General features: G+C 34.6%; 7 protein-coding genes across 10 annotated transcripts in view; 4 read left to right on the forward strand and 3 right to left on the reverse strand.

The window, feature by feature from the left end:
* Window positions 1–18,581: 18,581 nt before the first annotated feature.
* LOC111899391 (uncharacterized CRM domain-containing protein At3g25440, chloroplastic) lies at window positions 18,582–20,889 on the reverse strand. Its single transcript, XM_023895233.3, has 4 exons — window positions 20,706–20,889; window positions 20,243–20,609; window positions 19,742–20,143; window positions 18,582–19,667 (listed from the first exon to the last, which is right to left on the reverse strand). Exons 1-4 carry the CDS (start codon window positions 20,852–20,854, stop codon window positions 19,359–19,361), a joined length of 1,227 nt encoding a protein of 408 aa, XP_023751001.1. The 5' UTR covers window positions 20,855–20,889; the 3' UTR covers window positions 18,582–19,358.
* A 7,817-nt stretch (window positions 20,890–28,706) lies between these two features.
* Window positions 28,707–30,781, forward strand: LOC111899392 (protein FAR1-RELATED SEQUENCE 5). Its single transcript, XM_023895234.3, has 3 exons — window positions 28,707–28,904; window positions 29,579–30,162; window positions 30,300–30,781. Coding segments are annotated over exons 1-3 (780 nt in total). The 5' UTR covers window positions 28,707–28,903; the 3' UTR covers window positions 30,495–30,781.
* A 1,611-nt stretch (window positions 30,782–32,392) lies between these two features.
* On the forward strand, window positions 32,393–33,783 carry LOC111899394 (protein FAR1-RELATED SEQUENCE 5). Of its 4 annotated transcripts, none has more exons than XM_023895238.3 (3): window positions 32,429–32,602; window positions 32,923–33,473; window positions 33,548–33,783. In XM_023895238.3, exons 2-3 carry the CDS (start codon window positions 32,967–32,969, stop codon window positions 33,731–33,733), a joined length of 693 nt encoding a protein of 230 aa, XP_023751006.1. In that variant the 5' UTR covers window positions 32,429–32,602; window positions 32,923–32,966; the 3' UTR covers window positions 33,734–33,783. The 4 variants fall into 4 exon arrangements, with proteins under 4 accessions (XP_042757962.1, XP_023751006.1, XP_023751007.1 ...); XM_023895239.3 differs by having other exon boundaries at window positions 33,005–33,473; XM_023895236.3 differs by having other exon boundaries at window positions 32,430–32,602; window positions 32,950–33,473.
* A 91-nt stretch (window positions 33,784–33,874) lies between these two features.
* LOC111899393 (uncharacterized) lies at window positions 33,875–35,702 on the reverse strand. Its single transcript, XM_023895235.3, has 8 exons — window positions 35,305–35,702; window positions 35,129–35,216; window positions 34,959–35,044; window positions 34,799–34,877; window positions 34,646–34,705; window positions 34,438–34,559; window positions 34,272–34,343; window positions 33,875–34,164 (listed from the first exon to the last, which is right to left on the reverse strand). The coding sequence occupies exons 1-8, from the start codon at window positions 35,580–35,582 to the stop codon at window positions 34,062–34,064; spliced, it is 888 nt and encodes a 295-aa protein (XP_023751003.1). The 5' UTR covers window positions 35,583–35,702; the 3' UTR covers window positions 33,875–34,061.
* A 19,454-nt stretch (window positions 35,703–55,156) lies between these two features.
* Window positions 55,157–60,748, forward strand: LOC111899449 (disease resistance protein RUN1). Its single transcript, XM_052766191.1, has 5 exons — window positions 55,157–55,683; window positions 58,597–59,731; window positions 59,842–60,165; window positions 60,243–60,658; window positions 60,745–60,748. The coding sequence occupies exons 1-5, from the start codon at window positions 55,157–55,159 to the stop codon at window positions 60,746–60,748; spliced, it is 2,406 nt and encodes an 801-aa protein (XP_052622151.1).
* A 483-nt stretch (window positions 60,749–61,231) lies between these two features.
* LOC122196111 (uncharacterized) lies at window positions 61,232–64,468 on the forward strand. The gene is made up of 3 exons (XM_042898439.2): window positions 61,232–61,833; window positions 64,049–64,117; window positions 64,287–64,468. Exons 1-2 carry the CDS (start codon window positions 61,236–61,238, stop codon window positions 64,084–64,086), a joined length of 636 nt encoding a protein of 211 aa, XP_042754373.2. The 5' UTR covers window positions 61,232–61,235; the 3' UTR covers window positions 64,087–64,117; window positions 64,287–64,468.
* Window positions 64,469–71,389: 6,921 nt separating this feature from the next.
* Window positions 71,390–72,089, reverse strand: part of LOC111899395 (uncharacterized) — a 3,559-nt gene continuing 2,859 nt past the window's right edge. The window contains exons 12-14 of the mRNA XM_023895240.3: window positions 71,923–72,024; window positions 71,748–71,837; window positions 71,390–71,642 (exon numbers count right to left, since the gene is read on the reverse strand). Of these exons, the coding sequence (XP_023751008.1) occupies window positions 71,580–71,642; window positions 71,748–71,837; window positions 71,923–72,024 (255 nt within the window). The 3' untranslated portion in view covers window positions 71,390–71,579. The remainder of the gene's footprint in view (window positions 71,643–71,747; window positions 71,838–71,922; window positions 72,025–72,089) is intronic.

Below are 72,089 nucleotides of genomic sequence, written 5' to 3' on the forward strand. Positions count from 1 at the left end.
TATAGGGGGGATTACAAGTTAAACATGCCAGTTATCATATCAATCACATGTGATTGATAACCCGCATGCACAAGATTTTACCACCATACACTATTTTACCGAGTAGGACACTGTAAATGGCTTTCAAAAAGGGTTTTTTAATTGTTCAAGTTCTTACTTTCATAGCTTATCAAAGATTCATTTTCAAACTGATTTATAAAAGATTTCTAAAGGTTTTCACACCTATTTTATCAAAGAATACAAATGCGATTTTTCCTGAGTAATAAAGTCTTCAAGGGTTTTCATGAATACTTTTAATTGTTAGATACCGCTGCTTCGCTTATACTTATTTTATACTCCTACTCTGTAATGCTTTTGCTTATACCTGAAGTCACTTATATCTGATAACGCTTATACTTATTCACCCTCTTACTTAGTGATACGATTCTTCCTCGCTTATACTTGATATCAACTCTACTTCACTTATACTTGATACGCTTTCGCTTCACTCATTGTCGCCTCTACTTCATGATACGCTTATACTTGTGCGACACTTCTACTTCACTTGCGAACGCTTTTACTTCACTTATGAGGCGCTACTACTTCACAAGGATCACTTCTACTTAAAATGCACTTGGTCATAGTTAGATGTATGTCCGTGCTTATATAGGTAAATATAAGTAATGATTGAAAGACTTAGGAAGGCTCGTCGGCCCTATTTCCTTTTCTTCGTTGAGATGTGGTCTGGTGGGATCGGGTAGCCGTCCGAAGGTCGTTTGGTTCATTAGTTAAATACTATGTATATGAGTATGGACATATAGGAAATTCTCTAGTCAAGTCAGTTAAGAATCTCTACCTCTATTCTACACTTACTTTAGAAACACACTACCCACTGTTCGAAAGTCTTTACCTCTAGTATATCACTTACATTAAAAACCCACTCCTCTCAAGAAACACACTACCCTCTATTTGGGATGCATCTTCGGGACGCGGCCTTCTCCGTCGTCTAGTTGGTAACTAGAGTCTCCTGTAGGGAGAGCGGACATTATGTGTATAGGCCTATACGGGATTGACAACCCCGCACCCTGACTGCTAGCTACAGTCCACGGCCCACCAAGCCAAGGGGTGACAAATGTCACATTCTATAGATGCTTGTAGGGCGTCTGGAACTCTAGTCAGTATGGTTACGAGTATCCTGGGTTGCCTTATAATTCATGGCTTTAAGGTAATGGTATTTCGTCAGCAATTTACACTGTATGCTGATGTCACTTTTCAGAGTCACTCTGTTTCGACCTTGCTAGCTGTATCTTTCATTTGATACTGTCTGGGGTCTATAGTCTCTGTTTCGACCTTGCTAGCTGTATCTTTCATTTGATACTGTCTGGGGTCTATAGTCTCTGTTTCGACCTTGCTAGCTGTATCTTTCATTTGATACTGTCTGGGGTCTATAGTCTTTGTTTCGACCTTGCTAGCTGTATCTTTCATTTGATACTGTTTGGGGTCTATAGTCTCTGTTTTGACCTTGCTAGCTGTATCTTTCAATTGATACTGTCTGGGGTCTGTAGTCCTTGTTTTGACCTTGCGAGATGTACTCTTCTTCTGGTATCGTCTGTGGTCTATGTTCACTGTCTTAGACCTTACTAGCTGTACCTTTCACCTAGTACCCTCTGGGGTCTGTGTCTCCCTTTGCTAGACTGAACCAGGCGTGTCGTTAGTTCGATACCCTCCTGGAGTCTATGATTCTTTGCCTTAGCCAGCAGTCCTCACTGCTGAGGCATATGTTATTCCCTGATGTCTCTTGCTTTCTTTAATAATCAAATTCAGTATTTTGATAATAATAGCAATTAAGGGAGAATACCTCTTACCACAATACACTGAACAGTCTTGGTAGAAGGCCGCTTTATTTAAAGAAAATATAGGATTTTCTGGAAAGAACACTGATGCTCAGAAAACACTTAAACCACTACTTATCAAAGTTGTTTGACTAAATGACATTAAATACTTATGAACTCACCAGCATTTGTAAAAATGCTGATACTCGCTTTTCAAATAACTTGTAAATCTCAGGTCAGCAATTAGACAGGTACATCCTCGGAGCTGCTGATGAAGATGGCTTAAGTACCTTGCTGCACGTTATATATTTTTTTGTTGCTTGTATTACTTTGATACTATGTAATGTAACCATGTAAAATTATTACTATTAATTCAATGTTTTGTTGTACTTTGATTACTATATGCATGTGTTGTGATACTTGACATGACGTCATCCACCCCAGAACGTTTCCGCCGTTCCGGTTTTGGGGTGTGACAGATTGGTATCAGAGCATTGTTTATAGTGAGCTAAGTATATCAATTCATAAAAGATATACAGCCTATAAATACAATGGGATAAAACACTCTGACCAAGAATTATACTTTAAAATATAACCATATTTTACCAAAGTATAATAACATCCAGAATCTAAACACTCGAACAAAAGTATCACAAGAAGATCAATAATAAAAGTCTTCGGATGTTGAGCACTACAGTCAAACCTGGGCAGTTATGTAATCGTAAGCTGGGATAAATGTAACCTGATCAACTACATTTATCCGAGATGCGATGAACGTGTGCTCAGGAGTGATAGTGGTGTGCAGCGGGTCTGAAACTTACCAAATAGGAATTCTAGAGCCAAACATAAAGTTAAAATACTATGGGAGTATTTTAGAACGCTAAAAGATTCACACTAAACCCATAATTCATATTCAGAAGATAAGAAAACAAGCAAGAGTTAAAATACCATATGGGTGTTTTAGGACACATAAACAACCTTGCGTGAATAACTAAAAAGATCCTTGTTGATATACCTACAACTACAGAGGGTGTACTTCCAAGATTTTGTATAATAAGGATTCCATAGGCCAAGAATGTCTGGTTTCGCTCTGTTTCCTTTTCCTCGTTGGGATGTGGTCCTAGAGTAGTATCACATATTCGAAGGCCTATCAGATCTAAGCTATATAGGATTTGTGTACCCTGTGTAATCGTAGCAGGACTCGATATGGATCATACAGTGAAATGTTAATAATCTCTTAGGATTCTTTAGACATTTCCATTCTCGCGCGAACCCTGTAGAAAACCCTACCCACTTCGGTGCTTGACAGAAGAGTTGATTCCGACCCCGAGGAGATTCATTGAGAAGATTTCCTGTTCGGAGATGAATGAACTGGGTCAAGACTATTGAATGCACCAAGTGCCCATATTCTCTTAGGGACAGTGGTGAGAGATTTGCCTAAACTTCGGAGATTTCCAGTCATCCATCATGAAGTGATGACACCCACAGTTGGAATCAGAAGGAAGGCGGAGTAGAAATTCGATATGTCCATACGAGAAGAGAACCCTAGGAAACTACCCGAAGGAAGCCAATGCCGATTCCAGCCAAAGACACGAGGCAGACCGAGGGAGCTAGTACATGGAACCCGGAAATTGTCTCTTCCTCGTATTCGTCACGATAATTCACCCTTAAAATAATGCAATTTAGTGAGTTAGTGGTTACACTACTCACGCTATGTGTTAGGTAAATCGTCGTTTCCCGTTGCCAAATACACGATTAGGGCGGATCCCTGCATCTCTATTGAGAGAATTTTAGCTAACTGCCCTTGTGAGCCTCTCTTTCCATGATTTCGTTCCGAACCGTTCTCAATTCTCTCCAGTTCGGAGAGTGAAACCTTTCCCCGGTATACAGGTAACTTAGTAGGAACGACTCGCATCTCATGGCCTTTTTCCAATACTCATACTCTTACCTTGATTACCAGGACTACATCATAGGGATGTAGGTCGACACTCAGACAACCAGTACCCGAGGCACGGGAGAAATTTATGCCTAATACGTTCAGGACAGAAATGTCCAGGGTTAACCATCGTCTCTCATTACCTTGTATTCCCTTCCGTGTAGGAAAAGCCATGCCACCGAAGAAGCGTAACCAATCCGCAAGCAAGAAACCTGCCCTCTTATTCGATGAAGCTACTTTCCAAGCTGCCGTCTCAGCAGCCGTAGCAGCTGTCATGGCTCACCTGAATGCTAACAATGCCAATGTTAGCAAGGGCCCTGTCGGGATTTCCAATCCTGGCAATGGACGACAGCAACCCACTCTTCCACACTCAGCCACCCAAGAACCTCCACTGAACCCACTAAAGAGAAAACTCAAGATAGAGGAGGGAAGTACCTCGGCTCCGGGACCTTCCGAAGAGCAACGAGCTGAGGCAGTCGATACCCCTGTAAATCCTTCCCTCCCGACCTCAAGAAGACCATACCTAGGAGACCTTCCCCACTGCAGCAAGTGCAGCTACCATCATCATGGTACCTGCCGGGAACTCTATTGTGCTAGGTGCCACATGCTGGGGCATACTGCTCGTGTCTGCAGAACCCCGGTTGAGTTCATTACACCAACCGCCAATGTGGCGACCCGTGTAGTTTGCCACCTATGCGGTAAAATGGGACACTTTAAGAGGGACTTCCCAACTGAAGAGAAAGACAAAGACACAGAAGGAGCCTGACACTACTGCTTAGGAAGAAGCAACATGGAAACTCGTTAGATTTTTGGTACGTCTCTCGACCCCGGATAACTAAGCTAAGAACAATAAAAGACTAATTCAAGTATAAATTCTTTCCAGTAAGGCGAAAGTCGCAGCACGGTTATAAAAATTAAAATTCATTAGGTAAAACTATGATGGCTAAACATATACGTTACAGCCATGTATATTTGAGATGGACAGACCTAGAGTGAGCGAATGCCGCCTCATTTCCTGTTCCTCGTTTGGTTGTGGATTTAGGGCGGGGTCGCTCAGTCAACAGTCCTCCCCACCTTAAATATACATGACTAGTATATGTGAGGCGATTGTAGAAATGCCTCGTGAGAGTCCATTCAAGAAAAGATACTCTGTTCGGAAACACTTAGAACTCTCTATAGTTCCGCGTCGACTCTATCGGTCCAAGTATCCGCGGTAGCGATATATAGGGCGAAACCCGAGACGCCTAGAACTTGTGTGCCTATTCGGCACATGACTCTATCGATCTTCACTTTATATCATGTCGGAGTGTGCCAACTTCGACGACTCTAATGATCATGGTTTGACTTCGTGCAACCATGTGTACATTCTTCGTGCTGTGAGCTTTCTCCATGGTCATATCGGCAAATAAAGGTTCCTCCGAACCTGAACCTAACACAAATAATCACATCTAATGCAATTCGTCAATCGTCCCTTTTATCTCAAACCTTCCGAAGTACTCAAGTGAGGGTACCCCACGCCGTTGATCGACCCCTCGTAGTCAAATGAACACCGAAGTGAAAGGCACTGCAAATACCTCAGAAAACGACAACCATCCGAGGCATACTCCGTAGATTCCCCTGGGTGACCCTCCTCACCTCACACATCAGGTTCGTGAACCCAGAGAATAGAACTCATGAGGTTGGCCACTATGACCAGGTGTACTGCTGGCATCCATCAAGTATGGGCGGTTAAGCCAAGCATGAGTTCTACCATGAACCTCTTCGCAAAACACTTTCACCCCATTCGATAACATAGGAGCAGAAATCAAGAGAACTACTGCGGATTGAGCTAGTAAAGTTCCGAGTGAAGAGACCCTGTACCCACTAGATTTGACTTAGACTGAGAAAAACTCAGAACCTTTGGGAGAGTAGTTGCGGTAGGTGCTTGCACTACTCCTGCACCTTGTCCACCCAGTTATAGACCAGTGGTGCCTATCATCCTCCACCCTCTCGCAAGGAGGAAATCGTCGTCGCCCTGTAGACGATAGACTTCATTCTCCGAAGTGAACACTAGGATACCGAGAACCACAGGATAACCTTCGCAGCCAAGAATACTTGGTCAAGTGCGAAGGTAGTTGCGTTAAATCTCAGAACCCGGATCCCGAAGAGATTATGGACTCGACACCAGCTTTGGTGTTAGTCGAGGGATTATGCAGGAGCACGCACTTTCCACGCTAGAATAAACCACAGTCTTAGAGATTCCTTGGACTAATAGGTGTTCCCCGAATACTATCTCAAGCAGAGATAGTCCAACACTCGTCTGGTGAAGCCCCATCTCCCCGATTCTCAGGGTTTCCGTATCTCAAGCGTTGTTGATGCAGGTCCATTTTGCACAAGCTTGGGATAGACACTCTATAGCAAACCGATAACCATAATCGTGCAACCCACTTGACGATCTAGGAAGCCTCTATCAGCCAGTTGAAAGAAAGCATGAAACTGGAGACCACTTGAGATTCCTAAGAACCAACCCGAAGGACTACACTACCAGTACGAGAGAGAACGTTAGGAACTTCGAAATGGCAATCACACCAGTGATGATCTTGCCATATAAGTACATTATGTTCTAAGTACTGAAAGGCTCTACCCTTCCGAGAGCGTAGGACCATCCGAGAATACTCATGGAGACTTGGTCCAACCCTTTCCAGGCTGCCACTACCTTCGGAGATGCCACCAGATTCACACCCGATCGATCCACTTCTTAGAATCGATATGTGATTTCCTGACAACACTCTTCGTGCCTCACTCACCTTGATAGAATCCATCGAGAACCCTGACTTCATAGATACACCAGTCGGAACCCGCTAGCTACATTAGACGGAATGCGCATCCCGTATGTGAAGGTCTGTGAGAAAGACAAACACAGACTAGGAATCACTTGGGAATGCGAGGGAAACCGTATAAGAAGTACTCCCTTACCTCTACTCGGCAATTCATACCTACTTCCCTGCCTAGACCTGAATTTCGGGGCGAAATTCCCTCTAATGGGGGGATGATGTGACAACCCAAGTTGTCCCGTTACATTTCCCCGTTACCGTTAACGGAATATTCCACTGTATAAAAGTTCCGTTAATTAGAGGGCATCAATTTAATAAACATTTTCATTTGATTACCTTTAACATGCCGTTAATTCGTGATAAAAGGAAATAAAAACACAGGACACACATTTTCGTTCATTTGGAGAATGTCAAGTTTTATTATTACGACCACTAAATCGGGTGCGACCAAAAGCCCCGTTTAACGGCAGTATCGGGTAAAATTCCACTGAGCCCCGACTGTGAAACATATATTTGGGTGAGTGGAGTCAATTGGAGACTTTTTACACTCTCTCTCTATACTCTCTCTCTAGGCCCGTTTTCGCCCCGAATTCGCAACCAAACGCTTCCAAATTGTAAGACCGCTTACCCTAGCTTATTCTAAGCGTATTGATTTATGTTTAAAGCCCAAAAACCATCCAAGAAGGCATAGGATAAGGAGTTTACGGCCCAGGAACACTCTAGGGCCGTAAACCCCTAAAAAAGTGCTAAATATGCCTTTAAACTTGACCATAAGCTTAGAAACTATTAGGGGATATAGCCTAGGGGTGTTTAAACACTAAAATGCATGGATTTAGGACTCAAAGAAGAGTTTACGGCCCAAGCACATGCTTAGGCCGTAAACTCCACAAGTCATGGTCCCAAATGTGCACCAAACTCATCCTAGGGCTTATTACATAATTTAGGGACTTATTCCTTTGAGTTTAGGACACTTGAACACTCCAAAATGAATTAAAGAAAGGAGTTTATGGCCCATGAATGGTCAAGGCCGTAAACTCCCTAAATCATGCCCAAAAGTGTGATTTTGCCCCCCTAATGGCCTTAGACATTTACCATAAAATACTAGGAGGGGATCTAAGGACTTAAACCTAAGAAAAATGAGACATTTCTTGGAGTTTACGGCCTAAGCATTATCTAGGCCGTAAACTCCCCTAAAACCCCCTCAAATGTTGGTTTTAATCACCCATAATAGCATCAAACTTCATAAGAAAATCCTAGAAAGGCATTAGAGGCTTGAAACTTCACAAATCACTAAGGGTGAGAGTTTACGGCCGTAAACTCCCTTGGGAGAGTTCTTAGGCCATAAACTCCTATAAAATACCCTTAGAGGCCTCAATTCCACTCATGCCTTTTGGGAAAAGTGCTTAGAATAAATCAAGGAACAAGCTAGAAGCATCAAACACCCAAGAACATGACCTTGGGAGTTTACGGCCGTAAACTCCCTTAGGTTGGGCCGTAAACTCCTTGTTTGGTCCATATTGATGCTTTAAACCCCTTTACACACTAGATATGTGAGTATAGCAAAGTCCCACAGCTAATAGGAGACCCATAGCACCCTTAAACGCTACCTGGGACCCCAAACACTCAACCAAAAGTGTTTTCCACTCCTTTGAGTGTGTATAATTGTTTAATTAGTATATTATATGCTAATTGTATGTAAACATATATTATCATATGTTAAAATAGGTCCTTGTGTGTGTTCAAGTCCTTGCGTGACCCCGAACGCCTAAACGACACTTCCGTCGGACCTACTTACACCAGGTGAGTTCATACCCCTGAATGAACCTTTTAAATGCTCTTAAATGTTTTATAGGGGGGGATTACAAGTTAAACATGCCAGTTATCATATCAATCACATGTGATTGATAACCCGCATGCACAAGATTTTACCACCATACACTGTTTTACCGAGTAGGACACTGTAAATGGCTTTCAAAAAGGGTTTTTTAATTGTTCAAGTTCTTACTTTCATAGCTTATCAAAGATTCATTTTCAAACTGATTTATAAAAGATTTCTAAAGGTTTTCACACCTATTTTATCAAAGAATACAAATGCGATTTTTCCTGAGTAATAAAGTCTTCAAGGGTTTTCATGAATACTTTTAATTGTTAGATACCGCTGCTTCGCTTATACTTATTTTATACTCCTACTCTGTAATGCTTTCGCTTATACCTGAAGTCACTTATATCTGATAACGCTTATACTTATTCACCCTCTTACTTAGTGATACGATTCTTCCTCGCTTATACTTGATATCAACTCTACTTCACTTATACTTGATACGCTTTCGCTTCACTCATTGTCGCCTCTACTTCATGATACGCTTATACTTGTGCGACACTTCTACTTCACTTGCGAACGCTTTTACTTCACTTATGAGGCGCTACTACTTCACAAGGATCACTTCTACTTAAAATGCACTTGGTCATAGTTAGATGTATGTCCGTGCTTATATAGGTAAATATAAGTAATGATTGAAAGACTTAGGAAGACTCGTCGGCCCTATTTCCTTTTCTTCGTTGAGATGTGGTCTGGTGGGATCGGGTAGCCGTCCGAAGGTCGTTTGGTTCATTAGTTAAATACTATGTATATGAGTATGGACATATAGGAAATTCTCTAGTCAAGTCAGTTAAGAATCTTTACCTCTATTCTACACTTACTTTAGAAACACACTACCCACTGTTCGAAAGTCTTTACCTCTAGTATATCACTTACATTAGAAACCCACTCCTCTCAAGAAACACACTACCCTCTATTTGGGATGCATCTTCGGGACGCGGCCTTCTCCGTCGTCTAGTTGGTAACTAGAGTCTCCTGTAGGGAGAGCGGACATTATGTGTATAGGCCTATACGGGATTGACAACCCCGCACCCTGACTGCTAGCTACAGTCCACGGCCCACCAAGCCAAGGGGTGACAAATGTCACATTCTATAGATGCTTGTAGGGCATCTGGAACTCTAGTCTGTATGGTTACGAGTATCCTGGGTTGCCTTATAATTCATGGCTTTAAGGTAACGGTATTTCGTCAGCAATTTACACTGTATGCTGATGTCACTTTTCAGAGTCACTCTGTTTCGACCTTGCTAGCTGTATCTTTCATTTGATACTGTCTGGGGTCTATAGTCTCTGTTTCGACCTTGCTAGCTGTATCTTTCATTTGATACTGTCTGGGGTCTATAGTCTTTGTTTCGACCTTGCTAGCTGTATCTTTCATTTGATACTGTCTGGGGTCTATAGTCTCTGTTTTGACCTTGCTAGCTGTATCTTTCAATTGATACTGTCTGGGGTCTGTAGTCCTTGTTTTGACCTTGCGAGATGTACTCTTCTTCTGGTATCGTATGCGGTCTATATTCACTGTCTTAGACCTTACTAGCTGTACCTTTCACCTAGTACCTTCTGGGGTCTGTGTCTCCCTTTGCTAGACTGAACCAGGCGTGTCGTTAGTTCGATACCCTCCTGGAGTCTATGATTCTTTGCCTTAGCCAGCAGTCCTCACTGCTGAGGCATATGTTATTCCCTGATGTCTCTTGCTTTCTTTAATAATCAAATTCAGTATTTTGATAATAATAGCAATTAAGGTAGTACCACAATACACTGAACAGTCTTGGTAGAAGGCCGCTTTATTTAAAGAAAATATAGGATTTTCTGGAAAGAACACTGATGCTCAGAAAACACTTAAACCACTACTTATCAAAGTTGTTTGACTAAATGACATTAAATACTTATGAACTCACCAGCATTTGTAAAAATGCTGATACTCGCTTTTCAAATAACTTGTAAATCTCAGGTCAGCAATTAGACAGGTACATCCCCGGAGCTGCTGATGAAGATGGCTTAAGTACCTTGCTGCACGTTATATATTTTTTTGTTGCTTGTATTACTTTGATACTATGTAATGTAACCATGTAAAATTATTACTATTAATGCAATGTTTTGTTGTACTTTGATTACTATATGCATGTGTTGTGATACTTGACATGACGTCATCCACCCCAGAACGTTTTCGCCGTTCCGGTTTTGGGGTGTGACACCATCTTTCGCAGGTATATATACAATTAAATCTAACGATTCTAATCATGCTATTTCTTGGGTTCTTGATACCGGTTGTGGTTACCACATCTGTTCTAATGTGCAGGGACTAAGAAGAAGTAGGGATGTGGAGCAAGGAAGGATCAATCTAATCATGGGGAACAGAAGATCATCGCATGTGACCAAGATTGGAGTGTATTCTTTAGTGCTTAGGAATAATTTATGTTTAGATTTGAACAATTGTTTCTATTCGCCAGAAATGGCTAGAAACATCATTTCATTTCATGGTTTGTTTAGACAAGGTTTTAGATTTTCTTTTAATAATGAGAATGGTTCTATTTTGGCTTATCTAAATGGTGTCTTTTACTTTGAATCTATACCATGTAATGGAATTTATGAAACTGTTATGAATGTTGATAACTTAGGAAATGATGTTTTGAACATAGATTCTTCCACTAGTATGGATAAAGCATCCTTGTGGCATTGTCGTCTTGGACATGTTAACAAGAAACGCATAGCCCAACTCCAAAAGGATGGAGTGTTGGAGTCATTCGACCTTAGGGAAGATGAAACGTGCGAGTCTTGTTTGCTTGGAAAGATGACTAAATCACCCTTCACAAGCACGTGTGAAAGGGGTGAGGGTCTATTGGACCTAATACATACCGATGTATGTGGACCGTTTAGATCAACCACGAAGGATGGGAACCACTTCTACGTGACTTTTACCGATGATTATAGTAGATATGGGTATATCTATTTAATCAAGCTAAAGTTAGAAACCTTTGAAAAGTTCAAAAAATTCAAGAATGAAGTGGAGAATCAATTGGGCAAGAAAATCAAGATGCTTCGATCCGATCGAGGAGGAGAGTACCTAAGTCTTGAATTCCACGATTATCTCAAGGAGTGTGGAATAGTTTCACAATTGACGCCTCCTAGGACACCGCAGTTGAATGGTATGGCAGAAAGGCGTAATCGAACCTTATTGGATATGGTTCGCTCTATGATGAGTCGTGCTTCACTATCAATATCTTTTTGGGGGTATGCCTTAGAGACTGCCGCCCATATCCTTAACCAAGTCCCTACTAAGAAGGTTGCCAAAACACCTCACGAGATGTGGACAGGGAAAGCTCCCTCTTTGGCACATATCAAGGTTTGGAGTTGCGAGGCTTTCGTAAGACGAGATACTCACGACAAGCTCGAACCTCGAAGTGAGCGATGTATTTTCATCGGCTACCCGCAGAAATCCTTTGGGTATCTCTTCTATAGACCGAAGGATAATGTTGTCTTTGTTGCGAGGAGAGGAGTTTTCCGAGAGCGAGAACTCATAGGCCAATGAGACAGTGGGAGGCAAATCAAGCTTGAAGAGATTCAAGAGTCGATAGATGAAGGAACCTCTACCGCTGGCACTCAACCCGTGAAGGAAACTCCAGTTGAACCGATTGACGAGTCCTTACCTCTTAGACGTTCCGATAGAGTTAGAGTTCTACCCCAATTTTATGGTTTTCATATTACTACCGAAGGGGACACGTATATTAGTGATGGTACACTAATAAACCTTGATGAACCTAATAGCTATAAGGAAGCCATGGTAGGCCTGGAGTCTGCAAATTGGAAAGAGGCAATAGATAGCGAGATCCAATCCATGTATGATAACCAAGTTTGGAATTTGGTTGATAATGTGCCCGGACGTAAGACCGTTGGGTGCAAATGGATCTTCAAGAAGAAGACCAACGTGGATGGGAGCGTACACACATATAAAGCGCAATTGGTCGCGAAGGGCTTTACTCAAACTCCCGGAGTTGACTATGATGAGACCTTCTCACCAGTTGCGAAGATAAAATCTATTAGAGTGATGCTAGCGATTGTCGCATTTCATGATTATGAGATTTGGCAAATGGATGTCAAGACCGCTTTCCTTAACGGAAAGTTGGCTAAGGATGTTTACATGGCTCAGCCAGAGGGGTTTGTGGATCCGAAGCATCCGAATAGAGTGTGTAAGCTTGAGAAGTCCATTTATGGACTTAAGCAAGCGTCTCGCAGATGGAATCTTTGCTTCGATGAGAAAGTCAAAGAGTTTGGATTTGTACGAAGCGAAGATGAATCGTGTGTATATGTCAAAGCCAGTGGGAGTATAATAAGCTTCCTCGTTCTATATGTCGATGACATATTAGTCATAGGAAACGACATCCCGACTCTGCAGGAAGTTAAGTCCTGGCTCGGGAAGTGCTTCGCTATGAAGGACCTCAGAGAGGCTTCTTACATTTTGGTAATAAGGATAGTAAGAGAAAGAAGTAAGAGACTAATTGGATTTAGTCAGAACACTTACTTAGAGAAGGTACTAAAACGTTTTAGTATGGAAAACTCAAAGAAGGGAGAATTACCGATACAAAGTAATGCCAAGTTGAGTAAGACTCAAAGTCCAAGTACCATACGCTTTCGCAGTTGGCTCAATCATGTATGCTATGACTTGTACTCGCCCTGATGTAGCCTTCGTTTTGAGCATGGTTAGCAGATATCAAGGGAATCCTGGCAGAGCCCATTGGATTGCGGTGAAGAATATCCTTAAGTACCTTCGGAGGACGAAGGAATGGTTCTTAGTCCTCGGAGGGAGTGATGAATTGAAGGTGCGAGGGTATAGTGACGCCAGCTTTCAGACCGACAGGGACAACTACCGTTCGCAGTCAGGCTGGGTCTTTACCCTAAATGGAGGAGCAGTGACTTGGAAAAGTTCCAAGTAAGAAACCGTAGCTGATTCAACATGCGAATCAGAGTACATTGCAGCGAGCGAAGCGTCGAAGGAGGCAATATGGCTGAAGTACTTCATCGGTGATCTTGGAGTTGTACCTGCCATAAAGGAGCCCATGGAGATTTTCTGTGATAATGAAGGAGCGGTTGCCTTGACCAAGGAACCGAGAGATTATGGTAGATCTAGACATATCGACAGAAAATATCACTTTACTAGACATCGTGTAGAAGAAGGACAACTCGTAGTGAAGAGGATATCATCAGAAGATAACCCAGCAGATCCGCTTAGGAAGGGACTGAGTAGGGTTAAGCACTTGCAGCATGGTAGGAGTATTGGGCTGAAGGATGATATTAGCATAGATTAGATAGTATAAGAAACGTGTAATAGATAAATGTAATTAACATTTGATGATTAAATAAAGGAGTTTTATTTATGAGTAATGTTACTGTCTTATGTTAATTGTTTAACTATTGTTTCATTTTGCATGTTTTGACTTCCAGATAATTGAGTTTATTAAGAATAATCGAATTATTCAAATTGTCCACAATCGCTCATATGTTGGAAGTAGATATGAATGAAGATTGTCGTGAATTGGTGCGTAGATTGTCTAAATGGTATTAGACATGGCAAAAGATTGTTGCGACGTTCATGAGTGCTTATGAACTGGTTTTGAGCATTGGAACAAACCCGCGCTTGCTGGAATCACCTTATGGAATATGATATAAAAGGGTGATCGCAGGACGATAATATCATATAGTCTTAAAACCTAGATATATGGTTTGTTATTTGTTAATTGATTGTACATTGATAATGCGAAAACGCATCAGTAACTCGGTGTCATAAAACGCATTGTTGTGTATAGTTGATTAATGAATAAGTAAATGCATATAAGTCGAAGTTTATCTGTAACTTTTATCCCAAGGGGGTGAAAGCGATATCTCGGCCGCTCAATGATTTGATTTGACTTATGTGTCGGGCCCGGTTAGAACTGAATTGATGTGTTCGATTAAGTTCTATGTCAAATAAATTAGAGATTGAGAAACCTAAATGCTTGACTAATCATTCCATAGAATTATCAGCATGATATCTAACAGAGGACTGTACGATCCCTTATCTAAAGGACAAAATTGATTAGATCAGAGTTTGACAACGTCTTTGAGAGCTACGATTGCAAATCGAATTGTACTTGTGCATATAGTTACTAGACTTATCTAAGTGGGAGACTGTTGGAATAGTGTCTAAGGCTGCAACTATATTAGACAAGTATTTGACCCGAATGTGCATAGTCCTTTTGGGTTGCCTTCACCATAGCAACTTGATAGGATGATTTATTAAGAGAGAATAAATATTATTAATATATTATGAGAATAATATAAAGAATAATAATATGTTATTTGATTAATATAAGTCATAAATTAATTAGAATTAATTTGGTGACTTAAAGAGATTAATTAAATAAGAGGGTATAAACTGTCAATTGTTTGATAGTTAAACTTTAGACTGTAAATCCATATTGGATAGGGGTGGACGGATTCTAGAAGCTAGAGATAGCTTAAAATCGTCCAAGTCTATCTAAGGAATGGATTTGGATTGCTTTAAGAGAAGATTATCCAATTAGGGTTTAAGTTGTAACCCTTAAGGAGTCTACAAGTATAAATAGACCCTATGGCAAAGGGAAATCGGCACTTGATCTAAAGTAGAGAACCCCTGGCCGAATTCCTTCCTTCTCCTCTCTCTCAAATCATCCTCCTTGCTATTTGGTGTTTGTAAGCCATTAGAGGAGTGACAATTGTGACTCTAGAGCTCCAAGACAACAAGATCAAACAAGAGATTCAAAGGTATGATTTTAGATCTGATTTAGTATTGTTCTTATTCCTAATTAGTCATTAGAAGTCTTGGATTCAAAGCATGTTTAATTAGAAAGCCTAGATCCAAGCATTAGGGTTTTGCATGCGCACATAGGAAAGTTCTTATGGATAAAACCCATCACTGATATCTCATTAAGTGTAAAATCTTGAAATACTCAAACTTATACCAAAAGTCTGAAAATTTACTGCAACTGTTCTAACTTCTATTGACTTGTTATTGTTTGCACAGAATGGAAATTTCGGGTTGTCACATATTTTATGCCCTATGATATATTACAATTTTAGGATTCCCCATGAAGACAAGGATTTTGGTCTTAGAGCTTTGGGGAATGACAGTGATGTCTTGAATTTGACTAAATATATTGGAGATAACAAGGTCATTGAAGTGTATACTGTACATGGGAAAACTAATTTGTTGACCCATTTCATTTCTTCTAAAAGGAAGCCAAGTTATAATTAAGGAGCTCTATGATGACAATCTTCCAAAACAGACAAACATATTTCAATTACCATCAAAGGATAAAACCCCAATAACAAATGAACCCGGTGATCAAAAACAGTTGGGAGAGTATATGTTACTTGATACTTTATAGTATCCTTAAACAAGTTTCACCAGAGTTCAAGGTAAGAGTTAAATATGAATCCCTTGTAAACATGAACCCTTTATGAAATGACCAAAAACCCACGGGATGTTGGGACATTTATATGTGGGTTTATAAGGTTCACTAATTGGACACATGGAAGAATGCATATTCATATAAAGTGGAGCCCATAAAAGGAAGAATAATATGGCCTAAAAGTTTATGTCCAACCAAACTTATTCCTTCCCCACATCACAAGAAAATATGTATACCTAAGAAAAAGAGGAAGAAAAGTGAAGATGAAAGGTTGAGTCAAAGTCAAAGGGGAACTCAAGTTATTAGTTGAGAAGAAGGTTGTAAAGGTAGTCCTGAAACCATGTTTGATGGTTTCAGGACTTGAGACGTATGCTCAAGTTTGAAAAGGAGGTTCATCTTATTCATAAATATGTTCATAAGGATCCCTCCAGCTTTATCTCATAAGGTTGTTTAAGACAAGCATAAAATATGTCTCAACAACTCAAAAGAAATGGCTTACCTCATGTTAGTCATGATGTTTCCTAGAACATCTTGATGTATATGACACAATGAACCATCTTAAGGACATGCTCCAAGGGCAGGTTAGGTGGAGGCAATTTGAGACTATGAAAACCCTAAGGAGATGCAGTCGGATAAAAAGTAGAATTTATGTACGTCTTGTGAATAAAAGCGTATATTGACAACTTAAGGAGTATATGATTTCCCTTAGGCCAAGAGTTAGCCATAGATTGTACCCTCATCTCAACGAGTGTTTCATATGGTGATTTCATCTCGAACTTCAGCACGATGAACATGAATGTGCCTTTTATGAGATTGAATGACATACTTATGAGTCTTATATGGTCAAATCCTCCAAAATTGCTATTCCAACTAAGGGTGTTCAAAAGTATCCGTATCCGAAATTCCGATCCAATATTCCGAATCTAAATTATCCGAAACATCGGATATCCGAATTTTTGGATATCCGAAATTTCGGATATCCAATTTTTCGGAATTGGAATTGGATATTGTTTTTCATATTTTTCGTATAATTCGGATATCCGATATCCGAAAATTTTGATTTTAATTTATACATTATTTGTTATTTTAATTACATATGTCTTATACTATGAACCTTAGTAACCAAAACATATTCATAATACCCTTAAATACCTATATTACTTCAGATGTCTTTCTAATTTAAAAATACGTCTTTCTAATTTAAAAACTTCATATGCCTTTCATTCAACAAAATTTCAAATTTTCGGTTGTCTGATTTTTGTATCCGAATCCATATCCGAAATTTCGGATACGGAATCGGATACCAAAAATTAACTATTCGAAATTTTGGATATCCGAATTTTCGGATATCCGGTTGTGAACACCCCTAATTCCAACGTTGTTTATAAAAAGCAACCATACAACACCCAAGTATAATATAAGTGAGTAAGGGTATGTGTAGTCATAGTTGATTTGTTCCTTCTAACCACGGTAGAAGAGGTATCTTTTGGGCCCTCATTGATTGCATACTGACACTAAGTGTGTAGCTACACTCAGACATGATTGATAGTCAATCATGTAGTTTCTTTACAGTCGCAACGAATATATATTGAGAAATACAACTTTTTTAATGTAAGAGCTAGACGAGAATTCTATGTCTAATGATTCATACTAAATATCGAGAGCAAGAAATATATTATCACTTATTTGGGACTGGATCAAACCTAAGGGTTTATAAGATCTAAATAGTTGTCAAGAAGACATATGTAAAGTTATGAGTTTAACCATAGAGTAGTTGTGACATGTGCAAGTGGAAGTCCATTGTAGATATGTTATTGTAGATATGTGTACTACACAACATGGTAACACAAATTGATTTACATAAGCATATATGAGTTACACACTTGACCCAAGATGAAAAACAAGAATAAACAAATGAGAAAAAAAATATTAATTTATTATTTATTAAGTGTCAATAAGTAATTAGAAACTAATATGATTAATTTATTATTTATTATTAAAGTGTTAATAAATAATTAAAAGTTAATGGAAAAACTATTTATTAAGATTTAACAAATAATTAGATGGGATTCATTAGTTATGTCTAAAATAATCATATTATTATTTGGAATAATTAATGAGTAATTTTATAAGCATAATTATTAACAAATAAACTAATATTATCCTTGAATTCAAATAAGAAAAAAATAAGATTTCTTACATCTATATAAAATGATGAGATTGAAGGGACTCGATGCTCCAAAAACCCTTAAGAAATTTCGTTAACCCTCCTCCCATCCTCTCTTATGGTCGACAACTTTTCGACTGTTTCAGTTGAAATCATCAAGCCTTTAGAACTAGGGTGTCTTGTTTGCTTGGGCAGTTTTACTAGTTTGGGTCCTTGAGCTTCCTGATAATTGTAAAAAGTAACTCTTAAACCCTCTCTTAGGATTATGGTTGTTATTAGTGAAAAGAATCAATGATCCAAGGTTTAGCAATCAATGTTTTTGTTTTAAATGCTTCCTATGGTATCAATGTCTTTGAGCTTGAGAACCAACGTAGGTTAGCCCAAGTGATCATTTTTGATACGTTAGGAATTGAGAAAAGTTGTCCACATATGAGTAACGTTTGAGGCATCAATAACGCCACTTGGATGATTGAAAAGGATACAACTAACGATTCTCTTCTTTTGCTTACAAACACAAACAAAACCTATCTTTTTCACATAGACGTTTCAACAATTTACTCAATAGTCATTTTCAAAAATTTCCTTTCTACATCCATTTCAATAACGATAAGAATCGACATATGTTGTTTGACTGATATAACCTCATACAAAGAATAACGACAAGATGACACATAAAAATGACACTAGATGTTACCTGGGCCAATTGGCCCAATCATTTATTATTACAATAACTTCTTGGAAACAGATTTCTTACCAACTTATCCAACCATGCTCCAATCTTTTTACCAATTTAATCAAGTGAATGGGTAAAATAAGCAAAATAAAACATCCTTTCATTAGTAAAATAATGCATAATTTGATAGCAAATTGAAACATGGTTTTTTAAAGTGGTAAGAGATCCATTTTTATTGCATAGATTGGTAAATTTTTATGTATTAAAACGGATTACCATTGTAATATGTGGATTTATCACTTAAACCAAATCAAGAAATGATTCCATCTCATTTGATCCATTAATCAAGACTAGATCCTAAATCTATGATCTTGACTTAAATCAGGATAATGATCCACTAACATTTATGATGAAAATTGTGGACAATAATACCATTTTGGCATCAATTCAACCCTAAGGCTCCATTTGTTGTGGGTGACATGACATGACATAACATAACAAGACAGTTTGTACTGTGTTTGGAGTATAAGAGTATACTGGACTTGGATTGATGTCAATGGGACAACCCAAAAAGGTTTCTTATGTGCAAAAGACATGAATACCCTCTTCATCTTCATCATCAAAAATAGCCCTAGAAAACTTTTTAAGGATTATAGTCTATGTTTCTTCATCACAAGAATCCAATTCACTAGTAGACTCATCTGTGCAACTCGTATCACTTAAAGACAGATCATCATCATCATCATCATCATCAACTTCACTTGCTGATAATTCTTGGTTTGATAAACCATCAAGATTCTCCTCAAGAACTTGGTGGGACCCAATAACAGTGTTGCACTTATGATCAGCAGAAGAGTCGCCATAAAGTGCAATGTGTCTATGATATAATTCAAGTTCCTTCTCAGAAATAGCAATGAAATGCCTTACAGACTCCAGAGATTGCTCATACTTTGACTTTTCAAGTGCCTGAATTGTATCAAATCACAAATAAGAACAACAAATCATGCAAAATGAAGATAGGATAATTGGCGTATACTTACTTTTTTCTTGGATAATGTGTCGATTGGACTCATAACCTCTGGCATCACATAATCCTTCCCACGATAAAAGATTATGGTGTCATCTCCGATCACCTGAATTGGGATTCCACCACTTAATCTTGCAATTTCATTAGCATAATCTTGGATTTGACCTGGTTTACAGGGCTTGCAGATGACCTTTACAGTTTCATGTTTTTTCCAATGCATATGCATATTCAGGATGACACCTCCAAACACACCTCTTCTTCCAACTGGAACGTAATTGGATCCTTTTTGAGCCATCTTCTTCATGTAGAATCGTTCTTCACCTGTCATGTCAACGGGTTTCACCATTGGTCCTTGAAGTTTTGAAACTTCATACCTCTTCAGCCTTTCAATCAGCAAGGATTCTTTGATTTTTGCCTGAATGTGTGTTGCATTATCACTTAACAATACAACAGAAGAGATTTGGAGATTGATTGAATTGAAACATAAGATGTTTTGTATGATTGTGATACTGACCTTTTCGAGCTTATATTTGATTCGTTCCTCAGCATTGGCAAACCTGGCTTTTCTTTTAGATCCTTTGATGGTGAGACGACGGGGGTCCTTTTTGTTTGCTAAGTTTCTCTTGTGCTTCTCTTTCTTTCTTTGCAACTTGAGTTTTTTCTTCGTTTTCCATTTGAATTTCTTAGGTGGATCGATTTCATATGCCTCGAATTTGGGTTTGCCTTCTGATATAACGCAACGCACTGTTGATTGATACGATGACGATGACGATGACGAAGACGAAGACCCGTAGTGCCTACAAATTGTCGAGTTTCTGAATGCCCACCAAGTGTTCGATGAAATGAATGAGGATAAACTGGGTTCTTGGTATGGAATTGGCCTGAGTTAACCATGAATTGGCATATGGATGTGAATTCGATGTAATATAAGTATGGATTATCAATGGAGCAATTGAAGAAATTGCGATTATGGATACCTGGTGGTACTGGGAGTGTAAGAGGTGAAAGTGGATTTGAATAATGAAGCAAAGCATCGCCTTCGGAAGCCACCAAATGAACGATTTGCCATATCATCGATTACGATTCGTAAAGAGAGCTTAACAAATAAGCTCAAGAAGTAAAACATATATACTTTTCAGTTTTCATTCATTTACTTAAGAGGACAGTGATGGTGTGCTTAAACATTTATAAAAGAGTAAAATACAATGATTATATTTTATATTCTATTTTTTAAAGTTTATACTCTATTTTCTATTTTTTAAAGTTTATTTTAAAACTTTTATTTTTCATCCCTTGACATACAATGATTATATTACCTTTGTGTATTTTTTTTTTTTTTAAATTTAGTTTAATGATTTTATTATTATTTAAAGTAAAAAAAAGTGCGATCGCCCATTAGTATTTTAGTTTGTTTCTTTGCATCTCTCACATGCTATCGGCAATCCTCTTCCCAAGTATGCCCTTCTTTTCCGACAACTCTCACTTCCGACAATTCTCCCCTCCGACGACTCTCAATTACACTACCACCTATCGGATTTTCAGAAACTAAAAGCATATCAATATTATAAAATCAAACCAAAACATATTGGTTTCAAAAAAACTGAAGCATATCGATTTCAAAACTAGGAAAATCAGTTACAACTAGAAATTAGATCCTCCTAAAATAATCGCCGGAAAGTTAGATCCATTGCCAAATTTAAGTGATGAGAGAGAGAGAGAGAGAGAGAGAGTTTATATTCAAAGTCACCATCTTGTTTCTCCGCTTGTATTCTCTGATCACCCCAATTTGCACCTTTCACATTCGGTTTTTAAAAATCGAAAATCAAAGATCTGAAAACCTGTAACCCACATGGTTCTAAAATCCAAAATCATTTTAGAAATCAAACTCAACATAAAAAGCAAACCCAAACCCAAATAGTTCCAAAAAATAAAAAATGATGGTTAATGTTACTGATGATGAGTTTTGAGCATAACAAACAAAAATTTATGTATGCATGCAACCCTAATTGTTGGATTTATGGTTTCTCTAATTGAACATACAACTTTTGAACATCAAATGAAAAACCCTAAGGGATCTCTATTATTTTCGAAAATCATAACTAGGGTTAGTAAACATGCCTTTGATTGTTATGTAACAATAACAATGAAAATCCAAGTCTTCTTGAACCTTGAGAGCAAACGTCACAAGTATCACGCCTCTAGTAGATCACACTCAAACAAGCAAGGGGATGAGAGAGAGAGAGGAGAGAAGGGGAGGGAGCTTGAGATTTTCGGTTATCCTTCTAGGGTTTATGGTGGTCGAAAATTATAAGACTAAGGGTCTATTTATATTGCAGATAGGATGCCATGTATAACCCTAATTTGAATATAATATTATTAATTCAAATTAGGTAATTATCTATCTCCTTAATTATTCAGATGGGATATTCTAGAAACCCTAGAAGATCCATAGAAAAACTGTCAAAGTCTTCCTTAGGAAGGTTCTGGAACCTTTTGCTCAAGTATTAAACAATTGCACTTTAGCCCCTGCACTCTTAATTAATTCTTTTAATCCCAAAATTAATTCCAATTAATTTATGATTAAATATTAATTAAATATCATAATTTCTTATTAATATATTATTCTCATAATATATTAACACATTATTTATTTCATTTTATTAATCAAATAATAAATTCAACCTCACTCCAAAAGTCATACTGACTGGTTGCTAGTTGTGAGGGCAATCCAAAAGGATTGTGCTACTATCAATTCAAGTACATACCGAATATAGTTATTGGCTTAGACACCTAATCTATATCCCACTTGGATAAGTCTAATAACTATAGTTTCCAATATAACTTCAAATTTTGATTAACAAATTGTAGCTCTCAAAGCCGCTAACTGTCACACCCCAAACCAGAACGGCGGAAAAGTCTGGGGGCGGATGACTTCATTTACAGTATCAATAACAACTGAGTATGAATGAAACATAGCAACCATACATCATACATTACAATATATCAGCATTCATTGTTTTATAAATTTTACTTGTTTGACGATTACACAAAAACAACATAAAGTATGGTTGCTCAAAAGGTAGTAAAACAATCCTGATCCAAGGCTCGAGTACTTGTTCACTGAGTCCCTGAGAATACAAGTCATTTTGAAAAGCATCAACATAGAATCTTGGTGAGTTCATAAACATGTTTGTAGGAAAAACTTTGTAATATATTTTCTTATAATAAGTGTAAAACTTCAAAAAATCCAATATTTTCTATAAGGAGTAGTTTGTGAGTTTCGTTCCAAAACCGTGTATAATTGCATGCACGTCCTTTATTATCCTTGGTTTGTATTTGAAAATAGTGTATCCCCAGAAAATCCTATATTTTCTGTATATAAAAGTGTTGTGGTCTTAAAACCCTAAAACCTGAATGGTAAAATCAGTTTACAAAGTATACGAAACATAGTTTGGTATTTCTTTTAACAAAACTAATGAAGTAAAGCTTATTGTAAACCAAATGGTGTTGTTATTCTCTATGTGAGTCGCTATAACCATGCTTGATATGACTGATATGTCGGCCATGACGTTCTTCAGGCGTCGCTTGTTTAAGGTAAGATATTTGTCACCCTAGACTGGCCTACTCTAGCTGTAGCGAATAGCTCAGGTGTGGGGTTGTCAACCCCGTATAGATCTATACACAAACTCTTGCTCTCTCTCCAAGAGACTCTGGTTATAACTACATGACTTAAGGTTGTACACTAGGTAGGTACGGATGAAGGCGTGTCTCACAAGAGCCTTAACTAAATTTACGCGAACAATATATCCCATTATTTACCGCTTTAAAATAATGTTTCGAATATGCATTTGATTACAAAACATTGGTGATGAAAATACCATTTGTTTTTATCAAAATGGCAAGTATTGTTTGTTATTAGCCCATTTAACATACAATGTGTCGTGAGGCCCAATAAGAAAAACCAATGGGACTATAAGGCCCATAAACATGAAATGAGTATACGAAGCCCAATAAACGTGTATTTAAGTATAACAGGCCCAATAAGTATGTAATGAATATAATAAGCCTAATAAGCATGTTATGGGTGTGACAAACCTAATTCGATTAAAAATGTTGTAGATAGCCCGTTTGTTGTCAAAATGAACGCTTTTAGCTCAAATAACAACCATTTCATAAAAAACCACTTTTTGTAAGTTAAAACAATTTTTTGGCTTTTGGCTTTTCTATCCCTGTTTTAGAAAATTTATAGAAAAATTATCGTAAGTCGAAATTTGGATCCGTAAACTCTGAGAGTTTGGAAATTGAGTCTACTTTGTTCATAATTTTTGCCATAATTTTTAATGGCCTCAAACAAATGTGAAATTGTTAATCTTCACAGACTAGTATGAGGACAATGCAGACACTACACAACATTAAGTTGAGTTACCTTCCAGTAGAGGTGGGTCTACGGCCACAATGTCGGCCCACCAGTAGGAGTTGTCTTTAGATGAGTGTCTTTGTGATAATTGTCTAGGTTTGCTACTACTTGATGTGTCTTATATGCCAGTATGATATGTTATATGCGATAGTGGTAGTAAGAGGGAAATAGTCCCCCGATTTGGTTGTTAGGACCGAAGGGTAGGTCGGACACCTCAGATATGTCTGACAACATGATTATGATATGTTATTATGTGATAGTGGTAAGAGTGAAACAGTCCCCATGGCCAGTTGAGATAGACCGGAGGGTAGGCAGGCACCCCAGAATGGCCTGACATAGGTAGGTCAGCACCCTAGAATGGCTTGACATGGGTAGGTCAACACCCCAAAATGGCTTGACATGGATAGTTCAGGCACCCCAGAATTGCCCGACAGTATGTATGATTGCATGGTATGTGGTATGATGGGTTGGTCATACCCCAGAATGACCTGTTTTTGGTTTTTAGTTTTGGTTTCAGGTACCTCTTCGTCGAAGGGGTAGGAGCCGACAGGGTAGCAGCGCATCGCACACACATGATTTCGCATTTTAGATTTTTGGGATTGTACTCTAACATTATTACTATTTGACGATATGGTTTTTGAGACATTTAACTATGGTATATGAATTCATATGATATCAATAATGTTTTCATCAAACAAATTTTATAAGCAATATAGTTAAAACAAAAAAATTTGGTCTCGATTTTTGGGATATTACAATCTGACTATATATAGGAAACATGCATAAAAATAAAAACGTACACAAAATTTACCTTGAAAGGTAAAGAAACTTGAACCTGACTCATATATAGGAAATGTACATAAAAATAAGCAGGAAAAAAACATACGTTGGAAAAAACAAGTGTTTTTTTTTTAAAAAAAAATAATGAATGATGTTCTAAATTTATATCGAGAAAAACAAGTAATTAAAAGAAACTAACGAACGAAAGTTCTAAATTTATGTTGAGAAATTGATTGCCTCGAATTCATAACGACACATACATAAAAATAAGTAAGTAATAATTTTTTTTTTTAAGTTTACGAATGAAAGTTATTAGGATAAATTAAACTATATATATACTGCTAGTGTAAACATGAAAGTTTAGAAAATCGATTGGTGAAAGTGACATTTAAAATGAAGACGTGGAAGTAACATTTTTAAAAGTAAAGCATTTATTATAAAAAGTGAATAATATCTCTAAATATTATTAAAAGAGAAATCTTATAACATCATTTAAAACAATCTGGGCCGTTGATTGTATTTTCTTTATAGGTTTTACACCCTTAGATCAATTTGTTTACGTCACCTTGATCGAACAAGAAGTCAACCCATTATATTAGGAAATTAAATGTCAGAATTGAATGAAAATGATACTTGAATTCTTTTCAAACTTACAACTACAACATTGGTTCCTTATTAATGTAAACCTTAAATTTAGACTATATTTCCATTCAAAATTGTTTTTCAAATATATTATATGTTGAAATCTCGGAAACTATTAATTTCAAATTTCAAAAGTTTCGGATATTATTATGAACCAATACACTTTCAAGCATGATATCTTCTATTTTAAGTTTAAATGAGATTTCAATTGTTTACCTGCTAATTTTCATCATATTGACTTGTATATATATTTCAAACATTTTTAATAATTGATTTACACAAACATTATGTCATAATTCCTCCGCAGAAAACAAAAGCAAAAAAACTTCAACCTTTCCATCAGTCTGATTAGTCGAATAAATGTATGTACTTATTTCTTAAATCCTTTTAATCTGTAAATTTGATATTGTTTTCGAATTTATATGTTTTTACTCATTCGTATGGTTCTTTGTTGAATACTTATATTTTGGATGTATAATGTTGTTTTTGAAATTTTTTTTGATGTTGTGTTTGGTTCTTGGTTCCATCTTTTTAATCGGTAACTATGATCCTATTTTTGAAAACAGTAAACGCAATGTTAAAATTAGATGTTATATATAATGAAATTATGATGTTGCATGTGTGTGCACACCTTTGTAAAATATCAATAGATAAGACAAGTAAGGACATGACATAATATAACAGACAGGTTGTATAAAGACATCAACGCCCTCATTAGAAAGTTTTCTTATGTCTCCAGTAGTAACAGAATAAGAATAAGAAATATATCTTCTCAACAACCGATGTGAGCTTTAAAGTTAAATATAAGCATGTTGTGAAAGATGAAAATAGGCTCCTGTATTCTTTGTTAAAAAAGAATTGGTACCATACACGGGAAAATAAGAATGCACGGTATAATAGAAGTGTGTACTCAACTAGAGTCAGCATTTGACCCTGAAATACCAACAACGCACCTCAGTACCTTTTGAAAAAAATTTAGGTATACTCAAGGACCAAAAATGTAATCTATATATATATATATATATATATATATATATATATATATATATATATATATATATATATATATATATATATTGTTGTATGCTATATGTTTTTTAGTTTTGGTCCAAAGGCAAAATGGTCATTTAAAAATAACTAACAGCTAGACTATTAACTTAGGCAATCATAAAAGTTTTATAAAACAGTGAAACAAGGTCTAAAACTACAACCTGATTCTTTTAGGGACCAAAACCGAAAAAATCAACTAAACACAAGGACCAAATATGTAAATTACTAAAAATAAATGAAAAATCTTTTGTTTATACCAATCCCCCCCCCCTGGCGGTTTTGAGGTCATGTTGGTGGATTGAGCTTCATCACTTCTGTCTCTAATTTGCTCTTTGCTTTATAGTAAGGAATGTTCTTTACTACCACTGGATCATTTATTGCACGTTCAGGATCCATTGATATAATCCCTGTTGTATTTCAAATTCCATAACAAAAGTAATTAATTAATTTCTCATTGAAGTTAATAAATTATTAATTTATCTCACTTCTTGCTCATCCAAGTTTTCTCATTACTATAGTATCACGAAGTTAATCATATCACATACTTTTCTAAATAAGAAACAATAATATCAACAAAAGAAGCTATTTAATTTCGTAATATAGTTGAATTAAAAAATAAGTAAATAAATAAATAATAAGAAGAAGAACCTTGTATTACCACCATATTTTATGTTTGACCTCATCATCATATTTAAATTCTCTCATAATTTGAGACATTGTAATTAACCAAAATGCAACAATGTTTGGATCTTTCATGCTATCAATAATATCTTGAAACAAAAAAACATATGTTTTGAAGTTTTAAAATGAGATAACTGTTACAAGAGGAAAAGGGGTAGAATCATAATTGGCATTTGCCTCATAAGGGTTTTTTGTTTTTTTCATTATGTTGTAAGCTTTGCATGGAAGTTCGATAATCTGCAAAGTAAATAAAACTAAGGGGGTGTTTCTTTTTTCCTTCATTAAACTTTGTAGTGAATGAAACACAATGGATTATGAGAAATCACAAAAAAATAAGAACCAAATTTAGGAACCAACATCGAACAAAAACCCTACTTTATTTACTTCAAAAAAATCAACGTACCTGCACATTCTCAAAATCATAGAACGAATTTCACAAAAAAAAAATGTTATTTCATAAAAAAAATGAGCCTGAAAAAAAAGATGGTGGTAAACCGAAGAAGTCATATCCAAATCCACAGGAAAAAAAACAAAGATATAAACATAAATGATGGACTTGATAAATGATTTTTGTCATATTATCTCTAAAATAAAAAAGAAGCAATCAAATGAATCTTAACATTAGCGAAGATAGTGACAATAACTCAAATTAATGAAAAAAAAAGAGATATGATATTAGAGATGAAATGAAGGTAGATGATTAGTTTCGGTGCAGATTTATTGATTATAATTTCTTTATATTTAATATTGTGGGGGGTTTTATGTGATTCATTTTGAAATAACATAAATAAGTTGCTATTTTTTGAAATAAACAATTATATTTCGCAATATAGTCATAAAATAACAATGTATTTTGAAAGTACATTGTATAATGTTGGATTATACTTGTGTAGACCCATTTTCACGCATGGTTGGCTATATATAGTTGTTTTCAGTGTCACAAGTAAAAAATGTTTGAATGTACTTATATGTGACAAACAGGGTCATTGAACTAATAAAACAAAAAAATGTTGTCTATAAAGAGGTCCTTCAATGCTATATATATTTACCGATTTTAGTATAATTTCTATACATTTCAATGATACCAATAACCCTGTTTTTTATAACTATTCTGTAATATCTATATAAATTTGTATTTTATTTATGTGTTCCAACGTTTAACGCAGATCATAATCTAATTATTTTAAAAAGTGAAGATTTCAATTATCGATGGAAACATCTCTTATATCGGCATAGTTAATGTATTTTATTAACTTTAGTAAAAAAAATTATTGACAAATGAAAATAAAATAAAATATACTCCCTTATGGTAACAAAAACAAATATTTAACTATTTTCACAATTTATTATTCAAAAAATTCATATAACTGACCCAAACCCGTTTTATTTTGCCTGAATAGTCTCCCTTGTTTGCAAATTGCAATTGCCCTCGAAACAAGTCTCATCTCACGGCTTCTGCACTCTCGACCTCCCCTCCTTTGGCTTCCGTCCATATAATCCCCAACCGCATCTCTCTCTCTCTCTCTCTCTCTCTCTCTCTCTCTCTCACTGTAGCTCTGAACAATCCTCACATCGCGATCATCATACTCTTAATCCCAATTTTTGAGTAAGTTCTCACCCTTTTTCTTTCGTTTCTGTAAAATTTAATGCAATCCCATATCAGTTCTTGAATTATTTCGCCAAAAACACTATCTTTCTTCCATAAGTTCCGTAACAATGTGCTTCTTTGAACGAAAACAAGACATAAGGGATATTCAATTGACGATTTTTGTATTAATTGGTTTTTAATTTATGTTCTGGGGTAGCGTAGAATTTTTGATATCATATTCAAACATCTTTTCTCTCTTGTTACTTCCTTTCGCATTTGATTCAGTAGAGGGAAACTATATGAAATGCTAATGCTTGCTAGTGTTTGTGAATTTTTACTAAACGCGACTAGTTTTAGCTGTTAATTGTGTAATCCACGTGATGTATATTCTTAATTCAATTCAGTTTGAATCGCCATTTGAGCTTTTTATCCGCCAATCATGTTTGGATTTCTTATACAAATTAGTATGCAAAATCCAAATGTGCTAAAAATTGAATTAGCTAATTGAAGATGGGTTCTAAATTTCTGTAATTTTTCCTTCGCACACCAATCCCAAATCAACCGTTCAAAGAAAATGAGGGCAAATTTATAAAAGAAACATCTAGATTACCTTTTTGCCTATTTCCTATGTATGTGTGTTCTAATTTCTTCTTTTTCTTGACAAATTTTTCAAAATGGTTCTTGTATGACAGTGGATTTTGAGGTTGATGATGATGATGTCAATGGTGAGGTACTACTAAACTCCACAGAGCTTGAGATAGAAAGCCGAAAAGGCGATGAAGATGACAATGACAATGACAATGACATGGTAGGATGTTCCCTTGAAGGTGTATTATTTCACAACAACCATGACATAAAAATCGATCAAGATGAGCCCGAAAGAGGCATAATCCCACTAGATGGGTCCCACAATGTTAACATTGAAGAACCATATATTGGTCAAGAGTTTGAATCTGAAGCATCTGCACATGCATTCTACAATGCATATGCAACAAAAGTTGGATTTGTTATCCGTGTAAGCAAGCTTTCAAGATCAAGGCGTGATGGAACAGCTATAGGAAGAGCTCTTGTTTGTAACAAAGAAGGGTTTCGGATGCCAGATAAGCGTGAAAAAATAGTAAGACAAAGGGTGGAAACAAGAGTTGGTTGTAGAGCAATGGTTTTAGTTAGGAAAGTAAGCTCTGGAAAATGGGTGATTACAAAATTCGTAAAAGAGCATACTCATCCATTAACACCTGGAAAAGGGAGAAGGGATTTGATTTATGACCAATATCCGGTTTGTCTTAATCTCTATCTTATTCTATCAGTTTATTTGATCTCATTTATTTTACGTTATATGGAATGACTTAATGGGTTAAGCTTGAAAAGAGTGATTAGGGTTTTGATGCAGATTTTTGATTTGGTTGATTGCAGAATGAGCATGATAAGATCAGGGAACTATCACAACAGCTAGCAATTGAGAAAAGAAGATCAGCAACCTACAAAAGACATTTGGAAATGGTTTTTGAGCACATTGAGGAACACAATCAGTCATTGTCAAAAAAGATTCAAGAGATTGTAAACAACGTGAGTGCAATGGAGTCGAAAGAGATTGAAACTCATAGATAGATAATAAGTTTGAAACTTCTTGTCTTTTTTGATTGAGAATAAGTCAAATTTTTCATCATATACAGGAATGTTTAGATGGTGTTGCTTCTTGATTTGCAACTTACTCATTTTAGAAAATGTTTTTTTTTTTTTTTTTTTTTTTTTTTTTTACTTTCATCTTTTGAAAGACTTGTGTACAAGTTGAAACCTTATATGGTAGTTAAAGGGGGTAAATGCAAGAAATAGCAACGTGTTTTTACTTTTGTTTGCTCTCGTATTAAATACTATATTTCTTAATATGTATAAAACATATTGCTTTTTTTTTTTTTTTTAATGTTTTGTTAATTGCAATCGACTAAAAAGAAAGTCAAAAACCATAATATTGTTTTTAAAATTTAGTTATAAGACTTACGAAATATATATTTAGCCAAAAAGAAGACATTATTGTAAGTCATCTTAAATATGTATCGGCCATAGTTTCAACACTTTCTAGTATTCTAACCAATTACTCGCTATAAGTCGTTTAACTCGACGTATTTTAAGTCCAAAGAAATATGACTATAGTCCATTAATTTTATAGTTTTAAAACCGTCTAAATAAAAAAACCGTGTCATACTTATTGCACTTTCTAAACTAAACCGAACAAAACCATATATAAACATAATTGTAGTTAAAACTGCAAACCGCGTCAAACATAAAATTCAATCAGCGCAATTTTAACAAACTAAAAACTGATCTATGCACTCCTATGCCACTAACTATTGCCTAGTTGGTCCCCGACACAATGGAACCTATGCAGAGTCTCAAAAACCAATTCATGTTGTCCAAACAGTTTTAACCAAAAATATTACTTAAATCTGTTTTACGTTTTGCAAAATTGTGATTGTAAGATCCTACTAAGGGGGTGTTTGGGATTACTTTTTAAGCTTAAAAGTCCTTTTTATATAAGGAGTTAAGGATTTTTTGGCTAGTGACTTTTTCTAAAAAAAAAATTTTAAAAAGTATTTGTATTTGTTTTTAGGTAGCGGTGTAAACGAGCCGAGCCGAGCCCGAGCCTAACCAAGCTCGAGTTCGGCTCGTTTAATTTTGAAGAAGCTCGAGCTCGAGCTCGATTCGAGCCTTAAAATGAAGCTCGAGCTCGGCTCATGAACAATTTAGTGAGCTCGCGAGCCTAAACGAGCTTATACGAGCCTATATATATATATATATATATATATATATATATATATATATATATATATATATATATATATATATATATGCTCGTTTAGGCTCATTTAGGCTCGCGAGCCCACTAGCTGAAGCTCAGCTCGAGCTCGTTTAATAAACGAGCCTCATATTTGGGCTCGAGCTCGGCTCGGGCTCGTTTAATTCGATCCCGAGTCGAGCTTTTAACGAGTCGATTCCGAGTAGCGCGGCTCACTTACACCCCTATTTTTAGGGCTTTTCAGGTTAAAAAAGTCTCAAAAATCATAAAAAGATAGGATTTTGTAACTTTTGAAACATTATATTTTCCTTCTACACAAAAAGTTAATTAAAAAATATTTTTCAATACTCAAACATATTTTGGATCTTTTTTAACTTTTTTAAAAAGTTAAAAGTCAAAATTATTTTGAAAACAATCCCAAACATGTTCTAAAATGAATTTATATTCAAATTTTCTCAAAATAATGTAATCAATTTTAATTTCTTAAAAATCATTGTTATTTTTGTTGCTAAAAAAATGTAAACATTAAGAATAAAACATGTTAATTAGAAATAAGATCATTTTGACAATATATAAGTAAGACATAAGACCGCATATGAATTATTATTTGTATGCTCTGTCTAATCTAATAAGATAATTGATAAAATGATAATGATTTAGAAAACTTGTAATTTTTATACTCGGTTATATGATAAAATGACATGCTATTTTTCGTGTAGAGTCTTAAAATTGTAAAATCATAAATCAAAATCTGAGATTTTAACCATGTAACTTCAAAACCCTTAGGGTTCGATAATTCACAGATCACCTTCCACCTTAGTGCCACCATATCCGCCTTCGAAGCTCACCGCATAACCTCCGTCGACTAACGCACTAACGTCGAATTTTTCAAAGCTCGCCTCCAACTTCTACAGCCTGATTTGTGAGTTCTAATCTTCTAATTTCTGCTCAAGTTTATTTCTTTTGCAACCCCATCGAATGAGTATGATATTTCAGGATTCGATTATCGTTAGTAATAACGTGTAATTCTTCCCAAAATTAAATGGAGTTATATGTACATGTTTACAGAATGCAAGCTCAAATCCTCTAAATCGGTGGTCATGTTTTCCCAATTAGGATTTCTATTTTGAGTACATTTGAATATCGCACCACTTCATGAATCCTATAACGTTGAAATCAATTGATTCTAAATATGTTATTTTGCCTAATCCCCATTGCTCTTTTAACATTTATCAATTACAGTATATGTTTGCTGTTTGTTTGTTCAAGCATGAAGGATAAATTAAATGTCTTCCTTCTATCATGATCCAACAACTGCTTGTAGAACACAATCCACATGTCATGAAGGAGATATAGCTTGGAATCATGCAAGTGAAGTTCTATCCATGGATGAAAATTTGGAAAATGACATTGAAAAGACAGAAACACCTTCAGAAAATCATCAAGAACCATGTGAAGGTATGCTATTTGAATCAGAAGAAGCAGCAAGAACATTTTATGATGAGTATGCAACCCGGGTTGGTTTCATTACCCGTGTTTTATCCTCTCGTAAGTCAGAGAGGGACGGAAGCGTAATTTCGCGTGGCCTTGGATGTAGAGGTGATTCAGAACATCATAACAACAAGAAGAACACTATGAATATGATCCAGAAAATGAATAAAAAAAGTCGAGAAATTTGCACAGCAATGATTTTAGTAAAGAGAGAGAAACCTGGGAATTGGGTTGTTAGAAAATTTGTGAAGGAACACAATCATCCACTTTGTGTTTCAGTTTCTAAAAAACGTGCAACATTTGTAAGTTTTCATTCACTTCTTTATATAAAATCTTGTTAAAAGAATAATTTTTTTAATATTAATGTTTTGTGTAGGATGAAAAAGACAAGAGAATTCAAGAACTAAGTGGTGAATTGCGTGTAAAGAAGCGATTAAGTGCATTATACAGAGAACAACTTCTTGCTTTAATGAAAGATGTTGATGATCATAATGAACATCTATCTTCAAAAGTTCAAGTTGTAAGAAATAATTTAAAAAAACTTGAAGCAAGGATTGTATAATTGTAAGTATTTATTATATCTAAATTTCCCATGGTGCCCTTTTGAGGATAGTGTTTATAGAGTTCGAAACCTCAAATAGCTTTTAAAACCATTCTTCATTGATAAAAGTATAAAACAAGTTTACTTCAAGACTCATACATAGGAATAAAAATTGAAGTCATAAATTCAAACTTGAGGTGTTTCCATATTAAACTTAATAAAGTTCGACTCATAAATTCAAACTCTAATAATAATTCAATAAAAACTCAAAGCTTTGCTTTTTTTTTTTTAAACAGCTACTCATACTCTCTAATCTACTCATAAATTTACACCTAAAGAAAACAATGGTTTAAATCTTGAAGTATTTGTATCCATCTAAAGGGTTTTTCATTCCTTCTTCCCAATCACCAATTTTCCTTCCACCAAATACTACTTGTTGTATACCCAAATACCTGCCAAATTTATTAAAAAAAAAAAAAAAAAAACACATTTTCAAACATTATTAATCCAGACAACACTTTATCCTTAATGAGAATAAATAAAAGAATCAGAAGCTTACTCTGAACTCAATACAGTGAGACAATTGAGAAGAACATCAAGAGCAAAGTAATCTGAAGTACCTATGTCTACCCTGTTTGTTCCACATTTTTCAAAACTTATTAATTACTTATTTTACAAACATATATTACAATATAATTTAATAAAATAATATCAAAATTCCATACCAAACACGTCCCCAATTATCCTGAAACTCAACATCCCCAACATCATGAAACGATGATGGCATCACATTGAAGCCCTTATCTGCATCATACAAAGGATTGTATTCCATGGATGTATTTGCCAACTGCCACGTATACATCACAATTCACAAATTTAATATTATATATCATCAAATCACTACAAATTATTTATATATATCATGTTTGTCACCTGCAAATTAGAAGAATTATATGCACCTAATCGACCCATGACATACCATGACTGAATAACCTGTGTGTCACGTATAAACAAGATTAATTAATTATAGATTTTTTTTATTCTTTGTTTAAAATGGAATCAAGAAAATGAGAAGAATTTAGTTACACTGCCAATTAGGTCAACATCTCGATCAGAAGGTGGACCATATAACTTGAACCATATATGGGAACCAACAGGACTGAAGCTGTTAATCACAAATCAAAAGAAATTAAGAGCGATTATGTTCATCGATCATCATACAAGAGTGTAAATACAAGTTAATTACTCTCTAAATGTGACTTTGAATGCAACAACAGAACCAGTTTTAGCTTTGTGAAAATCTCTCCCTTTTTTCCGAATCCTATCTTCAACCTGTACAATCATATTTGTTGATTTTGTTCGTCGTTTAAACAAATGTAAGATTGCAGAAATGAAAACAGATACTGTTATTATTACCTTCTGTCTCATTTGTTCTGGCTTTCCAATGGTGTCACCAAGAACATTTCGAAGCTCAATGTCGTTTTTTGCTGCATCTTCTAATACCCTGCAACCATTCATGGAAATGGTTTGGCTTCAAAGTTGAAAGAATGGGGAATTGAATGATGTAAGAAGAAAAGGAGGCGAGAGATTACTTAGCCCAAGAAGGATAATTGTGAAGTCGTTCGTATTCCCGTTTCCTCTTCTCTTCTCGAACCTTGAGCAACCGCCGACCTCTAGCGGTCGTACCTGAGCCTTTCGCGTCCTCGACTGCTGAACCGCCGCCATCGCCATCCTTGTTGCCGGAAGATTTCGCACTTACGGTGGCGATCGTTGTTCTAATGTTCCCTGGAACGAATTTGGGACAGAAATAGAGAGTTTCTTGATTCAATGAAATTGAAGAACAGCGATTGAATGCACTGCACATGTGCATCTTCCAGATTAAATAATTTGATGAAGATCGTTGTACTGAATTGAAGGTTATGGTCGTTTGAGGATAAGCAGACGTTAGGGTTCTAAGGAGGTTTATCGTTTTGAGCGGATAAATGTAGTTATGTTTAGACATTGTTTGGGATTTTATTACGAAACTCACTTTGATAACTTTTGGGCAAAAACATTTATTGATTTATATCGGTAAAAAAATGAATTTTCTAAAAGGTTTGTGGTAGGAAAAAAAAATGTTTGAATTATTTTTTTTAGTAAAAAGTTTATTAGCTTATATATGTTTTAGTGAATATTTGTCTTTACATATAAAAGTATCAAAAATTTTAAATTATTGAAATATTTTTTTTTTGAAAGAATTAATAAAAACTTATTTTAAGGGGTGTTTGTTTTAGCTTATTTTTCAAGGTTTTAGTTTATCGGTTCATTTTTTGAACTTATAAAAAATTAATGTTTGGATTAGCTTATTAGCTTAAGCATATAAACTCATTTTATCTAAAAATAAGCTATTTTTCATAATTCTTGAGTGAAAACAACTTTTTTTCCCAAATGATTAGCTTATTTGTCTATATTTACCTATTTACCCTTAACCTTAAATATTTTTTCTTTTCTCAACACTATATTATTCTCCTTTTTAGACATTTTATAAAAATAAGCTAATCAAAACACTATTTTTAAAAAGCTTATTAGCTAATAAGTTATAAGGTAATCCAAACACCTTTTTAGACTGTTAGTGGTGTTTGATTGCACATATGGCTCCCGATTGAGGGCGAGACCCGTTTGGTTATGCTAGTTTGGGTAAGACCCGTGGGCGAGTCCCATTTGATTATGTTAGCTTGGGTGAGACCCATGGGTGATGCCCGATTGGTTATGTTATCTTGGGTGAGCCGACCATTCAGACGTTTGAGGTTGTAACATCTTGATATTTAGGTATTTCCACTTTTAGCCCTTGATATGAGTATTGTTGCTTACTGGACCAAAATGGCATTTTTGTAAATTTTGGGACTCGATCACGTACGCTGGGCGTACGTGGTAGAATCCCAAACCCTATTTTTTAGGGTTTGGATCCTATTTAAACATCCTTAACTCCCAAGACTTCTTTCTTTCATCAGCCCCCGGCCCCATTTCGACCCCTTTGCAAACCCTAATTCGATTTTGAGCATTCTTGAGCCATTGGTGTGTGTGTGTTTTGGTGTTCATAGAGGAAGAATAAGGAAAAGAGAACAACTTGAAAGTTAGGAACAACCTTGGATCTAGAAGTTTTACACACTGCTACATCTCTATAAAGTATAAAGTTCATACCTTGAGGCTTATTTGGTTAGATCTAGCTTGTATGATGTTATTATGTGCTTTTGTCCCCAATCAATGTTTTTCTTGAGTATGTCATGCTCTAGACCCAAATGGATTGTCCTTCTAGATGTTTTTGGAGTATCTAAGGTCATAAAAATGCAATCTTAATTATTAGTTTTCTTCCATGCATGGGGTATAATGTCTTAATGAGTTAAGAAGTTAGGGTTTTTGCTATTGGGCACTTAATAGCCATGCAAGACCATAAAGTTGGAAATTTATGGTTAAGGACGTTAGTTGAGGATTAGATCTGGAAATTAGGAAAAAAGAGCTTAGGGATTAGGCTCTTAATAAGAAGGAAAAAGGAGCAGTTGCGCACGTTAGGCGTAACCCAAGTACGTTGCGCGTACGAGGTCAAACCTTGCATTTTTGGACAAGCCTCGTGTATGCTAAGCGTACAAGCTTAGTACATTGGGCGTACTCAGCTTTGTTGACCAGGTTTGACTTTTTAACTTTGACCAGGATTTAACCAAGTTTGATCTAAGGGTATTTTGGGCATTTTGTGTTGTATTTGAGATTGGTCACTATTTGATGAATAGGTGACGAGTAGAGCTGATCTTCGGAGCAGAGACCTATTCAACTATTTGTTCGGATTAAGGGGTGAGTTTTCCTCACTGTTCTTGTGGGTCGAACACACCAATGCCGACCCATTTGATTATGTATCATGGTATAGAGGAAGATGCTATGCTATAGTGATCTGTTAGATCTGTGTCCTAGTATATAGGATGTTGCTATGCGACAGTGATCTGTAGATCTTCCTGTTTGTCTGTTAACTAATTATATGTTATCTGTTATGTATATGTCAGCATGTTATGGTTTGGGTTGAGGCTTTACTGTTATATGCATGAGCCAATAGACTGGGGGTAATTCAGCCCGATGCCTGTGAGCCCGAGGGTATTCCAGTTCGATGACTGAGTGGACCCATTACATATTGGTATTCCAGTTTGATGATTAAGTGGACTCGTTGCATATTAGCATTCCAGTCTGATGAATGATTGGGCCGGGGGTAATCCAACCCGATGGTTGTGGACCCAAGGGTATTCTAGTTCGATGACTGATTGGACCCAACATGCAATGTTATATATGTTATGTGTGTTGTGGTACTTTGGGGGAACTCACTAAGCTTTGGATTACAATTTTCAGTTTACTGTTTCAGTTACTTCATATTACCGTGGCAAGACGAAGGCGTGATTGTGCACATCCTTCGAATTTTATGTTATTTGGATTTTAGGATACTCTGATTATTGATTATCCCTTTTGAAAAAATGGTTTTGTAAACAATTATTGTCTTGGGGTTGTTTTGGAAAAATGAAAATTTTACTTTAATTTTTGGGATGTTACAAGTTGGTATCAGAGACTTGGTTTGAGAGAATTGGATGAACATTCGTGTGAATCCAGACTTAAACTAAGGAACTCCAAAAGGTTTTCAAAATGATTTTAAAAAAAAAATTGTTTTCAAAAGTAACCAAGGAAGGATGCGATGTGTACGATCAGTCGGAGCAAGAAAGTATACCCCAAGTTACCACACTGTTATTGTTATGATTGTGATAGAACTGCATGCTAGTGATAGGCTAGGGATCTTCAAGAATTGCATGATAGAATTTCCTGATGTATGATGCCTGATAGCCTAGGAGGATTTCTTGTATGAAATTGACATCATTACTGTAGTTGCTTAGTATGTGCATCATAGTTGTACACAACTAAGATTCTATAGCCTGATAATATTTGATTTGGCCTTACTTCCTATTCCTTGTTTGGTTGTGGTCCTAGGGTAGGATTAAGTATTTGACTGTCTATAGGATCCAATATTATGTATAATTAGTATGTACGAGTGGCTTCAGGGTTGGTGGAAGTTTCATGGATGAGTAGGTGTGTGAGTAGACGTCCAGATGAGGCGTGATTAGTCACTCTCAAGAGAGTGAGAATGGGATGTATGTGTATCCTAGTTGTATTTGTTTTGGGCAGTTTGTGATGATCCTTGGGACAAATATGGGTAGGTGTGGAAGGTAGTATGGGCCCGTACTACTGGAAGCACATGACCCGTACGCGTAGCAAGGTATTCATAAACCCTGAGGGTTTCGTCTGTCTGAGATGGTTATTCTGTTATGAATTGTGGCATTTATGATATATTCTGGTTTGTTTTCAGTATGGTATTTACGAGGGGATTTGGTTATGGATCTGGAGCAGGTGTCTAGGATAGGCCAGGATTGACTGATGATCAGATTTGGGAGATCATCGCCACTGAGGTGGCTGCTGTTGTTCGAAGGTCTATGTCGGAGATGTTTGGGTCTATCAAGACCCCTATGATTGAGTGTTGGATTAGTGTCTAAGTTCATAACTATATTTGGTATGTACTTGACCCCATTGGCATGGTCCATTTGGGTTGCATGGCATCATGCATTTGGATAGACTAAAATGAAAGAAATAACACTTAAGGTTTATTAATATATTAGAAGTTCTAATATATTAATAAGATTATTTAATTAGTATTGATCAAGAATTAGTTTGGAATTAATTAAGTTATCAAAAGGAGACTAATTAAATATATGAGTTGATTGTGTAAATCATCCATACTTGTATAGTGGGCTAATGTTCCATGGATTATCAAGTTGGGCTAAAACTCATTGGATGTTCCATGGATGATCCATGGTGTTTTTGAACCCATGGATCATGGAAATGAAAGGCCATGACAATTAGGGTTTACATGGTGTAACCCTAATTGTGACACACTATATAAGCATCTTATTCTTCCCAAAAACCGGCCACTATGAATGAATGGTGAGGGCTAGTCGATTTCATGAAGCGGTTCATTTCATTCTAAGTTATTCCAAGTGTATTTGGTGTTGTGTGAAAAATTTGAGGTGTCACACTTGGGGCACTAGGCTCATGAGCTCCATGGAATCAAGCTACATCAAAAAGGTATGTAATCTACCTAGTTTTTGTTATACTAGTACTTATGATTGTATGCTAGTTAGGGAAATACCTTGGAATATTCATATTTGCATGTATAATAGAGAAAACATAGATCCAAGGTATTTAGGGTCGCATGTACACTTAGGAGTGTTAGAATGCTCAAAACCCAACAGTGGTATCAGAGCCTAGGCTTGTTTTCTTGTTATACTTGCAAAATTGGCTGAAAAATCGAAGTTTGTTGCTGTTTGCTTAGTAGACTCGCCGAGTCCATGAAGGGACTCGACGAGTCCAAGGCAAAGTTCATCCAACTCGCCGAGTTGGTTCATGCACTCGACGAGTTGGACCCCCAGACATCATATCTTCGACTGTTTTGGCTGGAAATGGACTAGGAACATTACCCTAAGCTGTTTTTCAATTTATAAACCTGTTTTTGATGTGGTAATGTTCATGCTAATCCAATTTCAAAGATAATTGTCAATAGATTCATGTTTTGTATCAGTTTAATGGTTAGGCTAATTACATGAAAAAATTTGATTGAATTATCTTGATCTTATGAGTTGCTTAGATTAATAGAAAAGTTATGTGAAATTGTTGTTTTCAATCCAAATTAATCTAATAGTTGATTCTAAAATGTGTTTTTGTAACTTCTCCTCAAGTTATATGAAAAGTCACATTTAAGATTCATAAAACTCATAAATATTTCCATAGGTTATGAATAAAGAAAAGTCATATTCTTTTAATAGTTTAAAGTCTTCCATAACTTGTCCTCAAGTTATGGAACATGAAGAGTTTTATGAATTAAAACTACTTTAAACACATAAGTTATGGAATTGAATAGTTTTGAATAGTTTCAAAACTTGCCCTCAAGTTTTGGAATTTATAAAGTTTTCCCTTATAAATACTTTAATTCCAGTTTAAGCCCTTAGAATTTTAAAAGTTAAAATTCAACCCTTATACTTTATAGTATTATAAGTTAATAATATATATATATATATATATATATATATATATATATATATATATATATATATATATAAATAAAATAACAAGTCAGTCTTACTGTTAGTAGGCCTCATTCACGAAGCCAATCTATAAGGGCGTATAAGGTTACTGCCTATAAAATGACAGTTTAACGCATGTCCACTCTCACCCACCGCTCCCTTGACTGGTGGAGGGTCGTTAGCCGAATGGATAAGACAAGGACAAGAATTCTCCCTTCATAAAAGTATTAATGATAAATATAAAGTAACTAAACCTTTTATAAATTCTCAATCTTAGTTATTTTAGGAAAATGTGAATTTGGTGCTAACCCATGAAATTACACTTTGCACTTTGCTTAAGTCGGTTAGTGGAGCGTGTGTGGTTAACCGACACACTAGCTGGATTGAACAAGGTAGACAAAGGGTAACTTAATGTTTATCATAGTATCGGCGGAGCGCGTGTGGTTAACCAGCACATCAATTAATGGGTAAATATTAAGGGTACCAAGTATATTTGCATGGTTATTCACACCTTGTTTTGTGATCCTCAGCATCCCAATCATAAAATTTGAGAGGGCACAATCGAGATTGAAACATGCCATTGAACAGTTCAATGAATCTCAAAAGATATAGGAGTTTCAAATCCAAGTAAAACCTAATTAAATTATTTCGTTTTCATGGTGGAAATTGGTGAATCGTCATTTGCCTACCTTCAAATATTTTATAGCTTGGATTACGGCATCTCTCTTTCAAGTTATAATAGTATTGTGTTGGGTCCCAGCCTTAATATTTCATATTGGGTGTTATATTAAGGAATTTAGATCAACCATCTTGAATATCTCCCAAAAGATGTCTAGTTCAAACATCTAAGATCTTCCCAAATCTCTTGGAACTTCACTTCCTCCACCTCTTTCAATTATTCTCCCTAACCCACAAGTTCAAGGTCACTCAATCCCTATTGGCAAGCATGGTTTATATGTGATTGCATCTTTGAGATGAAGTCACATATTGACAAGCCGGGAGAGTTGGGTGTCAAAGTCTTAAGAAAGTTGGATGTTCAATCACTTTCTAAGTCACATAGTGAGTTCCTTTCGAACTAATATGAAACAGACTATGACATGACCCTTAATGATCTTATCTATTTGCTTGGTGTTGTTGAATCATCAATGATTTGAGGACTAGTAAAGCAAATTTGATTAGGAGATCAACTTCCCAATGGACATTGACAATGATAACAATGGATATCTAGGAAAAGCTTTCTCTTCCCAAGGAAAGGGATTGACCATAGTCAACTCGGTTGACCAAATGGTAAAGTGAAAGGCAAGTCTGAGATAGTCCAGTGCATCATTCCCAAAGGGTCCATATGTTTCTGTTGCCAAAGGAAGGGGAATTGATTGTGAAGCTGCCTATTTACCTGAAAGATCATAAGGTTGATCAAGTCAAGAAGTTTGACTCTACTTCATGTAAAGTCCACTATCTAACTCTTTTAAATTTCTATTCTGAGATTCGTATTACATGATGTGACTGGGTCGCATGTTGATGTTTGAAGAATCAAAGAAGAGTGAAGAAACTTAAAGGAAGTATATGTTGATTATGATCGCAAAGATGGATTTCGATCGCATGGTTCGGTGATCAGAATTTTGAGCTGTTGCTTAGGAGTTATGATATATTGCTTAGGAATAGATAACAACAAGTTTTTCATATGCTTTTGCATTGTAAGGATAAGTGTTTCCGCAAAGCTTTAAAATAAAAGGAAAAATTATGATTCCATTTATTCTAAGTATCCTTACACTGGCATTTGTGAAAAATTGTTGTTTATATGATTCCATTGGTAGAAATAATGGAAATATGAATTTGATTCTTTTATTTGTGGTAGTGTCTAAATTTACCAAATAAGGAAAGATTCTCATCACCCAAGTTTCAGGTGGATAGAAACTTGGAATCATACAAGTTGTATAGTATGATAAATGAGAATTTTCATCTTTGGAAAATTAAGACTAATACCTTGTTCACATTTGTATGTGAGTCAAGTCAAGGACTAAGGGATCAAGTACACATTCTTGTATGGCATAACGAATAAGAAGAATCAAATTAAGCAAAGGGATAAAAGTTTCTCAAATCTGAAAGTATGGGAAAATACTTTAGTATCATGTTTAGTGATTATCTTAATTGTCGCGATGAGGTGGTTGTCAGATGTGGAGGGTTATTTCTTCACATGTTCTTGCCCTTCTGACCAGAAGGTCAAGTGCGTCCTAAACCTTCTCCGGTTGAGGGCGAAGGATTGGTGGAGACTGGTGACTGGTGCTTAAATTGTTGTGTAGAGAGCTGTTGTTACTTGGGAGCAGTTCTCGGAGATGTTATGGTGAATGGAAACTTTGTGATTCTTGATGTTGACATGGAGAATACGAGATTTCTATGAGGACCACGACATGGTGGTGTCCAACCACGTCGTGGTGACTCTGAAACCTATAAATAGAGCCGAAAATTAGCCCTAATGATATATCTTCAACCCTAGATCGATTTATGCAATTATAAACCCCCAAGAAGTCGTTTTGAGGGTCTAAAAGGTGGGCATAAGGTCGTTAAGCTGACAGGAGCGAATATATGAAGGATTGGAGAGTGGATTCATGTCATGAATCATTTTGTTCATTGTTCTGACCATGATTAGCATTCCAATGTAATTTTTTATGCATTTACTTTCTGATTTTGGTGTTAAAACCCTTTTCTTTGTGTTTATGATTGGATAAATCCTTGAATTTGTGGATTAATTGCCATTTGGATTGTTTATTCGTGTTTAATTTATTTTGTCAAGTTTGATTGCAAGATCCATATGTGTAAAGATTGTTACTTTACTCCTCATTGTTGAATTAATAGAGATTAGATGACCATGTGACTGTGTTAATTTGAATCAAAGTTGTCCACTAGAGTTTTGACCAAAACCTAGGGTTAGGAAATAAAATGATGAACTTTAATGTGTATGCATGAGTAGACGAAAAATTTATGAATGATTTAATTCCTATGACCATTAGGATTAATAAAGATCAAATCTTGCTTAATACGAACTAAATACTGATTTTCATGATTTTTTGTTCACTTGACCAATGGATTAATAGTTGTGTTAAAATCAAATGATTGGTTATCTAGAACTAGAGCTAGTCATTTTAGGAATCGTTGAACAACAATAAATAAATATGTGTGTGCAATTATCAATGATTTTAAGATGTAATTTGTCTAAACCAAAGTACCTAAAGAGATTTGTCTTCGGTCAATTTATCGAGATTTGTTGTTTAGTCGTTTGTTTGAGATTTAATTCCATAAAACCCTTCTTTACTGCTTTCGTGTGTTTAGTGAACCTATAATAAAAAACACCAAATTTGTTCACCATCGTTCCCCTTGTGTTCGACACTTGTTCTTACGGCAACTATACTATTACATGATTAGGTTCACTGCCTAGTGTGTGTGTTAGTCCAATTGCGATAAATCAGTTTTATAAATTTAAAACTTGAGCAATTAATATATATATATATATATATATATATATATATATATATATATATATATATATATATATATATATATATATATATATAGATCACACATCAAGTTTTTGGCGCCCTTGTTGGGGAACGGTTTTCAATTAATTTAGTTTATTTAATTATTCGTTATTTGTTTTTAATTTTTTTAATTTTCGTTGATATCATGTCACTTGTCGGGAAGGTTTTTGTTGTTATTTGCAGGAATTCGTGATTATACACATTGTTTGGTTTTACTTTTTGCATGAGTTTTGTGATTGCAATTGATTAGGGAATTTTTGACTTGTTTAGTCTACTACTTTGGTGATTTGTCCAACTCAATCCACGAGGCATAATATAGTGAGATGTATCGTGGTGGTTAAGAGAAAGACCGAACTCTTGCTACTTTTGACTAGTTGGGTCATTTTTGTTCTACTTATTTGTTAATGGTGCAAAGAAAGCAAATGAAATAGCCTAACGAGTCCCGGAAGATTTTGTTTTCACAAACCACTTCTTGTATGCAAGGGATTTAATCAACAATTGTTACATGATTTTAACGAAAATGAGTGATCGCGATATCCCTTTTAGTTATTTTAGTGTGATTTATTTTTTTATTTTTTATTTTTTTTAGTTTGTTTAATTTTTGTTTTCCATGTTGATGCTTTTGATGTTTTAGATCTTTTCAGAATTTTTTGTCCTACGAATGCTTTCATAAATTTCAATTATTGGGGTCTAATGTTGATTTGTCACGAGAAGAAGCCGAGAGACTTTTGAAGATTACAATTGAAGAACATGCTTTTGGATAAGTGTGGGGTTCCCACTTAATGAAGAAAAGAATTTTGAAGGAACTTTACAGAAAGAAATGACCGGGAATGGTCCTTACCATTATGAAGAGTCGATGCATTACTTTGGATCTTACAAGGTTCTCTGAGAAGACACCACGACGTGGCCATCATCACCATGTCGTGGTAATTGATTTTATCGCAAAAGCATCCAACCATAACCACGACGTGGCACCACTTGCCCACGTCGTGGCAATTTTAAATTTCGCGACCATTACGACTTCAAGCTCTACACCATGACGTGGAGTTGCTTTCCCATGACGTGTTTGAGGTTCAACACATTTTTCAAAGAATGGTTCTTTGATTTATTTCAATTCGGCACATTTGCATTCACAAGAAAGAAGTTCAGAAGTAATGTTTCCAGTTTTGTTTCGATATGTCCACCACACGAAATGAATGATCAACCAAGGCGTGGATGAGTTGTTCCCACGCCACAAGCAGCTGAAGAGAGAAAAAAAATCAACCTCGCCACTTCTATCCCAGGGGAGTCTATTTTTTTTCTCCCTTTTTAATTGTTGATCTTTTTATTACATAGCATGCAATGGGGACATTGCATGAATTAAGTGTGGGTGTAGGGGGTTGGTTGCACTAGTATCCAAGTATGATTTTTTTGAAAAATTGCATTATCATGAAAAGATACTAGTTAATTCAAGAAATGAAGGTAAATTTAAAAGCAAATTTCATTATTAGGATTCAATTCTAGTATTGTGTGGTATGATTCAATGTGAGCCCAAATGTTTAGTTGAGCCAACATATGTTATAGTGTATTTGTGGCTTCCCTATCCTAGTGAAATCACGGAACAAAAACACGACCTTGCTTAGTTTGAGGGCTACAATATGTTTAACATTGTGTACTATAAATGTATCCAGAAAAGCTTATGTAGTCATTGCACATTAGACTAATATCTCTAACCAATAAGGATTGAAGTTAAGTTCCTTTGCTTAAGCATATGTTAGTTGGGTTTTTAGTTTTAAGTGAAAAAAGTGAGAAAAGAAAAAAATTGAAAAAAGTTGTGAAAAAAGAAAGAAAAAAAATTTGAAAAGAAAAAAAAAGCTGCAAAGTTTGAAAGAGTCTACAAACCTATGAAGATCAAGAAATATCATGAAGAAAAGCTCCAAATTATCATAGACTCAAGAATAAGGCAAAATTTGCCAAGTTGTTTATTGTATTTTTGTTTTCTAGGTTATATTCCATATGTATGCTTGGGGGTTTAACCAAAAATACATTAAGGTTAAGAAAGGTTTATGGGGATGGATTCGGAGGGATGCATAAAATGAACCTTGTTCAAAAGAAGTGGACAAGTGTTTATAAAGATTGTGAGTATTTAGGATTGGGGAGGTTCTTAAGAAAATTTAGACACAAATACATGCATTGTGGTCTTAGAGTAACGAAGAGGCTCAAAATAGATTTTCTTGTGTGATGTTGGTAGCTAAAGTATTAATATGATAATAATAAAATCAGTTTTGTTTGGGGGCAAGCAAAAGGCTAATGTGGGGTAGTTTGGTAACGTCTATTTTATGCATATAGTAATGACAGTTTCTTATTATTTTATACAATGTTTTTATGTTATTCAGAACAAAAAGATACTAAATATGCTTTGAAATGCTCAACTATAGTTAAAATCGGAGCTGGAATGCAAACGGAGGAGAAAGGAGCTAAAAAGAACCAAAAAGGATGTTGTTGGATAACTTGTTCCCTCGTCAGTGTTTTGGTCATACCTCATGACTTATAACTCCAATTGACGAGATTCAAAATGTTCTTAAAACTAGACACAATTTCGGACTACTTTTTGGTTTTGAGAAAAGTCTGATTTCTAACGACCACGACATGGTGATCACCACCACAATGTGGTGAATGGAAACTTCGCAATTCTTGACGCTGACTTGGAGAATACGAAATTTCTATGAGGACCACGACGTGGTGGTGTCCAACCACACTATGGTGATGTTGAAACCTATAAATAGAGGACTTCATAGCATACGACTAATCAAGGGATACCTTGGCATATCAAGGAATCAAGTGCGCATCCTTGCATCAAGATGACACATTAGGCATGCAGATGGTGCATCATGATCAAGGGATTGTGAATCCTCTCCTAGGTTGGTGTATCCACCTTCAAAGTGGCAATTCCTGTCACTTTGTGGCATATCAAGTACATTGGTGGCATATCAAGTCACTTGGTGGCATATCAAGTCACTAGATGGCATATCAAGTCACTTCGTGGCATTTCCTGTCACTTTGGCATATCCTATCCTTTGTTAGGAGATCCATTCCTTTCTCAGATGATCCATTCCTTTATCACATGCTCCATGAATCCCAAGTGCTTTATTGAATTCTAAGTGCTCCATTAAACTCAAATGATCCATGTGAATGCTCCAAATGCTCAAGTCGCATTTAACATATATATATATATATATATATATATATATATACACACACACACACACACTAGTTCTGAGACCCATGTATTACATGGGTTAATTTAAAAAAATGTTAAATATAAAGGTCAAAATATTTGAGAACTTTGAATTTATAAAAAAATAAGAAAAATAATGAATTATCATAATGTAAATGTTTTTTATCTTTTAAATTTAAACAAATAATTTAAATAGAAAAAGAACTAATGAGCTTTAATATTGAAAATTTTTAAATTAAAAGGCAATTTTATTAATGAAATTAATATTCATTTATTGCAATTATTACATTAAAATATTTTGTAGAATTTAATAAATAGAAAAACTCATAAAATGACATGTGGAAAAAAATTCAAAATAACCACAAAATGACATTTGGCAAATTGAATGAGAATATGACAAGTGGTAAAAAAAACTGTCATTTATTAGAGAGGATATATATATATATATATATATATATATATATATATATATATATATATATATATATATATATATAACACCCAGCCAATCAGGTATTTCCATTCTTAACACAAAGTATTAAATTATGACAAAAATAGTCTCTATGCCTTGCGTACTTGGGGCGTATGCACGGTGTAAGCCTTTAGTGAATGACGCGAGTGTTTGTGAGTATGCATGGAATACTCAATGGGTATGCAGGGCATACTTAGCAGATATGTAAACCCTAAATCTGGGGTTTTTAGCTCTATTTAAGCAACTTAACCCTCATAAATCCCTTCCACCTTCAACCTCCATCCTCCCAAACGTCCCCTTGCAAACCCTAATTTTTATTTGAGAGTTTTTGAGCTTTTAGAGTGTTTTGTGTCCATCTTTAAAGGAAAAAGATCATTGTAGTGCACTTGGAAAGCTTCAAGAATTGTAGATCTGAGATTTTCACCTCTCAAGCAACATCCATAAGGTATAAAGTTCTGAACTTGATGAGTGATTCACTAGATCTTGTTAGTTCTTAAGTTTTGTGCATTTTGGTCCCATAATCTTGGTCTAATTGAGTATGAGATACTTTGGACCTTATGAGTAGCCTTTTCAGATGTTTTGAGGTGCATGGAATCATAAAAATGTGATCTTGATCCTTTCCTTTCATCCATGCATGAGTATTGGGGGTTAGAATCTTATGATATGTTAGTGTTTTTAGATTTGGACACTTTCTAGTCATTCAAAGTCATAAAGTTCGAAACTTTATGATTTAAGAGGTTATTTGGGGTTAGATCTGAGACTTAGATGTAAGGACTTAAAGGAATAAGCACTTAATAAGAACTTTAGGAGCAGGCTGAGTACGCAGGGCATACCATGGGAGTACGCATGGCGTATTGGCGTGTACCCCCGTAATTTAGGAAAGGCATCTTTATGCCATGTGTAAAGATGGAGTATGCATGGCGTACTCAGCCTAGTTGAGATTTTGACTTTTTTTCTCTTAACCTTTTGTAACAAACAGTTATTTCAAATCTATGTAATAGTATAAATCAATTCGTAGTTCTTTTTAAAATAATAAAGAGAAATTTGTGTATACTATGTACATATACATAATCGACCCTCAAAATGAAGTATTAAATAATCTTGATTGGGATAAACAAAATGGTAGAGATTGTAACAAGGTTTCCAAAAATATAAAGAACACTAAAATCCGAGTTATAATGAATAAGTTATGACCAATCAAAGATCCGTGACAAAACCAACAAAACATTGTTCAGCGTAAAAATTGAGTTTTCAATAAAAGGCTTTTTAGCCTTAACAATCTAAATGAAAGTTGTAAAATATGTCAAACCGAGAACTTACATAACAAGAACGTCAAAATCTGACTTCATATGAGGAAGTTATGATTTTTCTAAAATTTAGTATAGCAGTATATAGCTAAAAACTCGAAATAAAGATCGAGTGATTTTTAGCCGACACAACCTAAACGAGAATCGAAGGTCTCGTCAATAGTAGTACAAGGTAAAAAGAAAGACAAACACGGACTTCGGATAAAGAAGTTATGAATTTTTAACGGATTTTCCTATCCCGGTCTGTTAAAAATAATAATATTAAAAATAAAGTCAAAATTAGCCGACGAAGTCTAAACGAAAGTCGTAGATTATATTTTCACCTACACGTGCATATAAAGAACGTCAAAAACGGAGCTCGTATGCCAAAGTTATGAATTTCGCAAGTTTTGGGCACAAAAATCGAAAATTATTGAAAACCGGGAAAATTCGCATGGCTGGGGTTCGGCCACGTCACCTAGCATGCGAGGCTACCTCGTGTCCGCCCCGTGTCCTTTTATGATTCGACCGAAGGCGCGGTCCAACCCGGCTCCGATGCGCATCCGAGACTACTGCGTGCCTCGCTTCTCCTACTGACGCGTGCCCCTCGCTTCCGAAGCTGCCATTTGTCCGAGCACGTGTCCTCTCCTCCTTCCTTCGGACCGAACCCTCGCACCTATATAAAGGGTGCAAGATTCTCCGGTTTTCACTTCATTTTAACTCCATTTTTCACACTTTTTCACTTCTTTCACTTCCATAAACCTCCTTACAACCCCCCGAAGCCCTGGTATCATATCCAACACTCAAATAACATCCCGAGATGCCATAAGTCATCAAAAAAAATAGAGTCTTTCGGTATCTAAACCCGACCTTCGCAAGGCCTGATTTTCAACGATAAAGCCTTATATTTCTAGCAACAAAGTGTTACCCTATTCACAACCTATCAAGTGAGTTCATACCCCATATTTTCATAGTTTTAACAGTTTTAGGGGGGGGGGGGGGGGGATACAAGTCTAACACGAGGATTTTGTGTTACAAACAAATAATTTCAAATTTAGATTAAATTACATCAAGTCATCAAAAGTATTTCAAAATATTAAACTCTTTTATAAACTTATATTTTTCGCCAAAAATCATTTTTATATATGTATATTTATATAAATAAGATTTAAAAGGGTTAGGACTGATAACTCACTTTATTTCATTTTCCTTGTTTGGATGTAGATTTAGGGTATTAGTTATTTCTCCAACGTTCGTTTCAATTTTAGTTATATATATATATATATATATATATATATATATATATATATATATATATATATATAAAGATTATTTAATTTAGTTTCAAATACCCTTTGTAACATGCCGAGTAAGGGATTGCATTCATGAACAATTAATATCAATATAGAAAGTACATATAAATTATAATAGGTATAATTTATGATTCAAGAACACTAACTCACGAGTCAAGTATACTAGAGTACACTATTTTACAAAAACATGGGTTTATACTATTATACAAGAACAAGAGTTTGATTTTAAACTAAGCAAGGGTATACAACTTTCAAGTACAATTAGAGTATACTAAACAAAGAAAAATGCTATCAATCATTTATTTCAGAATGATTGGGTTATTATTATATACATAACGTTTATATGCTTTTTATGAGACAACATGTTCAGGTTGTTTATTTGTTTAAACAACATAGTTAAAGTCCTGATATTATAACCAGAATCTCCAGTCGGGGATCGAAACAAGTGTGTATAGATCTATATTGGGATTGACAACCCCGCACTCAGGCTGCTAGCTACAGTCAGGCATACACGCCTATGAGTGACAATTGTTATCAACAGTTTAAACACCTCCAAAGCATTTGTTTCGGGCCATCTAGTCATAGTATGCTTATAATAACTCATTAAAAAGATAATAACAATATGTTAGTGTATAATTAACTAAACGAGTACATTTCCAAAGTACTAGTTTACAAAAATACAGTTTACAGTACAATTTACAATAACAACTGGTGGAGCCAGGCTCACTCACTTTTACAGGATACAAACACAGAACAATAGGTTTACAAATAGAACGGTTTTATGGGATTAAAACTACTTTTCATATACAACAAAAAAATATAGGATTTTTTGGAACAGTTTACATATTCAAAGAACAAAAAACATACTTTTAAACATAAATATTTATGCACTCACTCAACTTTATGTTGATACTCTCTTTTCAAATTACTTGTAAGGGAAACAATAAACAGGTACTTCCCGAGCTTTTGAGAAGATGGAGCTATTTTGAGTCATATCTTCTGTATTTTGCTATAACTATTTTGGTGTCAATATACAGTGATTGAACACATGTAAATACTTTTACTTTTAAACGCAATGGTTGTTTGTACTTTGATACTATCATGCATGTGTTGTGATACAACAAATAAAGTCCTCCACCCCTAGACGTTTCCCCCGTCTGGTTTGGGGGTGTGACACCTTTGACCATGGACTTGAACAAGTTTGACTTAAAGGCATTTTGGGTAATTTAAATAGTAGTTTGAAATTTAGGTCCCTGCTATTTGTATAGGTGATCTATATAGATAATATTAGAGCAATGATATGTTCAACTATTTGTCAGACTGTAAGGTGAGTTTCCTCATGTACTTGCGGGTCGAAGGCATCAATGTTGGACCACTAGGTTATGTATCCTTGTTTAGGATGTTGTTATGTTGTAGTTATCTGTTAAGATCTGCATGATTATATGTTTGATGTTATATGTTTTATCTATTGCATATGTCAACATAGTACGGTTGGGTTGAGGCAATACTACTCTGTGCGGAAGCCAACAAACCTGGGAGCAATCAAGACATAAGTTGTGGACAGGGAGGGCAATCCAGACTTATGTTGTGGCTTGGGAGCATTCCAGACATAAGGTGTGGGTTGGGAAGGCAATCTAGAATTCTAATGTGTGCTCGGGAGCAAACCAGACATGAGTTGTGGGCCGGGAGGGCAATCTAGACTCTTGTTGTGGGCTCATAGGTAATCTAGTCCAATGTTTGTGGGCCCAGTATGCATGCTATTATATTTTGTGTGGTAGTATTTTGGGGGAACTCGCTAAGCTTTGGCTTACAATTTGATTTTATAGTTTTAGGTACTTCAGATGATGGGGTCAAAGTGAAGGCTTGATCGTGCACATCATCTTGGACTTTTATATGATTTATGATTTTAGGATACTCTGATATGTGGTTGTGACTTTTGGAAACTTTGTTTTTGTCAAACTTATAGATTCGAAATGGTTTTGAAAACTAAAATTTTTTCTTTGATTTTGGCATGTTACAATAAATATATATATATATATATATATATATATATATATATATATATATATATATATATATATATATATATATATATAATTTAAACCATTGGGGGCATGTGCTCCCTTAATCCCTTTTTAATTCCGCCTTGTATCCTAGCATTTAGAGCCCACATATGTAATGGTTTGGTATGTGTATCCTTTATATACATAATTTCCCATTAAGTTGTGGTGTGTGAGGTGGAATTTTAGAATAACTTAGGTTGGGTTTAAAAAGCATTTTCATTGCATTGCATTGCATTTTAAGATGTTGAAGTTTATTTTTTGTTTTTTTTATTGATACTGAGTAATGCTACTTTTAGGGAAATCTTCAGAAAAGTTCTAAAAATTTAACCTAATTTATGAAAAGTCTCAAACTAAATTTTGTTTACGAAAAAGCATGAATTATCGGTAAAAATAGCGATTTGACACATTTTTTCCGGTTTACCGGTTTTATTACTTACCTGTTTCTCTAAAGTCTCATTATTTTACACTAATTTGCGAATAAGTCCCAAAATAAAATTTACTGATGATTTGGCCATTTGCTCTATGTAACATACATTTTACCGGTTTTATTGTTGACTTGGACGCCTAGTCATGAAAAGAGATGATGAGATGGATATGTTGAGTTATATAATGCTATGTTTAGCATAAAACTTGATATAATAATGTACTGTATATCTTTTTGGAACATAAAATGCATTCAAAGAAGACTACAATAATTACATAATAACTAACAACTGTGTTATTTTTTACGTTTATAAGAAATATCAAATTGTCTATTTAATATTATGTAACCCAATGTATCCATCTCATCAGACATCAACTCATTTTCTGCCTTTTTTTCTTGGAAACACACATTTATTGGTTTCATTGCTAACGTAGATACATAGTCATAAATGAGTCGATGAGATGGATATCAAATTTTACAGTAAATGTGACATTATATAACCCATCGTATTCATCTTATCAGCTAATTTAATGATTAGGTGTCTAAGTTAACAATGAAACCGATAAAATGTATGTTACATGAAGAAAATGGTCAAATCATCAGTAAATTTTATTTTACGATTTATTCGCAAATTATGGTAAAATAATGAGACTTTAGTTTTTACCGGTAATTCATGTTTTTTCGTAAACAAATTTTGGTTTGAGACATTTTCGTAAATCAGGGTAAAATTTTAGGACTTTTCTAGAGATTTTCCCTACTTTTAATATGCTTCTTTCCCAATAAATGAAATTACTATTCTTTTAAAGGTTATTATTTTAAGAGTTTGATTTGGGGTATGGAATGTTGACATTTTCCAATACCCTTAAGAGCTGACGTGTAGAATGTTGGTTAGGTCCTCCGAGTCTAACCTATGTATTTTGACATTTATTTAGATTGAATGACTTAGTGAAGATTAGAGACATATTTAGCTTTGGATACTTAGGAGACTTTGAAAATTTAAATCTAAATAAGTGCAAGTTGTTTATTTTAAACAATTGTCTCTTGATTAATTTGTATCATGATTCCAAATAGCTCATACGCGGATGTATCAAAACATGACAAACACACGTTAATATCATATCAATTGCGTTTTGAACTTTGAATACAAACATTAAGAAACATGACATCTTACATTAGAAAAAAAACATGACATGAGTACGGATTTGAATCTGAATTTCATCCAATTTCATTTAGGGTATCCTTTGCGTGTTGTGTTATTCAATTGATACCCCGACGTCACACACCATGGAGTACGCTCATTTAAGATCATTTTTATAAAATTCAAGAAAATGACCGTATTCATTAAAATAACATGCATCACCAAAATTGCCCATTCAATTTTTTTTCTTTTTATGCATGATAATCCAATAATATTACATTTAGCGTTTGATCCCTAAAAACAACCTATAGTTTCATTTTAGCCTCCCGCTTCTCCAACTCCTACCACCCTACTTCTCCGTTGTTTTCCCCACCGAGAGCCCATCGTCGTCGTCCTCCGTTGTTCTGTTTTGGTGGCTTTATCGTTTGTTTTTCTATGATGTTTCAGGGTTTGATTTTGATTTTGTTTAGGGTTTGGACGACGGTGATGGTAAACTGTGGTGGATACGGGTTGACGGAAACAAGTAGGCTAATGTTGGCTTGTTCCTGGAGGAGACAATGGAATCAGATTGTTGGCTTGCTGCAGAGATCTAAGGACTAAAAACATACGAATTTTAACTGTTATACTAAAAGATCTAGGGACTAAAAACACTGAAACAATGTTATACGGATGAATAATGCTTAAAACGAAACTAGTGCACCTTTCCATAAAAAGTGGTAAATTGACGTATATATTTAGGAGAAGGTATGATTTTTATCAAAAGTAGTTGACTTTGAGTTCCTATATAAATCCCACTACTTACTCTTTAACGTTATTGTAAGTCTAGTCTCAAGTTGCTCATACATTCCCATCACTCTTAATGGTTGTTCTTTCTGAATATATCGAAGTATCATCTTCTTCATCTTCTAAAGATCATAAATACGATGTATTTTTAAGTTTTCGGGGTGTTGATACTCGATATGGTTTCACTGATCATCTCCATAAGGCCCTCCTGGATGCCAACATCTCTACCTTTTTGAATGATGAAGAGATTGAAACCGGAGATCTTAAACCAGAATTAGAGAGTGCGATTAAATCATCTAGGGTTTCTGTTATCGTGTTGTCAAAGAATTATGCTAATTCATCATGGTGCTTGGATGAATTGGTGTTGATACTTGAGCAACGAATGTCATCCAACCAAATTGTTATCCCCATCTTCTATCATGTTGAGCCCACCCATGTCAGGAAGCAACAAAGTACCTTTGGACTTTCAATGGCTAAACACATACAGAAGATGGAGGGAGAGACAAATGCAAATAAAAAAAGTCATTTGGCTCAAAAGATTGATGGATGGATTCGAGCGCTTACTGAAGTTGCTAATTTGAAAGGGGAGAACGCAAATGGCAGGTAACCACTTTCTTGCCTATATTTCCATACTCCAATTTTGTTTGATTAACATAATGAAAAGTCAGGATTATCTTTTCTCGATGTATTCCAATATGCTTCTTTAGTATCATCAAATGATGCGTTTAAACTGGATAAAGAGGATGCATAAAGTTAGATCAAAGTTTTCAATAATTTGATCTCATAAATTAGTTCATACAGATAGATTATGCTTCCTGATAACTTTTTGCAGTTACAATCAAATTTTGAAGAATTTGCTCTACATTTATTATTTGGCAAATTGCGGGATATAGCAACCCACTTGGCTTTTTTTTACCAATATGGAAATATACTTTGGGTTTTACCCATAATTCCAGCATAGTTTCTATTTTGTACTGATTATAGCATTTTTTTTAACTGGAGTACCCGTTGATGTTTTATAACTTTTTTGCATATGTGACATCTTATAAATGATGATGTGGCAATAAAGTGCCAGATCAGCATTCAAACTTTACCAAGAAAATGAAAAGTAACGCATGAAATTTCATTGTCGTCTTCTCTTTAAAGCTATGCTTCTTAAATATCAGAAAATCACTTTTTTATATATTCAACTTGGAATTTGGACCAATATGCATCAAGTTGAATCTGATTTTTGTACTTTCTGATCTCAGAAACGAATTCATTCAGACATTTAAATTTCGATAATGATGCATAAGTAACTAACCGTTTTAATAAGTTCTGACATGCTTTGAGTTAGAACCAAAATTCAATAATTTGAAATAGATCTATTGTTGTATTATTAATTTTAGACAAATCTTCATCATTCTCGATTCCGAGAATATAAAGTTTAGTCCATAACTTTTTTCAATCTCATGGAATGTCCCTGTGGTTTCAATTTCTGTCGTAGTTGGTCTCTCACCTATATAAAAAGACTTTTATACCCTTTTTATTATATATATATATATATATATATATATATATATATATATATATATATATATATATATTATTTGCTTTAAATTTATTTTACAAAAAAATTAATAGCCTACCTCTACCTCACCCTACCCTACCCCACCCTACCCCATCCCACTCTTCTCTGATTAGCCACATGGACTTCTAGTTATTGTGGGCAGCTTGCTTCCAAAATGTTGTATGGAGGGCAGTTTGGTCTTTAGTTATTTTACTGGAGTTAGTGGTGGGACAAAGTAGTGGGGATATCACCTTGCCAAGCTGATATTCCCTTTTGTCTTTTTGCTTAGTATATATATATATATATATATATATATATATATATATATATATATATATATATAGTAGTTAGTAGTATGAGTGAGGTAGCTAAAAATTGAATTGTAAGAGAACTCTTGTTCTTCTTTTGGAGAGTCCATTCCTCTCGAATGAATGAGATTATCTATCACTCTCGCACAAAACTCATAGGAACCCTCACTTTCACCCTCCTACAGATAACTCTCACCTCCAGCCACCACCAACATTCCTGCAATTTTAGTTTCCCCGTTGATCACCACCACAATCGGTATCAATTCTGCCACAACCAAAATTATGCAATGGATGCTTAAACCCATAAATTAAACCCCTAAATCATAAATGAATGGATCTTTAAACATAAACCATGGAGGAAATCAAAACCCCATAAATCATGAAGAAAATGAAAATCAAACCACTCTAAGTGCATGTTTGGGATTACTTTTTAACCTTAAAAGTCTTTTTTGTAAAATAACTTTTTGCAAAATAAGTTTTTTAAAATGTATTTGGATTAGCTTTTGAGGGGTAAAAGCCAAAAACCGTTTTTAAAAAGTGTTTGGTTTAATTGTTACATGTAAAGTAACTAAAAGTCATGTTTTCGTGACTTTTAAAAACCCCTCTTTTTCTTCTATACAAAAAGTCGTTTTCAAAATAATTTTTCTATTAACCAAACACCTTATGGCTTTTTTTTGACTTTTTGAAAAAGATAAAAATCAAAAGTCATTCTAAAAGAAATCCCAAACACCTCCTAAAACAAACCTGAACTTGATGAAATTCTTATGGAATGAACTTAATCAAGAAATCGAGCCGGAGGACAACGACTAGGGTTTTAGTGGGTGGTTATTGAAGAAGAAAGAGGAAGGAATGGTGAGTTTGTGATGGTTTCCGGTAGGAGAAGGCGGGAAGAGGAGGGTGTTTGAGATGACACCAGGGGAAGAGGAGGTAGTGGTTAGTTTCTCTGGTAGCCAGAAGCAAGAAGTAGGTGGTAGATTGTTGGTCTCGCCAGAGAGAGAAAGAAGAAGAGGAGGGTCAGCACCAATCATGTCGGACAACCATAATAGAAAGTCTTTTTAAAGAAAAATATAAAAGAAATTAAAAAGGGTATAAAAGGTTTTTTATATCTGTGAGGGACAACCATGATACAATTTGAAACCATAAGGAACCGAAAAATATTATGAACTAAACTTGATACTTTGTGAAACCACATTGACCATTTATGAAGATTTGTCGTAATTTAATTCATATAGATATATTAATTATTTGATAATTCTAATAATCTTTTATTTAATCAAATTTTGAATGGCTTGCTATGCATTTATTGTAATATCATACTATTTTTGAATCATAGCTTTTCTTATACTATCATATGTATTTTAGATTCATGCAAAACCACAACGATATATAAGTTCAACAGACTTGTAGAAACATAAATGAAATATAGTTAGTGAAATCTTGTTTTACATTGGTGGCTCTAGTATTATCATACATACAAATTATGACTCATGCATTATATGCTTACATGGTTAGAATTGCAAATATAATAGTATATTTTTGATGTGAAAAATATTAGATAAACATAGCTTAATTAATATGCTATAAATTTTACTTGGGTGTTTGGGTAAATTAAATATCTGAATTTGGTTTGTTAGTCTTGTGGTTCTTATTAAATTGAAGTTTCAGGCGAGAGACTGAGTTGATTGAAGAAATTGTTAAGGAGATCTATCGCAGATTATGTGTATCCTCAAGGAGACCTCTGCCACAACTTTTTGGGGTGGACTCTTCTATCAAATTTGTCAGTTCATGGTTAAGAGATGCATCCTCACAAACGACAGATGTTCTCACTATTTTAGGCATGGGTGGGATCGGGAAGACGTCTTTAGCCAAATATGTCTATGGGTTACATTCTCATGAATTCGACACAAGCAGCTTTATTGAAGATATTAGTAGGAGATGTGGTGAAAAATTTAATGGGTTGCTTGATTTACAAAAACAACTCTACCATGACATTTCAAAAATAAGTTCGATTCAAGTTCATGATGTTTCCATATACACCTCAAAGATAGAGAATGCAGTAGCCCAAAAAAAGGTATTTATAGTTCTTGATGATGTAGATAGTCTTGACCAGTTGGGCGCATTAATCGGAAGCAAAGGTTTTCATCTTGGAAGCAAAATCATTATAACAACAAAAGACGCGTGGGTGACAGAGAGTTGTGCACTATTCAAAACAAATGTTAAACCAAGACATGCAAAGCACTTGCTCCAAGTCTTATCTGAGACTGAATCAAAAAAACTTTTGTGTTTTCATGCATTCATGTGCAACGATCCTAAGGCAGGTTATGAAGAGGTGTTAGAAAAGTTTGTGAAGTATTGTGAAGGACATCCATTGGCTCTTGAAGTTTTGGGCAAGTCACTATATAATCGAGATGTAGCTTATTGGGAAGGGTGCATAGAAGGGCTAAAGAAAGAAATCGGTTCCCACATAAGTAATGTCTTGAGAATGAGCTTTGACTCTTTGCCATCCAAAAATGATCAAGACTTATTTAAGCATATTGCATGTTTTTTTGTTGGGATGGATAAAGATATTGCTGAAACAATATTAAGGGCATGTCGTATAAACACAAGATCTGGGATCCCGAATCTCATTGATAGATGCCTACTTAGTATCGGATGGAATAATGAATTCAAGATGCATCAGTTGCTTCAAGAGACAGGAAGATTCATAGTACATCAAGAATCGCCTGACAAGCCATGGAAGCGAAGTCGATTATGGTGTCATGAGGAGTCATTCAAAGTGTTGAAACAAAAAAAGGTAAAAGGCCATGTATGCATGTTTAAAGTATTTTTTTTATTTTTTAAAGTATTTTTAAGATGCCATGTTTAGCATTTTAACATTTGTTTTGGCATTTTGTTTTTTCTTAGGCTAAGGAAAATCTTCTAGGCCTTGCCCTTGATATGCGAATGCTTGAGAAAGAGAAGCTGCGTGCATCGTTTGTGCTGAAAACAGATGCATTGAGTAACATGGATAATTTGAGGCTACTACAACTCAATTATCTGAACATTAGTGGGTCTTATGAGAATTTTCCAGAAGAATTGAGATGGTTGTGCATGCATGGGTTCCCTTTAAAGTTAATGCCTTTAGACTACCCGATGGAGAATCTGGTTGTTCTCGACATGTCATATAGCAATATTCAATCATTTGCCATTTATGATAGTAATCCACACCGAGTTGAGAAGAGCCGAAAGGTAACTTATCACTGTTTATTATTAGTCATTGTTGAGTTGATAAAATTCATTAATATTACAACTTGTCCCCATTTCAGCAGTGCTTAAAAGACAAAAGGTTGCTTGGATCATTAAAGATTCTTAATTTAAGTTTTTGTGAAGAGCTTTGTAGTATAGGTGGCTTTGAGGAACTCCCAGCACTTGAGAGGTTAATAGTTACAAATTGCATTGGTTTGGTTGAGCTTTGTGAATCAATTGAGGCATGTGTCGAACTCTTCCTCATTGATCTTAGCTACTGCAACAAGCTTGAAAAACTTCCAAGAACCATAAACATGTTAAAGAAGGTTACCACACTATTGCTAGAGGGTTGTAATCTCGGTGAATCTCAAATGGAGATTATGGATATGGATTCACGAGAAATTGTCAAGGCTAAAACCTCTTCCTCCGCCGTTTTGGATGCTATACCAAGTGATTTGAAATTCTTTGCGGCTTCTTTACCAAGCTCTTTAGTAAGGTTGTCACTTGCAAATAATAAATTTTCCACTGAATCCTTTCCCAAGGACTTTAGTTACCTATCTATGTTAAAGGAATTATATTTAGATGACAATCCTATCGTTTCCCTGCCCAATTGTGTAAGAAGTCTTCCTAGGCTTGAGATGCTTAGTATGAAAAACTGTAAGATGTTAACATCAGTTGAGCATCCTCCACATACATTAAAAGAGATGGACCTCGATTTTAATTCTAAAACTTTGCTAAGAAAACTTGTTTTTGATCCAAAAATGTTCCCACTCAAGTTGTGGATACTTTCAGATCATTTAGCACTTTCGTCGATTGAAATTCAAGGCATGTTCAAAATACAACCAATGGTTGGTGTTGAGAAAAAGGTATTATGTAGTTTGGGCTGGACTAATCTTGACCTCCCTAACAAAATTCCTATGAGAACGTATTATCGGGGTAGAGGATCAGAGGAATCTGAAATCCAGGTTTGGATTTTATTAACTATCCATCTTAGAGTGACTGTGTGTGTGTGTGTATATATATATATATATATATATTTTATGGTGACTAATTTAGGTGGTTGTATTTGGCAGATGTATTATGAATTTGGCATATTCAGCACAATTTATGGGGGGAAAGAGATGCCAAATTGGATTAGTTGTAGAAGCAAGGGGCCATCAGTATCATTTACCATCCCATCATCTCCAAACAGCCTTAGAGGATTGAACTTCTGCTATGTCTACACGTTTCCATTTCCATATGATCAGTTCATACTCTTGCCAATGATCACAATTAGCAATATAACGAAGAACTGCACCTGGATATACAATCATTATGTTTACAGAGTCAATGTAGGTGAAGAATGTGTAATATTGTTAAGCCATTGGATGTTTGGGATGAATGAAATGGAAGGTGGAGATCAGGTTACTATTACTACTGTAACAGAAGACGTAGAACAACTTACAGAGGAGTGTGGGGTGAGTTTTGTGTTTGATGATGGAAAGATGGATGAAGAAGAGGATGTGTTGGGTTATTACAAGTCGTGGAATCACATCATTGGTGGAGATCTCTCTGCTTTTCAAGCAACAACAGGAGAATACTACCTGAGCAGCAGGCGACATCTATGGCATGGCACTGGGGTGGTTCCATTTTATCGTGATGTCATCCAAAAAGACAGCCCCATATATAAAGGTAGATATTATATGTTCTTATTAAATATTATTTTTACTTTCTATTATGAATTACTTTTTATCCGCTATAGTAGTATCTGTAAGGGAAAATGACATAAAAGCCCTTAAGTTTTCACAAAAATATCGGTTTTACCCTTGTACGTGTTTTATGTCCAGTAAAGCCCGAAGTTTTGTTTAATTTGTTCATTTTTACCCTTGTAGCGGGTTTTCAGGTAACCTACCGGTTACCTAGGTTACCTAATGCCAGTAAAGCCCTTGAATTTTCAAAAATGTTCGGATTTACCCTTACCTTGATTGTTATTATTATGATGATTATTATTATTATTATTATTATTATTATTATTATTATTATTATTATTATTATTATTACATTTTTAATTGTATAAAATATTTTTTACATACATTTTTAAATGAATAAAAAAATTTCATACGTTTTTAATACATTTTTATACATATTATTATTATTATTAATACATTTTTAAATGTATAAAAATATTTATACACATTTTTAAAAATGTATTTATTTGTATTTAGTAGGTATAAGTATAAATATATATTTATTTCATATAAAAATATATTATATACATATAAATATAAAAATACATATATTTATATGGTTTATATTATATAAAAGACATAATTATATGTATTTGTACATATTACCAAGTATCAATATGTATTTATTATCAAACATCATACTAAATAGATAAGAAAAATAAATATTCGTTAATTAAAAATATAACGTAACAATTATAAAACCCTCGTAATTAGAAAACCTCAATAAAAACACTCGATTACAGATAAGATTTAGTATAAAATTTGAAAAAACCTCTATTATTCAACTATATTAGGTTAATAGTGAGTAGATAACAATAAATGATCAACAAATAACACTCGTAAATGGAAAATACATAATATAATTAAAAAACCCTTGACAAAAACATTTGATCACTGTAAAAATTAAGTATTATCAACTTAAAATCACTCATTAACTATTTTTATCTCAAAAATTGATAACGAAATGTCAAATACGAGTGTAAACTTCATTTATGTTTGTTGTAAGTTCACAAAAAAAGATCACAAAATGCATCATTTTTTATATTGATCTGAAGCATTTGTTTTTGCAAAATCAATCATTGACGACATTTTTTACTTTATCAAGCTTTTTCTGTTCAATTCAACAATTATAGATGAAGATTTAGTGTTTTCAAATGTATATAAATACTAAATACAAGTATATATATTTTTAAAAATATACTATATCAGTAAAAATATTTTTATACATTTAAAAATGTATGTATAAAATATTTTTATATAATTAAAAATGTATTAATAATAATAATAATAATAATAATAATAATAATAATAATAATAATAATAATAATAATAACAACAACAACAGTCAATGTAAAGGTAAATCCGAACATTTTTGAAAAACTTAAAGGTAAATCTGAACATTTTTGAAAATTTAAGGGCTTTACTGGCATTAGGTAACCGGTAGGTTACCTGAAAACCGGCTACAAGGGTAAAAATAAACAAATTAAACAAAACTTCAGGCTTTACCAAACATAAAACACGTCCAAGGGTAAAACCGACATTTTTGTGAAATCTTAAGCCTTTTATGTCATTTTCCCTATCTGTAACTTAGAAAATCATACAACCAACATTGTTTACTTGTCTTCTTACATAACAATTAACAACATCCATAAGCTGTTCAAACAACAATTTCATCCACTATCAATATATATGCTATAACTAGGGTTATCCATGGATCCGAGTTGAATTGGATCAAGTACTAGACTGATTTGAACTATGATCCAACTAAACGCACAATGGTGGAACATGACCCGCTAACTAATGGATGCCCCATGACCTAACTTCTTTAGATAGATGGATCATGATCCATTTATATTAAATATATTGATCATAACCTAATTATTTTTAATATATGGATCATGACCAAAGTCTACCTATTTATTATTGATTTATTGAACTCCAATAAAATATGAGTTTCTTTTTGTAAAATTTGAAAATAAAAACTCTGTGTTTAACAAGACCGATCTGTCATAATGGATCAATTGCTTGGTTCAGATAATCAAGTTTTTTTATATATTGGATCAGATAAATGTCTGATTGGATCTAGATCAAGACCTAGAGATGTATGTGAATAATCGTTAATGTATTAATAACTTTAATCTGTTTTCATCAATCATCAGAAAAGAAAGGTTGCTTTAGAGCTTTATCGCCAAGATAGTTCAACATATTTGGTCACACACACATGTGAGGTATACTTTTTGACACATAGACCTTTGTATATACTTCATACTTGGTCACATGCTTTGAATCATCAAAGTTAATTGGTCTTGAAGTAATTTTTTTTTTATAGAATTTTGTATTATATCCCTATTTAGTTATATAACTTTTACAATTTTCTTATTGTCACTCTCTTCTCAGGGTATGTGAAATCTTCAGGGTGTCGTCCTTCACATGAAAATGTTTGAGAAATAAACGCTAAACATGGCCGCTTGAATTGAAAATAAATGCATTGTGTAATATGGGTAACCTGAAACTCAATCATGTCCAACTGATCAATAAGTTCTATAATAATTTTGCAAAAGAATTTGAATGGTTGCTTATGCATTGGTTCCCTTTAGACTATATACCTGGTTGTGTAAGCATGTTTGTTTGCTCTTGTCAGCACTTTTCGCAACTTCAAAACTCTTGATATGTGTTACAGGAACCCCCAAAAAAGTTTGGTAGACCCAAAAGATAAGATCTTTAAAGCTTCTACTTCAACCTTTTCTTCATCTATGTTTTGTTAAGGCAACTCGTTGACATCTTTGTAGTGCTTGTATATAACATGCTTAAGTGTTCTGAAAAAGCATAGCGTTGCTTGGATCATTGAAGAATTTTAAATCTTAAGTGTTCTGCAACTGATGATCATATTATGGAAAAGGATGTGTGGGATAATGGCACCAATTTTGTCCGATCCATAAATATCATGCTTGCACCTTTAGAACATGATTTACCGCGATTGTCTCATGAAATAGATGGTGGTTGTTGAGACCAACAAATAAACGATCATATATTCTACACATTTTATAATGTATAGTGGTAAAGCGATCAAATCCACGGATATTAGCTCAATTTGTTAATCTATAAAATCTATTCGCAAAAGTGTTTTTGTAACGACAATTAAATAAAAATAAGGGTTTTTTAGTTAGTTAGTATAGATCTAAAGTGACAAAAGCAAGTTAGTGATGCAAAATAGTAAACAACAAGTGATGAATAAATAGAGATGGGATAATCAACATTAGATTTTTTTTACATAAACAACTAGTTATCTTATCACTAGGAATCATGGTGTAATACTTGTAATTTTATATCAACTCAAAAGCTTGAGTTATCTAGATTCTTCATTAATTTTATGATGGTTAGAGAAGCTCATAACACATATTCTTAATTAAATTAATGAATCAAACAGTTTGTTCATGAAATTGATGATTTAAGAAACACCAAATCCAAAAGGTGTCAAAATCTTACACATTCACTTTGGAGAATACAATTTCATGACTTTGAAACAAGATGAAAACATCCATAACATTCGTTATTGTTTTGAAGATCCATTACTTAATCAATAAAATAACTAGCCATTGTCATTCACATATTTAAACTCATGAATAAAAACATAAAAACAACATACAAATTCGGTAGGGGATGGCATTTATAGATCTAGAGCTACAAGTTCATAAAAACCTTAAAAGATAAACTAGTGTTTAAGGATTGCTTCCAATGTTGATAAATAAAAACTTAGCCACTCATGACTAAGGTGAAAAGAAGAGAAAGAAATGTACCCAACATCAAAATGTTTCAACAAGATGAACTAATAAGACTTTCAAAGCTCCAAGAACATCAAGAAATTGTCCTCCACAAGCTCCCTACATGATTGGTCGAAGTTTGTGAAAAATGGAATCTAACATACCCCAAATACCACTTAAAATGAAAAGAAAAAAATATCCATGTAGGCGCCATGTGGGCGCATGGAAATAAGGCACAATCTCATGTGACCGCGTGAGATGGTCGGAGTTTGAATTGCAGGCACAAGTCACTTTCATACTTGATCTTTCTTTCCTTTTTTGGTTTGTGTACCCAACTGTGACATCCTTATTTTTATGGCCATTTTAAAACTTTTTATTTATGCTTATTTAATTATAGTTCATTTATAAATGTGGAATTGGTCCCGTAAAAGTATTTATGAAGAATGTTTTTCATTGATTATTAAAATCTTGGGATGTCATAATTGATATAAGAAACATAAGCATAAACATAAGCCTTACATCATCTTTTATTCTATAGCCTATATTTCCTCGAATCTCTCATCAGGTCCGAACAATATCTTTGTATTGCTTCCTGTGATACAAAGAAACTAAGTGGGTTAGGTTAGGAAACCTGGTGGTACATAGGGTTTTCAACCCACAATAATATATTTAATATGTTTAATATTCAAACAATTAACCCGATTACCCATCCCCGTTTTCTTCTTTATTCTTCCCTAAGGATCTGTCCTAAGGGTCATCATCATAATCATTATTGCTAACAGTATTGTTATAGGGATTTCTCTGCAATACATATTAGTAGGTTTTCTTTATATTTTTGTTCCCAAGGATATGTCCTAAGGATCATCTTAATCATCGTTGCAGACAATACCGTTACAGGGATTTATCTGCAATACGTGTCGGTAGGGTAGAGTACATCAAATGGGCATGAAGTCCATCGCCTACAAGTTATAAACATGCATGTGTTCCACGAGACTATCATCAAATAGTCTGGTGGTCGTCACCTATACTCTGTTAAATGACTAGATGGTTGGTATGCTAGTACCATTCCTACATCGTTATTACATTAGTACCTTTTTCTAAAGTCGTAGCATCCTATCATTGCCTACATCTTTCATCGTACTATAACATCTTATCGTTCATCATACTATAACATCTTATCTTTCATCATACTATGGCATCTTATCTTTCATCATACTATGACATCTTTCATTACCCATCGTTACCCAATGTACTATATTTGTAAAATACATATATGATATATTATATATATATATATATATATATATATATATATATATATATATATATATCATATAAATTTTATCTTTATAATATTTCATCTAACAAAAAACATCTTTGCATATAAGCACATATAGCATTTAACTATCTAAATACTTCATATTTATGTGTAAGATGAAAGTAATTATGCATTCACTTGATAAGAGTAGATGCCTCAGCATTTGGGCAAAACTTCACCTTGGTACTTTATTTTTTCTTCTGAAGTGATCTAGGTTCATATTACTAAGTTTTAGTCTTATATTTCGAGTGACTAATTATAGTCTAGATTCCTCATTAATCTCAATGTCCACATCGAGATCGATCAACTAAGGAACAATCAGGTATGATCATATCGGAGGTAGGGTATGTTTGGTATATAGACTATAGAGTATATTTTTTGGAAATCTCACTTTAAACACTTCACTAAATCCAGCCTAGACATCATCCTCGTAAGTAGATTAATCAGTATAATGACATCGAATCACTAATAAATCTTAATTATAGGTTCATAATAACGAATATAACTATAATTAAAAGTTACACTTGAATAAAATAAGTGTAGCTTAACTTACAGAGTATTCTGATGAAAACCAAGGATTATGTGGGAAGAACTCTGATCTGGGAGCTTTTATTCGTCGACTATCTGGCACCGCGGGGTCTCGTTAACGAAGTTGGGAGCTTAGGGAGTAAAGGGCTAAAGATATGAAAGAGATTTTTAGAGAGAATCAGAGGAAGGGATGATGAAATGAGCTGAGAATCGAACATATTTATAGGGCTGAAAAGTAGTGCACGCCGCACCAATGGTTGGTGCATAACGTGCAATTGGTCGTACCGAGTGACATGGCAACTTCTAGGTAGTGGCACGTGTCGTTAAATTGGTGAGTGTCAGTGCACACCACGCGCCCTGTCGACGCGCGTGAATGCATAGGAGGATTTTCTGTTTATTCATAAATTCATATCTTCTTCATACGAGCTTCGTTTTCAATGTTCTTTATATCCAGGTGTAGCTATTGACGAAATCTACAACTTTCATTTAAACTCCGTCGTCTAATTTTGACTTTATTTTTGAAGTTATATTTTTAACAAACTTGGACTGATAAAGTCCGTATAAAAATCATAACTTTTTCATACAATATCCGTTCTCGAATGTCTTTATATTGACGAATAGGTATTGATGATATCTTCAACTCTTGTTTAGATTCTTTTTTCTAACAATCGACCGATTTCAATTTCAGTGTTGGGTCGTATACTGCTACACTGAAATTTTGAAAATTAACAACTTTCTCATATGAAGTCATATTTGGAAATTCTTTAAATGTACGGAATCTTTGTCGCATATACTATAACTTTGGTTAAGATTATTTATCCTAAATAATCTTTTATCAAAAAGTCATTTTTAACGCTTATTATATCTTAATTGACTAGCTCGAATCTGCAGGTGTTACACCAATATTCAAGACCCGAATTTTATGGCCCAAAGTGTCTTCCAAGATAGCCCAAACACCACAAAGAGTCCATCCAAACATTATTTTTCCCAGAATCATCCTAATCTTCTCCTTTAATTAACATCTTCATTATCCTCATCAATATCCATCATCTTCTCTAAGCCTAATTGAGTTATTATCAAGTCAACTAATATCTCGCATGGTTCTCTAGTAATTCCACTCCGCATTAGTCTTCTAAAAATCTAAAATTAAACACAAAGACTAGAAAATACTTGATACTAATATTTATGTGTGAATATGTATCTATGTATCTGTTAAACTCACAAAACTCTCTTAAATACACAGATAATCTCACTACAATATTCACTCCCACTCAACAAAATAAGAACCATTGTATGGATACATGTACATGAACTTGTAAAGACAAAAAATGAATGAAACTTATGAACAAACCCTAAAGACTATAGAGAGTATACGGTGAACATCGAAGTGTGTGTGTAGAGAGAATGAGAGTTTTGAGAGGGGAGAAGAAGAAAAAGAGAGAACATGAGTACTTACAACCTCTTAAGCCTACCTTTTTTCGGATTTTATCTCACTATATCACATCTCTCTCGTTGCCTCTGTGGGGTTTTACTTCACCAAAATGATCCACAAAATTGCAAAAATATGTGTATGCTTATAAAAAAATGAAATGGCTAAATATCTCCCAAATATCTTGGCTCTAAGCTCACTTTTTTCTCCTTTTGGCATGCAAAACTACTCTCGAGAATTAACAAGGAAGAAAAAGATTGGTGTGTGTGTGTGTGTGTGTGTGTGTGTGTGTGTGTGGGGGGGGGGGGGGGGGAGTGGTTGACTTTAACCCAGCCAAGAGGGAGAAGTAAATGAATGTGATTGGCACATATTTAGGAGAGATTCCCTTAGTAAGGAAATTTTTTATAAAAACTGATGGAGTATTTTATAAAAATAAAAGTGAAAGTTTATAAAGTTTATAAATTTAATTTGTTAGGTGTTTATTTAAAAAAATTGACATAAGCATTTTGATATAAAAATTTGAATTTTATTAATTATATTTAGTGAAACTCTTAACTTATAATTTAATTATGTTGGATTTAAAATTATATTGAATTGTTTAACTTAATGAAATTGTTGGGTTAATTTAGTTAAACCTTTAAAATGTTCTAATTCTCATAAGTTTTGAGTATTTAGTGTATGAAATTTGTAACAAGTTGTGTGGTTATTATCATTATGTATTCCCATAGTTTTAGACTTTCGAGGTAACCCGTTGTGACTTAGCTTTTGAAGCTTTTATGCAAGGGTTTGTTAATCCCACGGTTAATGTACGACTAGGATTGGGTGTCATTTGCCCTTATTTTGTTGTTTCTTTTGATTGTGAATTATCGAGGTGCCTTTGTAGCCGACCTTATACTTGCCCTTGATACCTAAGTAAGGTATCGAAAAGCTTTGATCACATTAGGGTGTCGTTAGCCCTATATATGTAATACTGCTATATGATCGTATTAGATGATCAACACGTGGTGTTATGATCATGTTAGGTTGTCGTTTTCCCTTTACATGCAATGCTATTATTTGATGGTGCTCAGAATGAGCATTTTATGATGCTTTGACCATGTTAGGGTGTTATTTGCCATCTATCTAAATATTATCATTTTCTTGACGCGTGTCAGATAAATTGTCAAGTTTGAGAAGTCTTCGTATGTATGCAAGGGATTAAATTGATTCTTTTTTTATGTATATTTTCAGTTCCTTATTATATGTAAAACTTCTTCAATTTTTTAGCGTGTCATGACCAAGTAATCGTATCCTCCTCTGTTGTCTTTAGGATTTATGATCCATCTATGTTGGCTTCACTGATTACGTAGGGTCCTTCCTAGTCGTACTTTTCTTGTAGCTCTTGTCTGCTTGTCTTATTGTTTCTCAAAATATTCCCTGACCCGTATTATGTACTAGCAGGTTGTAGTAGCTTTTTCTTGTGGCTCTTGTCTGCTTGTCTCATTGTTTCTCAATGCATATTCCCTAACCCAAAAAGATCTATTATGTACTAGTTGGTTTTAGTAGCTTTCTGTTTGCTTCTTATAATATACTTTGATGGATTGCCGCTACCTCTCATCGTTTGGACAAAAGTTCTAAGTTTGTTCTCATCTCTTCATTGATTGCTTCTTGATCATAGTTCATAGCCCTTGTCGTGAGTAAGATAAGTTCTAGTGGGATTATTGCTTCGGATACATAGACCAAACTGAATGGTGTCTCATTCGTTGTTATTCGTGGTGTTGTTCTATATGTCCATAGTACACTTGGTACTACAAACGATTAATGGGCTACATATAAGAAATATCAACATATTTTGATTTATTTTGTTTAGTCTAAAATTACATAGTTGGTTCTTCTTTCTTGCATTGAATTGAATCCTTATTTTATTAAGACCTATATGTAAGAAAGGTAATGCACATTTTATGGACTTGTGTACATTTCTTTAATTAGGAAACTATCAAGAATAAGACAAAGTTATAAACTACTTCTGTAATTTATTTAATTTGACAGGTGAATAAATTAGCAGCTATCAAAACTGAAGAATGGAATGAAGTATAGAGAAAGTCCAACAATCTTTAGTCATGGAAGCAATGAGACTGAAGATCTAAATAAACGACACTTTAGTTCGAAAATTTTCCCATTATCATTTTTTTTTTTTTTTTCGTTATCACGACATTGAATTGTGATAAATTCTTTTAATTACAGCATCATACTTACCTTCCATTATAACATTCTGCATTTATCTTTTAACATACCCAATTTACCTTTCTTGGGTTCAAACGTGCCTAGTATATATATATATATATATATATACAATACTCCATTATCCTATATTATTTTAGAAAAACTAGAAGATTTTTCTTCTTCATTTTAATCTAAATTCGTTATCAACAACAATTATTACAAGATGTTTCTCATCAATATTTGAGCATTCAGTGATTGGTAGTTGAGAAGAGATTTGTGGATACTAAATAGGGAAAGATTACAGAGGTTAGGTTACATGAAAAAACATAATAACCAAAATTTTCTGCAAAGTTAAATGATAGTAATTATAATGAAAAATTACTCCTAAGAAAGCTACAAGAAAGAAACCAAATCTAACCTCTGCCCTTACAACCAAACCAAACCAAACACCATCAAGCTGCTTTGGCTTTCCGTGATGGAGGACGTCGGAAAAGACTGATCAAATCATCCACTCCCTGTTCCCCCAAAAAAATATATATAAAATAAATAACATCATTTCCATTTTTTTATACTTTTTTTTAAGATCTTTAAAAACTATTATAACATAAACATTAACATACCCTGGTAGTTATGACAAGGAAACTGAAAAGTGTAATTAAATATGATCCCAGGACTAATAGCAACAGCAAGTCAAATGTCACACTCGCAACCTGTAATAACAAGTTAAATAAAATTCAAAATCTTTGATGTGAAAATGAGAAATAAAATAATCATAGAAATAAATAATAAAGTTACCTGATAAATCTGGAGTGTAGCAACTGTGGAGTCATAAAATGTGAACATTCCATCAAGCACATCATGTTGCAAATTCACCTCTGCAACATGATCTGCTAATTCCTGTTTGTTATTCAAATAAATGTCAGTTGTTATTTGTTAATGCTCATTAATCAATTATTTTTTTT

This window comes from Lactuca sativa, chromosome 1 (assembly GCF_002870075.4).
Source record: "Lactuca sativa cultivar Salinas chromosome 1, Lsat_Salinas_v11, whole genome shotgun sequence".
NCBI lineage: Eukaryota > Viridiplantae > Streptophyta > Magnoliopsida > Asterales > Asteraceae > Lactuca > Lactuca sativa.

Bases quoted from the DNA above. Each gene is read 5' to 3' on its own strand.
- LOC111899391 (XM_023895233.3), bottom strand. From the start codon at position 20,854: ATGTTTTACTTCTTGAGCTTATTTGTTAAGCTCTCTTTACGAATCGTA. The intron at 20,144-20,242 runs GTCAGTATCACA...ACACACATTCAG, and splicing joins TCAAATATAAGCTCGAAAAG to GCAAAAATCAAAGAATCCTT. The intron at 19,668-19,741 runs GTAAGTATACGC...GATACAATTCAG, and splicing joins ACACATTATCCAAGAAAAAA to GCACTTGAAAAGTCAAAGTA.
- LOC111899392 (XM_023895234.3), top strand. The intron at 30,163-30,299 runs GTTTGTCTTAAT...GGTTGATTGCAG, and splicing joins TGATTTATGACCAATATCCG to AATGAGCATGATAAGATCAG.
- LOC111899394 (XM_042902028.2), top strand. From the start codon at position 32,967: ATGTCTTCCTTCTATCATGATCCAACAACTGCTTGTAGAACACAATCC. The intron at 33,474-33,547 runs GTAAGTTTTCAT...TGTTTTGTGTAG, and splicing joins CTAAAAAACGTGCAACATTT to GATGAAAAAGACAAGAGAAT.
- LOC111899393 (XM_023895235.3), bottom strand. From the start codon at position 35,582: ATGCACATGTGCAGTGCATTCAATCGCTGTTCTTCAATTTCATTGAAT. The intron at 35,217-35,304 runs GTAATCTCTCGC...GAATGGTTGCAG, and splicing joins AATTATCCTTCTTGGGCTAA to GGTATTAGAAGATGCAGCAA. The intron at 35,045-35,128 runs GTAATAATAACA...ATGATTGTACAG, and splicing joins CAGAACAAATGAGACAGAAG to GTTGAAGATAGGATTCGGAA.
- LOC111899449 (XM_052766191.1), top strand. From the start codon at position 55,157: ATGGTTGTTCTTTCTGAATATATCGAAGTATCATCTTCTTCATCTTCT. The intron at 55,684-58,596 runs GTAACCACTTTC...ATTAAATTGAAG, and splicing joins GGGGAGAACGCAAATGGCAG to TTTCAGGCGAGAGACTGAGT. The intron at 60,166-60,242 runs GTAACTTATCAC...TCCCCATTTCAG, and splicing joins GAGTTGAGAAGAGCCGAAAG to CAGTGCTTAAAAGACAAAAG.
- LOC122196111 (XM_042898439.2), top strand. From the start codon at position 61,236: ATGTATTATGAATTTGGCATATTCAGCACAATTTATGGGGGGAAAGAG. The intron at 61,834-64,048 runs GTAGATATTATA...ATCAATCATCAG, and splicing joins AGACAGCCCCATATATAAAG to AAAAGAAAGGTTGCTTTAGA.